Here is a 72,089-nt window from a genome sequence, read left to right as displayed (position 1 = left end):
TGCATTTTTGTCATGAACCAAGTATAATTTATTGCAGAGAAAAAGTCATATTTCCTTTTGGAAAGCACAGTTGTACATACAGTAAGTATGAGGCACTGGCTGTGTCTGGAGTTATCTTTCTGAGATGAGACCATTTTAAAATTAAGTCTTGTCCTTTACATTTAGGTACAGTAGAACCTGTAATTATTTAGCAGCTTTATTACATGTACTGTAAGAAGCTCTGTAATAAAACACAGAAGCTTCTGAGTCTAAGAGTGGGAGGTAAATAGCAGAGGCAAAGGTGTTACTGTGAATGAGAGAGTAGGTGTCTGGCAAGAGAGCAAAAAACTGAAGCAGTCCAGCAAGTGGCCACGACAGCATTAACAGACTAAGTGGAGCCTTACACTGACTGCAAGATGAGGCCCCGCCAGACCTTAGAGAAGAGCACTGCTTTAGCCTGAGCCAAATAAACAGACATTAATACCTGCGTATTTAAGGGCTTACGCAGCGACACAAGCCTGGATTGTTTTTTCCAAGCACCAGAGTGCCCCAGCACTACAAGTAGAGCAAAGGAAAAGGTCAGGAAAACAAGTGCTTTTGGTGCTTACCAAGATCATATTCTGAGCCAAACTCATTTGGCTCATTTGGTAAAGGTCATCTCCCAGAGGGCAGCATGAGAGTTACATCCTTGAGACAAAAAGTTCGGACTCAAACTGTGCAGTTCACTAACAGTGGCCGAAAGCTGCCCTTTGACCTGGAGCCACCAGGATGGCTCAGATTAGAGTCATCAAGGGAAAGATTAATGTGCTGTGGGACTGGATGCGACCAGTGGCAGATCTGTCTGTCTGCCAGTTCTGCCTCAGGCCTTGCTCTTCCTGCTCTGGATCTGCTGAGCGAAAATAAGCATTAAGCCAGACAGGAGCCTCTCAGAGGATGTGTCTTTAACTGGTTTTGCTATGACCTAGTTGTTGATTCCTAATTGAAGAACAACAGTGAAACATGATTTAGAAGTCTGTACTCACAGTATATTTAATTAAACAAAGGATTTAAAGAAGTATTATTCTTCAATGTTGTATACTTTATGGTATTTTTTCATGGTTTTGAAAATGCAAGTAGATCCTTCCCTATAATACTGATTTTGTTTGTGAAAATATGCAAAACTAAAATAAGGAAAAATGGGTTTGGCTCCCAGTTTAAGGAAAAAAACGTGTTCTAATACTTCTGATGGATTTTTGATATAATAAACAAAATAAAAAGTTGGGTATATTATTGTTGTATATGTTGAAGACATAGGTGTTTGTGTTAAAATATTTTTAAAAATTAGAAAGCCAAATTCCTTACGCTCAAGCAACGGACCACTCTGTACATGAAACAGTTTTTAAGCCAGTTCATGAATATTATGCTGTGACACAAAACTTTAATTAACTATTTTTTAGCAGACATGCATTTTTTTTAACTTTCAGATTATGTGGTCTCAAGGTTTGGTGGTTCGACATAGGTTTGGCCAAACCGTCTTCTGTGGCATTTGACCAAAGCACTAGCGGCAATCTTTTGTTACGCGCGGTAAACTCTGTTGCTGCTTTTTTCTGCACTTGCTAATGAGTCTGGTTGCAGTTAAAACACCGGGTCTGGCACCCTTCTCTTCTATGACTTCTGTCTGAAAGCAGCTTCGTGGTAGGCTAATGTGGTTCATTTTTACATTATGGGGATAAAGTGCCTGGTAAAAATCGTCGAGGCAGGCTAGTGTGCTAAAAAAATCGTTTCTCTGCAAAACCCGGTAGACATACCTGTAGCATAGCAACCCGCGAGGTGCTGAGGTGGCTAAACAACTCTAGAATACTCTAAACAACACCCAGCGACTGGTAAACCTCGGGTCTCAAAAGATTGCACCTAGTACAAAAGCCATGTGTAGAATTACTTTTTCTAACAGGATTTTAAACATTTTAAACCGATGATCTATCCTTGGTTGCTAATGCACGAATATCGACCATATTTCAATCAAGATTTCCAAAATAGCACTGCTTATGATGTTTGTTGATTCCGGACTGATGCTATTAGTACAGGATATCAGTGGCACTGCTGCAATGTTTAAAAGAAAAAAAGCACACGTAAAGGAAAAGTTTCCTCTTGAAAAAGAAATGAGTCATCCGGGTGATTAGATATAAGTAAACCTTAATTGACAGCACAGAGTGTTTTGCACGTTACAGCCAATGACTGATTCATAGGAAACCTCCACCGAAAGAACGTCTTGAAAACTCAAATGGCATTTTAGGCCATTGTAGTCTTCAGTTACCTCAGGTGTTTTAAGTTTGCTTTTTAAAATCAGAAAAAAAAGACTTTGAACATCTGTGAGTCTTGAAACTAAGGTCTTTGGATTTGTGCACCTAAAGGCAGAGTGCTTCACAGGTAAAACATCAAAGTGTGCTCATTCTTTACCAAATATTTTTGCATTTCAGTGACATCTTTTACAGTTGTACCATCAGCAATGAATCTGAAAAGAAAATTGCCCACACAGTCTGTTTCTGCTAAATCTTCCAGAGCTTTCAAGGTCACAAGAGACACTATAACTATTTACTTACCCTGACTTGCTGTTAATGCATTTCATTTATAATACCTAACTAAAATATAGTACAGCACTTAAATCCAATAAACAGTTGATTATACAGTATATCAGCTATTTATATAAAAAGGTTATATATAAGGAATAGGATCAGTAGTTCTGATTCACATATGACATCAATAAAAACAAAGTGGACAAATTTTGGTAGCTACAAAGTATGTGTACAGTATATTACATCTTTGACATACACTGCATAATGCATTTGATGCCAGACATAATAAAACACGGAACTATGGATACTGCCTTGTGTCTTAAACAATTACCAAATTGTCTTTTTCTGTGGCACTTACATTAAAGTAGTGCATTGCACCTTTAACATGGAGAGAGCAAGTGTGTGTGTATGAGAGAGAGAAACCTCCTTAATTCTGAAATTAAGCAGATTCACATTTAGGTAATTAGTATGAAGAAGCCACTCTGTAGTAGGCTTAATTGCCACATCTGCATCTAAGCAACCACATGATTTTTGTAGCCATAATAAAAACAACCCTTCAGGTGATTTTGCTGACCTAACAGGTAATTTATTTTTAGCTTTGTACAGGAAGCCATGTCAGTTTATTCAATGCTGAAAGGCTTGTATATACAGGCAAATTGAGTAATATCCTCATTTATTTCTGAATTAAAACTACACAAATTGCTCACTGTCAGTGTTTTCAGACTATAGGTTGAGGTTCTAGTAATTGGGTTCATTGCATACAAAGAATAGTGTTTTTAATTCACTATTCAAAAACAGCAAGATTTCAATTTTTAATCTCCTGTTGTACAATGCCTTGTTTGTAGCTTTTTGTTTGATTTATTTTCCTTTTAAAATGATAGATAATGCCTTACAGTTGTTTATGAGCTTTGATGACATTTTCAGCTAGGGGCAAAAACAGATCTATTATCTTAATAGCTGGTATGAAAAACTCTTATTGTGACTTCAAAGAATTTGTAATTGCAAATATAGCTCTACAACAAAAGCACACAGAGCAGTATATGAATGTCATTTTCATAATTCCAGGCTGATATTGAAAACTTTTTTTTTACTTCTGGTTGCAGATTCTATTATTAACTGGTGGCCAGAAGGCTTTTTAGACTTATGTCTAGGTTGGAAAAATCAAAGAGGCAATTATTCTAAATGGCAGCTAAAATTATACCTGAGAAAAAAAAACAATGACATTCTTCTGCATTTTACCACTTCATACTATACAACATACAGTACTGTACTCCTCCATATTCCTGTTCTGTGATGTTTGAAACAATGCTGTAGTGAAAACGTTTATATTTTTCTGTGGCTTGTTCAAATCTTAGTTTAAAACTACAATGATAAATAAACATTTTATGGTTCTGTCTATGCTATCTGGTGTTTGGTGATGTTTCCCAGGTGGGGAATTAAATACCTCTATTCATTTGAAAGAAACGCTGTACGTGGTTTTTAGTATCCTTAGATTTGTTTTGTAAGCTGTGTCTGAGAATTAACACTGGATTGAGAGAATTCAGTAACCCAACACAGAAGCAGCATACATTTTACTCTGCTGGATCAGAGGTGATTACAATGACACAAATATGGAGGGTGCCCATGTTGTCATAAATGGAAAGCATTAATTCAGGACGATGTTCTATGTCCTTAACTAATTGTGACGAGTAATGTATGTCTCAAAAGGGGATGCAGTAGGGTGTGGTATGGTAGTAGTCAGAAATCTTGCTGTGCACACTTCAGCTCTGTATTTTGCTGTGTGAAGGTGGGATTTGTATTTAGGGAGGTGGGTAATATTTTCGTGGAGAGTATTAGTCTTCTTCAGATAATGCCACCATAAAGTCCACACCTCCTTGCACTAGTGTGAAGATGGTAGTGTTGAACCTACCTCATTAGTAAGTACTGACTCCAAAATCGCAATCAGTATAATACTCGTAGATAACCTGTTAATTCAAAATAAAAGAGAAACATAAGAGCAAAAGACACTTGCATAGGCAAAAGAAACCTACAGTACTCATATTTCTGGTATATAAACTGTGGCAGTATGAAATCTCAAAGCATTTCACAGCAGCAGCCACAGCTGAACTGACAATACACTTGCCCATTCAGGCAGATTACTGAAACAGCTTGAATTCAGAAGAGCTCATCTGAGATCTACTGAGTGTGGGAGAATAAGTAGGGTAAACTTGCACTAGTATAAAGTAGTACAAACCCCTGTACAAAATGCACTCCAACATCGTTTTGGAGTTCTTACCTGTGTTCTTACAAAATGTACCATGTGAGCTACAGTGTCTGAGGGTACAGTACGTGACACTTGATTTCACAATCTGAACTGAAATGAATATCCCTACAAACGCAAGGGTTGGATTACATTTGGCAGTCTTCATGGAAGAGTGCCTCATCTAGCTTCCATTCAATACTATTCTGACTGGATGATTATTAAAAGCTTTTTGCTCCAGAGCAGACTTTTCTGTGCATTTTCTGAAAGTAATTGCAAAGGTAGGAAATTCTACAAGAGAAAATGAAATTTTGGAAATAGATAAATTAAATGAATCATTTTTTCTTAGACATATTGTAGTTGGTGGCACAGTGGTTACTTTTTCAGCCTTGCAGGGCTGGGAGCCCTGTGTTCAATTTCGGGGGAATTATCTGTGTATCTGAGTTTGCATGTTCTCCCTGTGTTTTTGTGGGTTTGCTGTGGGTGCTATGGTTTTTCTACCACAGTTCAAAGACATGCTACTTGGTTAATTGGCTTCTGGGAAAAATTGATCCTGGTGTGAGTATGTGTGTTTGTGTTTGTGCATGTGTGTGCCCTGAAATTGACTGGTGTCATGTCTAGGGTGTATCCTGCCTTGTTTTCGTTGCTTGCCGAGATAGGCTCTGGGCTGCCGTGACCCTGAATTGGATAAGCACTGGTTGAAAGTGATGGTGAAGCCGCAGTTCTGGACAAAAAAAAAATGAGCAGGGGTTTATCTGGAGTTAGGAAAATTTTGCATTGGAACAAATGCATTGAAAGCCCCATCAATGGGCAGACACATGGAAAATATAACTCTTTTTAGAGTCTCTGAAATGTACTTCATTTTGTTACTAAAAAGGAGATGGTCTTATCTCGTCCAAGTCATGCTTCAGGAGTGGAAATCATCAGATTAAATGTCACATTTCCAAGGTTCCAGATGATTACAAATGGTATTTCTGTAAGAAAAGTCTCAGTGATCCCCTCTGTTTAGAAAGTTTGGGAGGCAAAGAATGACAGCAAAGAATGATTTTTAAAATCTACTGACTCATTCTGTGAATCATCAAAGCAAATAAAAAGAAACGTAGCTACATGAGCCAAATGGCCTCATCGGGTTTGTAAACTTTATGTTTTTAAAGAAAAAAATGTTTTTAAAAAAATAATTAAGGACGTTATAATGAGAAAGACTTGCATTGGCCAGTTGCTTGTAACATGAAGATCTGCCAAAACACATCCTTTCTCTCTTCAATATCAATGAGTTATTTCACTTTGTATGTACTATACCTAGGTGCTTTGAAAGACACTGTCCTAGAGATACTGTAGGTGCATAAGGCAATGCATTACAAAAGAAATATTGTCCTGCTCCATCTGGTGAGGATTATTATTATTTAGGATAAAAGAGATAGCAATAGATAAACAGAATTTAGTTTTTCTGAGATCAGCTATCAGAGGGCAAGGAATTTTTATTTGGCAGCATTTGTGGTACAGCATTCATTAACAGATACCAGTGCTCGAATATAAGGAAATATAAGGAAAAAACCAGCAATGCAAAAATACACATTTTCAAGCACTCACTAGATAATAAAAAGAGCTCTCCTTTATTTACATGAGTTGCAATAGCATTCTCAGTCTTTCCACAGCATACAGTATCTGCTTTGATACATTCAAAAAAGATAGCCTCAAGCTATGTTTAACTTTGACCTCTGTTCTTTTTTATCATTTTTAATTAATTCTAACGGAGTAAAGCACCACAATATGAGTACCTATGAAGAAAAAAACATAGCTGCCACTAACATTTCATTTTAGATGAAAAAGAACATCACAATCTTGGTCTGTCCTGGTTTTTCCTGTGTACTTTTCAAATAGTGTTATGAAAACATACAATTTAGTTACTTTATTTATAGAGAAATGTTTGAAGTATTTTGATTTACTCCACTTTTAAGTGTGGATGTCGAAAGCACAACATTTTAGTATGTGAAGACAATGTGTTTTAAATGCTTTTGATTTAAAGACAGACCTGAATAAACAGTATATTTACCAATTTTCTGGATGAGTCTGTTACTGTATAAACACCAGCTATTGCATCAATGGCTTCATACCTACAATAGAGTAGTCCTCAGATAAAACATATTTCCTGATTTCTTGAACACAACATTTGTCTGCTGCATCCTCTATTTTATTTTTGATGCATTTTGTCTTAAATTCTAAATGGGCTTCATGTTTATAATGTCAATTGTTCAACAGATTAAAGCTAATTGATATTAAAATAAACTCTTTGTACAAGAACAGCTTAACTTTTGTAACTACGTCAGGACTGGGTTCAACATTCATTAGCAGCTACCCAGCGTTATCATCTAAGCACACACAAACTGGAAAAGCTGGGTTTAGGGTCTATCAGTAGGTGGCAGTGTAGCTCTTCAATTAAAAAAAACAGCAATCCAATTGGTTTTCTGCAGATATAAAGGTTACAATCATAAAGCCAAGTTCTAAATTAATTTTCTCTTTAAAGAAATGAAGTATCATTTTCATTAAGAATAAACTGCAACGATGAAGAATCAAGTTAGAAAAATATTCTGGCCGTCCAGAGTAGCAGTTTTACGGTTAATTTACAAGAGTTGAGCTAATAGGATTGTTCAGAAATTGAATTCATGTTAGGTAGGGTTCCAAAGCAAATAGCAGCACCACATTATGCATGCGAGTTCTATCAAAGTATGCGTGACAAAGATACGAGGATTTACACCCAGAACTAATCCCGGGCTGGCAGCAGGGAAACTGAACCACTCTGTATGTTCTATTATCATCATTAAGGGGAATGTTTACTTTTCACATGGCATTTCACTTTTGATTGAGAATCTTATCCATTAGCTGATCACCATAAGAAATTAAAGCTGCACTTCAAAAATGTGTATCAAATAATCTGTAAGGGATAATAATAATACAGTACAGGGAACAAAAAGTTATATATATAGAGATTTATAGTAGCATTCAGGAGTTTGGAAACATAATTTACAGACAAGTTAGGGGCGAGAGCAATAATATCTTAATATCTTTTCAGTCCTGAATACATAGCTATTTTGTGCACACAGCAGCATACTATATAGTATGTTATATCTTCTAGACAATTCTATTAGAAAGGTTACTATTATGAGAATGTAAGGATGGGTACTCCATCATTTAAGCACCTCCTTGATACTGTACTGATACTCAAAATACTTCTTTGTTACATGCATATTGCTCCTGGCCTGAAAACCACTGTTTTACAGGACCTGTCTATTACAGTCATAAAGAAACTGTTGATAGACGACCTTAGGTGTCCTGAGTGAAGATAAAGTGCCCTGGACTCTCATCTACCATTATTCAGGACTGCTTTAGGCATGGAGTGGATGACTGACTTGATTTTGGCTCAGCTGAGAGGGCTGTGCCTTTGGTTTGCTCATACTAGCTGGATGGGGACATGCTGATCGCATTTGCCTATCTTGTTTGCAGACAGGTTGTATGAAGCTATTGGAAGGGCTCTGCTGTGCCCAGCAAAGAAACAGAAACCCCCCTTCCTTTCTTCTGCTGCTCTTGTTTTTGCTGTCTGACAGGTAGCAACATGTTCCATTAAAATGTGTCCTGAACTGAGTGGCACCCTGCCAAATAGAAGGTAGGGGGTTACTTGCAAGCAAATCAATGTCGTCCTCATCGTTGAAGCTTCCTTACAATACACTCCAGATCTGTTCTGTGAAACAGAAAAACAAACAACCATCTGAAATGTGTCAAGAGGGCCCGTTTCTTCCCTGAAGACTGTATATCTGAGCTCTGACACGAGTCAGGAATCACCTCATCCAATAGCTACAGTAATGTCCACTCATGTAACTGTGAACAAACTAATTAGTCTACAAAATGGTAATATATTTATAGATATATATCTCTTGATGTTTATGGATTATGCTTATGGATTTATTTAATTTTAAAAATACTTTTCAGCGTTCAAGTATCTTTGTAATTTTTGCAATTTATTGTGTTTAGTTTCTTTCATTATTAGTATTTTGAAAACAAAACTGACATTTTGCTTAATGGAATTACACTGGCCATATAACATTGTCCAGCACCGCCAGACAATATCTGGGCTAACTCAGGACACTGATCTGACAGTTGCTTAATCAGTGCCAAGTAATAACAGGCAAGATTCTTTGTTACCTTTATAAACATGCCAAGTGTGGTTGTCAGCTGTGAACAAACGTTTACTCTGCGCTGGGACCACAGATTGGAACCATCATTACAGCTTTTCTGTGAAACAGGGTCATTGCCACAGAGCTCTTCCATATTACAAGAAGCACACCCAAACAAAGTGGAGTTCTTTGGGTTTTTTCACAAAACATTTCACAACACACCATCACTTCTATGATATAAATACTAGATATCTACATTAGTGTCTGCTTCAAGCTTTGATGTACAAGACCAGGGTACCAGATACCAGGTTTGTGATGTTAGGATACAGAAGAAGTGATCTTGAAGTTAAGGCAACACATTTAATTATTTTAGGCTTAAGAGACCTCTCAGTAAAATCAGGACCATCACATTTTTTGTTTACAGCTCAGGTTAGACAACAAATGCTATGAAAACAGATTATTCAACCTGAAGACTCAGATCCTGTTGATATATATTCTATAGTGTATACCTGTATAGACTCTGTATTTCACATGGGCATGACACACAGATGCAACAGAGCAGGCCTGTATGCAGTATTTAATTTGTATGAATATACATTCCTACTTCACTCTCAATATAACTCACAGAGAAAACCATGTCCATCAAAGGTTATCACAATTCTGGTGGAAATAATAAGTTAACTGTTCTAAGAGAAGAATAACTTTGTAAGGTACATTTCAACAGAAGAAATGTTTTGCAAAGCCCATAAAAGTAAGCATTTCTTGATGAAGGCTTCTTTCATGGATAAAACTGGGGTACAGTATGTAGCTTTGATTTGAATCATGTTTTGTGGCAATTGTCTGGCCTGTCTTAAAATTTAAAAGGTACAGTTAAGCATCTGGAGATTACATTGCACTTTCAATTAATTTGATAAGAATAATCATTATAGCTAGTTTGCAAGATGTTATGAATTGTGGATATTTTTAGAATTATGAACATTTTTGGTATGTTAGAGAATTATCTTGAAGCTGGCTATTTGCATATTTTCAGTAAAGCATTTTTTCCCCAAAATAATGTTGGAAAAACTGATGAGTGTTTATTTTTTAGCACGGTTTTAAAAGTTGCTTAAGGTGCAAGTCTCTTTGGCCTTGTAACCTCAAAATGGGCTTAATTGGTACTTACAGTTAAACTGCCAAAGCTCGTGGGGATAGTAAACAACAGGGAGAAATAAACAGAGTCTTTATTGAATGTATAAGAGCTGTGTGAAATCGTTTACACTATAAACACCTCCTGCAAATTGAAATTTTATTATGTCGTTACATATAATACTTTTTTATTCATCCTCAGACAACTTTAAAGTACAACAAGAGATTCATTTCTTCTCCTAGCTTTTAGATCCATAAAATGTTTTTAAGCTCTAATATCTCTGCTTTTCTAAGGCTTTTTTTTGCATAGAATCAAGCAGTAGATGAGGAAATTCTTGTAATTTACTTCCCCTCCACACATACAGAAAACAATATAGGCAATTTAAAGGCATTCTGAGCCTCACATAAGTTTCTTGATTTGCTGCAAATGGTCCCTTACAAACATTAATCCTGGTGCTAATTAGCAAAAGTGGTGTAAAATGCAATAAATCACAATGAAATCTTGGTAAAGTAGACATCTATGGTAATTGTGAGACTAGTGTAAAAAAAATGTAAGATGTACAGCAAAAATACCTTGATACGGACCATGATCAGCTTTCTTACTTAACAACAAACCAGTGAAGTTACATTAATGCAGTGAAAACCTATACTAATATTTGCAGTAGTTTAAACAGAATTCTATATAAGCAGACCCAAGCTTTGATGTTTGTATGTGACAGAAGAGTTTCAGACACACTATCTGTAACAAAAGAGAAAATTGCTGCAAAACAGCTCAATGGATTTCTTACAATGCCTGCAAGAAAAAGAATGGTCAGAATGCTGCAATTTCACTCAGGGGGAAAGAAGTTGTTACAATCCCTGAAAAGTTTAGCTGTGTGGTTTGCTATGTCCTGTACACTGCTATGTGTGAAATCACTATTGTCTGACATCAATTTTATGTATCAACTGAGAGATCAATAGCTGTTATTGGAAGATTATTAAAGTGAATGACGCATTATAATTTTAAGGCAGAACTCATGAAAAAAGAAAAAAAAAACTGCTTCTGCTTTCATGAAGAATATCTCAAAGAAACCAACAATCTATGACCAGGACTGGCATTCACATGCATTTCCACACCCTTGGGACCCAATTACTTACCCATATGAACAGAAGGGAACTTTATTATAATATTAACATCAGATCAATTTTTAATATGTCAGAATATTTCATACTACATATAGCTACTTAAAATATAAAAAAAAAAATGTCATATTACTCTCCAGGCTTAGCGCATACTGCCCTTTATAGAGTATATATACCTCTTTTTTCTCTACAAAATAACAAGATATATGTCTGCTTTGCCGAATGAAATGAATGCCTTAGGATGTGTCTGGAAAAAAAAAGCCGTAATATAAGATGAATGAATAATTGTCCCTTTATTTAAATAAAAAAGAAGTATAAAGAAAAGTAGTACAGTAGCTCTATTAGTTTCTTGCAGTTTATTTCTTTATAATGGAGGTGATAAGTAGATTCCTTCATTATTTTAAAACTGAAATCTTCATTTTCTTGTCTTCTGACCGTCAATATTTTGCCCAATTTTACTTATCCTAGGTAAAGGTTACTTAACTGTTTGCATGACTTTGTGCATTAGAAATGCAATTCTGCTTTGGGCAAAATGACCAGGTAGTCCCAGCTGTGGAAAAAAATGTACAACTTTGTACTATTGTCTATGTTTCAGAAGTTCAGGTATTAACCAAAGACTTAAAGAAATGTTTTCCTGTTTATAAGGCATTCATGTGGGTAGAGAATTCCACTAACTAGCCGGTGAATAAAACAAACTGTTTTTCTGTTTTAATATATTTTTAATGCCTCTTTGATCCATTGGTGTGGGGTTGTTCGGTTTTCAGTTTGATTATATGTGGAGTTTTCATATGCTAATAGTGGTTGTGCGGGTTTTCTCTGAGTGCACTGGTTTCCATCAACCTTCTTAATACGTGCAACTAGTGTGTGATTGATTGTTCCAAATTGTACCCATCTCTGTAGCCCTGACATTACCCCAGCTGTGTGCTCTCAGTCCAGACCTCTATTTCCCAGATACAGCTTGCTACAACAGTAACCAGGAAGAGTGGCTTTATGATAACGGATAGATGGACGGTGTGAGTTGTCAATGTTTACTTAGTACAGTATATACTTACTCTAAAATAAATCTTTCTAGTGTTTTAAAATGGTTCAGCGATGGAAACATGGTTTCTTCCAAAGATAGAGTAGACTGTCATGAAAGTCACAAAAAGGAATGATGTTTCAATACGAGTTTATATCCAGACAGATTCTTCTCAATGTATCTGTTTGAACACTATTGTTGTTATGTTCTATATACTGTATGGTTAAACTCCAGATTCCAAATTCCTTCTCAGGCACACCTCCAAATATCTTAGCTGATCAGCCCACGTGAGCATCAAACCCACTACCCTGAAAGACCACACACGGGTGTTTGGACGTCTAGGATAGCTATATCAAAGCAGCACACTCTTACACAAAGTGGCCTGTTGAAGTCCCTCCTTAATTCAAGTGGTGAAGCCATTTCTCACTTTTCTAACCTGATCTACTCTGTAGTGGGGCTGCTGATGCATAGTGGCTGCCATATACTGTATGACCAGGGCTGACTCTGCACATCATAGGTGGATGAACAAGGTCCCCTCCAATATGTAAAGCACTGTGTAGATCCATTATATTACATACAATAAAAAATAAACAAGAAATAAACTAGAATTAAAGGCAGGAAAGCTTATAAATGGGTTGTAGCCATTTGGCCCATACGAGGATCTCATCCAACCTGTTCTTGAAGGACTCTGCTGCAATAAAAAGCCTTATATTGTTAGAATGTAGAATTTCTTGTTATGAGAAGGCACAGTGTTCTGAGAGTTCATTCATTCCTTAGGCTGTTCTACTTTGAGAGGTGCATTTGTCCACACAAATTATAATCATTGACAGCTGAACAAAAAGCTTCTTTTTTCTTTTTTAACCTCTCTTTCACCCTTTCAAAGACGCAACAAACAAGGTATGGACGTTTCCACAATTGTGTCACCGGATCTTAACCGTGCTATGTTTTTTTTCCAGAACACTTATCAAGTTGAACCCAATTTATAGGTCAACATCAGTAGAAAAAGAAGTTAATAGTCTTCTAGCATAAGATTGTTCTTTTCAAAGGTTTTCAAACCTGCATGACCTAGATGTAACTATATAGTGTATCTGGAAATACCAGATGCAGAATTATTTCATGTGGAAACTGTGGGATTAAGAGTCTCTGCTCATTTGGTTTTTTACTTTGTTCCATGAAATACACGTACAAAAAATACTTTCTGCAGAGTCTGTGACTGTTTTAAACAGCTTTTCAATTTCAGTTTAATTTTTGATAAAATGTAAGGTGAATATTAATTCCTTCTGTGAATTACCAGGATGACACTGGTCTTAATTGTGCAATTGCTTTTTTGTGAATGCCAGTACTTTACATAAATGACATTTGCAAATTATCATGGGTGTTACATCAGTTGAGAAGCTTTTTTTGTTCATGAGTTCACAGTTTTTGAAAGGAAAAAATGACTTCAGAGTGCAGGCACTCTTGAGTGTCATAGAGTCTCAAGCTATAAAATTAGAAAATGTGAAGAAGGAAATATTTGATATTGAATACCAGTAATGAAACATTATTTATTTTCTGAAAAGTATATAATTAAGTGAGATGGTATGAGAAAGGAATTCAAATTGATAAGATCAGACTTGATGTCATTTGTATCTATGTGAATCTAATTTTCAATCTAAGTTTTAAATCTTAAAGTTCAGCTATAACACCAGGAGGGTTTAGACACATTTCCATTTAGTGAAATGATAAGAATCAGACTGGCTGAAGTGTTCTGATGCAGTAAGTATTGTAAAATGATGCCTTCTGTGACAGCTGCCCAGGCTGAATAAATGACTTGGCTATTTCATGTTTCCTCAGTCATCATGTACTACAAAATGGAGACAACAAAGAAATACTGTCCTGTGAGTTCATGACAGAACTTTAATGTAGATATTCTTTATTTTTTTTAATGGTTATAAGATAAAAGCTTAATGTCATGTTTTTTTAAACAAATCGTTGCTCAATGATTTCTAAGTTGCTACCTTATGCAACATACTGTAATGTACAACTGTTTCTTTCTCACTGCAAATTTTCTTCCTTGAGGGAGTTGCTTCTTTGAAGAAAGTGTGGTTCTGTGATCGTTATCACAGCAGGGATCTGTCCTAATCTGATTTTAATATCAAATGTGTTACTACAGGAATGAAATGATTAAATCTTTCACCATTAAAAGAGTTGCTTAACAAGAACATGCTTGTACAAGAACATGCTTGTATTCTAACATCACTACAGGGTTCTTGTTGTTTCATGAATGGCTTCCATTTTCAGCACCTATGGCCAACATGTTGTAGTACTTCCTTGATTTTTTATTTCCTCAAACCATTAAAAACAATTAGCCAAACAAAGTAAACCTATATTAGTTCACTAAAGTTAGTTAAGCGCTAAACTTATCTTTGGTTCTGAGGGAAAAGTGACGTCAGTTTCTGGGGGAAGACCTCGGGCAAGTCATGAAAAAGATTGAAATGGGCAGCTGTCAGCAGTGTGTGAGATATCATTGACATTTAAGTTGATAAATTTAACTTCACCACTGATGCATAAAAATCCCACAGATTTTGTTTTCTGAACCACGTTCGTCTGCTGAAGTTTTCAGAATGTTTCCCTTGAAATCGGCTTCACTTAGAAATACGTACTGGGCAACTCTGGTGTGTGCTTGAGACTGTTAGATAATAGCACTGCCCACATCCCCACCTGAGGAACTGAGTACGCACTGGACAGGCTTCCAGATATTCTTATAATAGCTTTTACTCTCAAACTGTAGCAAAAACTTTTTTTAAAAAAGATTTTTTTTCCTTTATTGATCATGTTGCACGTTTTTTTTTCAGTTCAACTTTTATGTATTTTGCATGTCTACAAGAAACTCCACAGAAAATACAAGAAACGCCTTTGAGTTAAAATGGGTACTGTATGCTAGAATACACATTTACATGCAGGTTATTGTTCAGTGTTTAATAATTCATTTATTTTTTACATCATCTTCATTGTGATGTGCAATATGGTGCCATATGTTGAACTGCAAGCTATTTTGAGGTAGTTTCATGTACGTTTTGGTCTGGTTTCTAATGATGTGCTCAATGAATAGTATTGTATTGCAAAGTTTTTCGAGGGTCTGCCACTGCTGTCAAAGTTGGGCCAGGCTTTCACTGATGAAAGCCTGTAGAAACAATTTAAATGAAATTTGCATAGTTCTACCTGATGTACAACTCTTTTCTTAAGCGTCTTGGTTTGTACACTCTTAATGCTTGATTATTTTCTGTCTTTTTTTCAAGCTACTGTATGTGTACAGAGTCATCTTTAATATACTGGGTCACACTCAATTATAAATACCATCAATATATGTCAAGATCGCGCAAATTCATTTCGTGACTTGTAGTCTAATTATGCGTTCCTTTGTTATCGCAGCTGGGTTTTTTAAATTACTCCAAAGCTGGCTAACCTTGGCCCTGTCGCAGAGTAAATAAAATCCCCCAGTAAGTGTTATTTCTTCAATTGATGCACAAATAAGCTCTCAAGCACCTCATATTTGGGATTAATATGATCTCACATAATCTTATTGACTCAGTGTCTGGCAGAACATAATTCCGTGTTCCTCGGGAGGCTTTGTCCACCTGACAAATGATTAGAAATTCGTCTGTTTGCAGCTGATGTCCCCCCTCCCTCTCCTGCGGTCTCTTTTTAACTAGTCATGTTATGTCAGATACCTACAGTAAAGGGCATCAGGCCCATGCTTTTGAACCAACTCTCATGGGAAAAATTAGAATTCTATGTGCAATTCTTTGTCTTTAGGTAACTTTTTTTCTTACCTCTTTTATCCTTGGAAAGGCCAATGCTTAGTTTGCTATTGGATTTTTTCATATGGGATTTGATAGCTCGTATGCTAATTATGGATCTGCTTTGAATTAAGAATGCTGCTTCCCTTATCTCGTTAAGCATCTCCTGTTAGGTCTTGGGTTTTAAAACTGTGGTAATTTATTTTCAATATGTCTCCGTTGCTGCTGTTCTGGAGGTATAAACGGACACCATATGCAAATGCAAGGGAACAGCATGCTGTGACTTTGCAAACTAGAGAGCTCAATTAAACTGAAGTGGAAAATGAAAGAAAGCAGGATTAAATTGAATGTATATATGTATGAAAAAGACAGACTCTTACTTGCAAAAACTTCTGACCATTTCATCCACAGAAGTAGTTTTGGAATATATGGTAATACGTACTGTGAGTCTATTGTCCTTCCATTTTATGAGGAAATAAAACACCTTTTCTAGAAATAGAAAGGAGACACAAGCCTTTTCATCCCAAGAGACTATTACAAAAGCTGGCAAAAAAGTGAGAGGGTTTACTCAAAATCAATGTACTTAATATTTCCTTGTTCATGTGTGGTGTGTGTGTAGGAGGGGGGAAGGGAAATGTTCACATTGGCTACTGTACCCAAGGGCATTTCCATAACTCAACAGTTGTACCTTAGGCTATTAAATATTGGAAATGTGTGGGTTGAGAGCTTATTTCAGTTAACATTATCTTGTATGTTGAAGATATTAATGAATGTAAGATTGAATGATTGAATAGCAATTTATTCATTGGCCTTCATCACAAATAAGGATCCCAAGGCCTGTTACAACAGTTCTGCAATGGAAGAAAACAACAACTGTTGCCTGCCGAAGCCCAGCGGTCCTCACGGGGGGTCATGGAAAACCTTTGCTGCAGACCAGTAACTGAGATCTTGATTCTTCTTAATTTAATGCACAAACTAAACTCTGCCAGGCATCAGAGCTTTGACCCTTGACAGGTTCAGAAACATAGCAGTGAAAGCTTAGTAGCTTTTAGAAGCATACTTCAATTATGTATCAGTGAAGAGCATCACAGTATATACAGTATATGGACATACTCATTATGTACAATTGAATGCATTTCCTTAGTGCTGCTTTAGCTCTTTCAGTATTTTTTATTGATTCTTCTGTACATCTGTATTATGGATGTTACTTTGACTTGGACCTGACTGGAAACTGTCCTTCCAGTATGGAAGCTTTCTTTAAAGAAGGCAAAACATTTTTACTTTCATCACCTTTAAAAGGAGCTAGCAAAACAGCTTGTTGTGAAAAAATACGAAAATACAAATGGCCTGTAGGGGTAGGTCCACCCGGCGTGTTTTACAGGCCAATGTGTTTGCAGTGTTCATAAGATAAGAAGCACAGGTTCTGGGTTTCCTGCTGAGACTATGATTAATCTGTCTGCCTTTATTTTGTGTCTACTCTACATAAAGTTTCTGAGACATAAGGAAATGAAAGAGGAAGACAAGTTAAAGCTGAACATCTGGTCCTGAAGTCAGCCCAGAGCACCTTCACAAAGACGATCATTAAGAAATGCATAAACCTCAATGCTGCAGCTCTCAGAATAATTAAGACCGATGGTGTAAATGATCAGAAGGAAGCTCTTTAATCCGCGCCAACAACAGCTGAGAAAGAGAGAGTAATACTGCAGTCCACAGGCTGGATTACACCTGTCAGCTGCTCTGTCAAAAAATAGGGTTCGATATTAAAATTAAGTTGCACTTTAAAAGAAACTTCATAAGCTGCCAAGCTTTACTTTCTCTTTGCTATTAAATTCTGTTCTGAGCTATAGTAAATAATGCTGTAAATGACACTCTTATAATGTTAGATTTTCAAAATCAAAACGGAACAGTAAAGTACTTTGCAAATGGCTGACAATCATTCTCAGATCATATCATTTCATAAAAATAAAGAAACTCAGCAGGTACCAGGCACAATAACCAAATATACAGCAGCAATGTCAGCATTATTGGTTAGAATTTGCAAGTTGCACCAGACATTATTTTTAGAGATGTATACCAAAAGTGACTCAAATTGCTCTTATCATGCAGTTCGACTTGATTAATGTGTCTTGAATGACATTAATAAGTGACTTGCACAGTTCTTTGTCAGTTTATTATATATTGTTAAATTCAGCAATGAGATTACTGCCTTATTTTCTACAGCTGGGAGTGTTTTGTTCCTCATATGTTGTGATATTGAGTGCCAAACCTTTAAGGTCCTTAAAATAAATTATAATAAACTGAATTATTCTCGTAGTGAACCCGGCATTTTTCCTAAGTGACAACAAGGAAGGTTTTCTCAGTTGTGCCTTTTATACTTTTTTTTGAGAAAAATAGCAAATGCCTCTATTGATAACAATCATTTCCACAGGAACAATAAATGGGGACACTTAGTATTCTCTGCTAGTTCTGAAAAGAGCAGCCCATTATTCACATCAATAAAAATACAAACCAGCAGATGGAAAGCCCTTAAATGGATCCTGCTTCTGAAATGTAACCTTGCAAGCAACAACAGAATATATGGAAAGAAACACTAAACTGTCTTCACTAAATATTTACTTCTCTTTAGAAACTATTTTCTAATGGTGAATCAATCAACCAACAAACCCAACCATTCATTTTATTACCAGACCATCCAAGAGCTCTCATGTGTTTGTGTCTCAGTGTCTCATCTTTTTCAGCAATTCAAAGCTTGCTTTTAAATCGTCCAAAAAATTGTGGAGATTGTTTAAAGAAAACAGAAACATTAACTTTGGGAGTTCTGTCTCCAGTCTGCTGATATTCACAGATTTCAAAATTAAATCGTTGTTCACCCTTGCACAATAAAAAATAGGCTGTTCCTGTAGCAGTTGATAGGAGGATAAATATTACAATCAACGGTTTTAGTAGTGTTTGTGAATGTTGCATCTCTCATGTGATTCTTACACTTAAAGGTGCTGTATTAAGCTGTGCTTATGGACCCAATATTTTCTGATACACAGTCCCTGAACTATGTGAGGCTTAAACTAAGAATTTATCTATTACATGTATGTCCTTCTTAAAGCTAGGGATTTGAATTTTTTTTATCCAGCACTGGAGCACTGAACACCATTTCAACAAGAATGTCCCTATCCCTAGATTTTCACACATGATTTACATTTCAGTAATGCCTGGCACCTAGGAAATAATGAAGTAAAGCATTCGTGTTTCCTGCCGACACAAAATATATTCTTGTAATGACTGCTTTAGCTTCTCCATCTTTTCTGTAGCATATTACCTCTGGAAATATATTTCCAGTCCTTATATCTGATTGCGCCCTTGTTCTGTATTCACTTGGCTTGCTTCTAGAAAGCACTCAGTGTTAAACATGGCATTTTAACTTCAACTATGAGACTACTAAATCCTGTATTAGGAGCTCTTTAAATGCTGTAGACTTTCTGTTATTAATTTCCATGACACCTATTTCACTTCTACCACAAAACCTAGAACAAATTAACGATTAAGACTAGTTTCATTTGGAAGGTTACAGTGTAAGTGGCCAAGAGTTTGGGTCACAACTGAAACTTGAGTGCAACACCATAACTGTAGTTCCAGATGACAATTGCTCCCCTGAACTTCTCTGTCCCAAATGCAGTCAGGCAGGTGTTCATAACACTTTGGGTGTATGATACTGGCGTGCTTTGGGACGCAACAGATGTGACTGTGCAGCTAAGCTCTCAACTGCTCCTGCTCCCATTCCTACTCAGTGATGCTTCCCAAGTTGATTTTAATCTTTGGGCATAGATTGTTCTATTCCCAGGTCTAACTTGCCTAGAAATGTATTGTATGATGTAGGGTGGAGACTGGCATACTTTTATAACGGAGTACTGTAGTTGGATCTGGGAATGGCAATACTGGTTTAGACCACTAGAGGGCGACTTAGGGACACTCCAGAGAGAAAGAATGGAGTGCACATTATCAGGTGGTAGGCTGAGGAATCAAATCCAGCTAATGGTCACCAGAATCCTTCATAAAATAAGGTTATCCTCTCTTGGAATAGGGAACACACTTGTAAAATCTCAGAGCGAGATATGCTTGTGAAATGACGAATTGTGGCGAGACGGATTCTGTGTCGTTAAAGGGTTTTAGTCCCAGGAAGGTTGTTGTTGACACAATAGTGGGTGACTGATACTACTATTACTACTGATACTACAAGAGCTAAGATTACAACTAAAGGGGATACAGAAAGGCCATTAGATCATGGACTGTACTAGGGCTGGGCAGGTTTATTCCACAGGGGTTGGTTTGTTCTCAGCTCCAGTTCTACATTTTCCCATAGTAAAAGGGGATTCATGGACATACTGTAGGTCCTCCAATGCCACACTGTTAAAGCACCCTTGGTTGCAAATTATTTATCTGAAAGTACAGTATGTACAGCTAGCCTACATTTTGTAGGTGCAAAGGCTGACACATGATCAGATGCTTTATCTTATCTTCAGTTGAATTAGCCTCCTTGCTCACTCTTTCTCTTTCTTCTCTGTTCCAATTTTTACTTTTGTACTGAATTCTGTTTTTTTTGTATTATTTGGTTCTATAAATAAAAAATGTTCAAAGATAAACCACAGTTTAGGACAGGCTGTGCATTGAGGTAGTAGTACGTTGAGTAGTGAGACAGTAAACTGGAAGTAGGGGGGTGGAGATTCTTGATTTGGCAGTGCTGGAACAAGATATGTGCTCCTGCTGCTCCAGTACAATACCCTGCTGAATAAATGGGCACTTCCTGGGCTGTCATTGTAAATGATAATGTGTTCTCAGTTGGCTTGTCTGGTTAATAAAGGATCATTACTGTATATTGCTTGGATTTTGCTTCATTCTGGATTTATTGTTTAATTGTAAGAGAGAGGGCACAACCTGCACAATGTCAGCAGGGACAACTCCATGTATCACTAATAAAATACATGCACAAAATCACAAGGGTTGTAGCACTCAGGATAAAAAGGGACAATTTTTTACAAGAAAAAAACTGACATCACTTTCAATGACAAAGCCAGCAGAATCTAGGAAAACTGCAAATGCACACATCCAGTGAGCAGCAGAGATAAGACGGGGGCCAATTAAAGAAGAAACTATGTTATAGGTATTAAACACAGTCTTTAATCACAATTTACAGATATTCCTAACATAATTAAAAAGCATCAAAATCTGAAGTAATGTTTATGGGGGCCAAGTAACTCACTTAAGCATAGAATGGTATCCTGTTAATTATACAATTTAAAATGCAAGCCCTTTGATCATTTTAAGTGATGATGGCTAGCACTGATAGTTTCAGCTAGATTTAAGAAAATCTACCTTGAATTTATAAAAGAAAAAAAACTGAGTTTTTACTCACTTCTCCATCTGTCCTCATATCAAAAGTAGCAGCTTCTCTGGCAAAGATAATATTATCCATCCCTTCAAACAGTCAATCATAAAATCTGTAGACCACTAAAAGAAACTAGGCTTATCATTACACTGAATAACAATGACATGACTAAAGTGATTAGTACCTTACAGAAGCTTTGATTTTTAATCACTCACCTACAGAATTTCATCTTTGTTTCAGGATTCTGATTTCATACTTTACCTAGATATAAATCAGGAGATTTATATAGTCTGCGGTCTCAGGCTGTGTTTGCCATAATATTTAATGTATCTATGCTGTCAGAGGTCTGACAATAGCAGAAGTAAAACATAAAGCATGTGTCTTTACTTCATTTCTATCATTACTAATCATCTTCTTACTTAATCATTTTATTTTTTACAGTCTGTTCGCAGCATGGAGATCTGCTTTACATGATGTATAGAAGATCAGAGCAGCAACTATGTACTTTTCTGATTAAAATCCTGTCTTAAACCATGATGATTATATCTCTAACCAACAAGAAAAAAAATCCAAGCTTTAAAATGGTGTAGTCTGCATGGAAATTGCAGCATTAGCATAGCAATAGTATGATCTCAGGTCAGTGGAAAGAAAAAACTCATATGTGGACTTTGTATTACAGTAGCTTTTTTTGTTTACAACTCCAGGAAATCAGTTTGGTATTTTGCTCTCAAAAAGCATGCTGAATATCCATAAGCTCTTCAAACATTCTCACAAATAGACAATGAGCACTTTTAGAATAAGAGGCAAAATATTTCTCCAGTTAAAGGTGGACCAGCCACATTTCTGCTCAATGTTTGCAATATACATTTTTAAAAGACTGCATACTGTATTGCAGCTCAAAAAGCATTCCAGTTTTAATTAAAAATGGCAATACATGAAAGAGTATTTTTTTCCTTGAAGTTGAATCTGATTATTTTATCTTGATTTCATATTACATACAGTATTAAATATTACATATTCCACATTAAAATCCAAGAAAAACATGTTTAAACAGTAGTATACATGAATAAAAAGCACCTACCGTATAGTAATACATTTAATGTTTTCACATGTTTCAAATATTTTGTAGTGTTTTCACACTATATTCAAACAGATATGTTCGGTAGAGAAATGCATTTTTGTATTTGGTTTGTGTTGAAATATTCAATAATTTTAAAATTTATCCCATAAAATAATTTGAAATCCATAGAAATTTGAAACCAATGATTTTGCATGGTATGCATATTACCAATGCAAGATCACATCCTGAATGGCATAAAGTCTAAATGCTAAATGCTGCAGGTAGTTTGTAGTTCAATTTATTTTTGATTGGCAAAGTAATAACATAGCTAGTGGCTTCTGATATAAGGATTTCTGGTGGCAACCAGTTATTGTGTGATGCAACCTTAAAAAATCACCAGACACCCAAAAGGCAATTAAACAAAATTTATTTAAAAAATGACCCTCGGTCTAAATCATAATCTATTATAGGGAAACCCTGCTAACCTGCTTACTAAGGTAATGGTTCATAACTTGGTCAGTGCTTTAAAAAAAAAATCTATAAGAGGAGATTGCACCGGGGCTAGAGATGCTAGTTGTTGGAAGTGGTTTCTGAAAAAATGTCTTGAGGCTCAGTGCATTTTTACTCCCAAAAAAGTATTGTAAATTTGAAAAGCTTTTTCATACATACTTCTCAACATTTGCTAGCCATACTGAAGTAATTACTACATTAAGGAAAATATATTGCATAGATGAATATCTTTTTGGGGCATTAATGTAGTAGATCCAGCTTATACATGCAATTGATCACTTTTAGGAAAGGTAGGAAAGGGCCATGATGTGATAGATGACTGTACAGTCTTGGCCATTGTCTGCAAAATGCAAGGCAGGTGCCAGAAACAGTTGAAATTAAATATCCCGTGTGGTGACCTTTAGCATCATTGGCATTCCAGCATTGTCAACCTGCTGATCAAATGTCAGAGTTTTTGCTGAGGAATATGTCTCCTCGTCTAGAACAATCTAGATTCTGCATCTGTGCAATATGAACATGATTTCGGTTCAAGTTCAATGTTTTAGTGCCATAACAACCAGTTGCATGGAATCCGGTTTGTTGATCTCATACAATTAAAGACATGCAATAAAAACATAAAGCGTATAATAGACAGCATGCACCCAACATGTTCACAAACCATTATAAACACAGACTGGCAATAAAATGGATAACAGTGGGGCCTGATAGACTAACAAGGAGCCGTGAAAAAATGTCAAAATGAAAGGGCAGAATTTCTGCACTCCACAGCCTCCTGGTAGGTGCTTTTACAAAACCTAGAAGTCCTTGTCTTGACAGACCTAAGCCGCTTACCAGAGGGGAGGGAAGTAAACAGAGGTTGGGAGGGTGGGAAGGGTTGGGGAAGATCTGTCAGTATCTCTGGAGACAGTTCATTCTGTATACAGTCAGCTTTTCCAGGCACTGGTTAAGAACTGCTGCATGATGGAGATTTTCACATTTCAAAATGAAGTTGAGACCTATGACATTCCTTAAAAGTTCTCACAAGGTAAAAGATTTCAGTTTTGTAACTCCACACCTGTCAATGTGTCATTACAGCAAAAATACAGGTCTATTTTACCTTCCATATAAATCTCATATACAGGTATATGGTATAATGAAATGCTATTTAGCTAGCTCTTGGACAATAAGTAGTACAAAGAAAAAAAAAACTACAACAATACAATTGTATAACAAAAGAAAGACAGAGACAACAGGCAGTGTGCAAAAAACAACAACAGACGATGTGCAAAAACAACAACAGGCAATGTGCAAAACAACAAAAAGTTAACAGGTTATGTGCAAAAACAATGAAATAAAGGGATAGAAATTATGGGGAGTGAGCTTTTGACATGTATGGTAGAGGTAGATTTTCAATGTGTGTTTGAGTTTTTGGTAAGAAAGAAGGCACTGTGAGGTTCAGATCATAGGTGAGAGGTGAGTTGAGAGTGAGAGAGGCTGGGAGTTTAATAATTTGATAGTGCGGGGGTAAAAACTGTCTCTGAGTCTGGTGGTCTGGGCCCGAATGCTCCGGTACCGTTTTCCAGATGGTAGCAGATCGTACAGTCTGTAGCTGGGGTGTGTGGGGTCTTTGATGATGCTTAGAGCTTTCCTCAAGCACCGTCTGTCATAAATGTCCTGTATAGATGGGAGGGCAACCCCAGTGATGGACTGGGCAGTTTTCACCACCCGCTGTAGGGCTTTGCGGTCAGCAGTACTGCAGTTGCCATACCACACTGTGATGCAGCCTGTCAGTGTGCTTTCTGCAGTGCATCTGTAAAAGTTAGTGAGGATCTGGGGACATATCTTAGCCTTCTTCAACCGTCTTAGGAAGTACAGGCGCTGTTGCGCTTTCTTGATCAGACAGGTGGCGTTGAGAGACCATGTGAGGTCCTCGGTGATATGGACGCCAAGGAATTTAAAGTTACTGACCCTTTCCACTTCAGTCCCGTTGATGTGGACAGGGGCATGTCCGGTTTGCTGTTTCCTGAAATCAATGATCAGCTCCTTGGTTTTGCTGACGTTGAGGGTGAGGTTGTTGTCATCACACCACGTTGTAAGGAGATTGACCTCCTCCCTGTAGGCCCTTTCATCATTGTCTGTGATCAGACCTACAACTGTGGTGTCATCGGCAAACTTGAAGATGGAGTTGGTGTTGTGTTTGGCCTTACAGTCGTGGGTATAGAGGGAGTAGAGCAATGGACTAAGCACACACCCCTGGGGGACCCCAGTGTTCAGAGTTAGTGTGCCGTAGGTGTGGTTTCCAAGCCTGACAGCCTGAGGTCTGCCTGTCAGAAAGTCCCGAATCCAGTTGCAGAGGGTGGTGTTGAAACCCAGTGCACTGAGTTTCTTGACTAGTTTCTCTGGGATGATAGTGTTAAAAGCTGAGCTGAAGTCGATGAATAGTAGTCTTGCGTATGTGTTCTTTTTGTCCAGATGGGATAGGGCAGTGTGTATGGCAATGGAGATTGTGTCATCTGTGGATCTGTTGGACCGGTAGGCAAACTGGTACAGGTCCACTGTGTTTGGAATGGTGTCCTTAATGTGCTTCATGACCAGCCTCTCGAAGCACTTCATGATGACAGGTGTTAGTGCCACTGGTCGGTAGTCATTAAGACATGTCACTGTGGTTTTCTTTGGTATTGGGATGATGGTGGTTGTCTTGAAGCAGGTGGGGACTACGGCTTGGGCTAGAGACATGTTGAAAATGTCTGTGAATACACCCGCCAGTTGATTGGCGCAGGCTCTGAGGACGTGACTGGGTATGCCGTTGGGTCCTGCAGCCTTGTGTGTGTTCACTTTTAGCAGAGATCTCCTCACTTCATCTGCAGACAGTGAGAGCAGCTGGTCAGCTGCGAAGGGTGCAGAGGGTGCAGAGGGTGAAATCTCAACCCCATCTGGAAATTCACTCCCCCTCATATATGTCATGCTTTGCAACACATTGGACAGAAGTCTCTCTCTGATACTTCTCTCTCCATATTGTCTATATTGAAATAGGAATTATCTGTTAATCTTTTGTGGTCCATCTGACATGTCCATCTGTTGTACAGTTCATTACCTAAATAAACAGCCTGCTTGGTATCATTTCTCCTTCATGAGGATGTCTCTATACTGTCTGTATTGAAACATGGACACCTGTAGCATTTTGGAGTTGGGTTTCACGACCTTAATCACGATATGCTCTGATTGACCTTATATTTCTTCCACTAGGCCTGTCGACGTTTCAAGTGGTTTGGCATCATTACTTCATCCAGAAAGTCTGGGATACATTTTGAGATACATTCTGGGTGGTGGCAACATGGAGCTGCACACTGCTGCTTCTGTTAATCATTTTATTGCTAATAGGTCACTAAATTGGTTGTCTCTGCATGCTTTGTTGTTTTCAAGTGACAAGGACATTTGTCTGATGATTTGCTGTGGATATAGTGATGAAATTATACAGTGGAGAGGGATGGGAAGCAGGCATAAATTGTACATACTCATCATGCTCTCAGTCATTTCTCTGGTTAAACATATAGGAAACCTGCTGTGTAATGCAAAATAGCAATAACTATGTTAGTTTATATTATCTTGGAGTATTTGACATAGAATATCCCTAACAAATGCTGATTAATATAGAATATGAACCACACTTTCAGGTGTTCTTAAATGTGACTGGTATATGCATAGGCAATTAAATCAGTCTTTCCTGAGCTCCAGAACAAAAGCTTATCAGTCCTTTGATTGTGTCCCCAAAGAACTCAATTCTCTTAATGTTTAGGATGAGAAGGAACTCTTCATCGTTGTGCAGTTGTACTGTTTGCTTCCTAAGACAACAAACTGATCTATTAATTGGATTAGAGACTTTACTATGAACCTGTTTTATGAAGTAACAACTTTTTCTTCAAAGTTTTTCTTTTTCATCTAAAATCACAGATTGTGCATTATGAATTTTTCAAAATATTAGGACTGAAAAGGCATCACGTCTCTACAATTGAAGACTGACCAAATGCAAGGCTGGTCTTTTTCATCTGAAAGATTAAATAAAAAGGATTTGAGAACCCAAAGGATCTTATTGCTTATTATATTTTAATTCCGAGGCTTATCAGAGCTTTGCTTATATTCTCAGCTGAAACGCTTATAGGCATTAAAATGTAAAGCTTTCTCAGCATTCACACTTCTTATGCAGGTGAAGTTCAGTGCTATTTCTAACCCATCCAATTCCACATCATCTATGCCTAAAATTAAATTTTATCATTAATGTGTTGTTTCTGTTTTACCATTTTTGGAGAATCCAATTTGATTAAGCTATTCATTAATAAAGATAATCCTTCTCTAATGAGTGCAGGAAAATGGGCTAATTGGCTGCAGCGTGTCTCAGCGTCTGATTAAACATGGTGTTTAGGTATTTAGTTAAAGAAGAATAAAATCTTTCAGGTCTGTACAGTAGTGGCACTGCTTAGATGACTGAATGAAGCAGAGTCTTTATTACTGCAAAGTTAAGAACAACGCCAACACCAGAGGACAGATGATCAAACTCCAAGGCAAGGCAATTTCAGCCAACAGTACTTGCAGTACAAAACAAATTATTTGTCATATGCCAAATACAAATATAACCAAAACTATTTAAAAGAAACAAATGACGCAAAAAATGGTAACAAAAAGCTAAAGTACTCTTACCCTTTTACAAAAGGTGTCATAATTGTCTCTCGTTAGAACACAATGACCCCTACCTGCCGTCAAGGTATACTTTCACTTAATAAAACAGCAAAATGCTGACCAGACTACAGGTGTGCCCCCCAAAACGTCATTTGGAACCTGTCCCTGGATGAGAACCTGCTGGGTGAAAACTGAGACTAAAATAGATGTAGAACTCTTGCTAACTAAGACAGAAATTGAACTGGCAGTGCAATTGCATTTTTACATATTACAGTATCAAAAGGAATGGGGTTTAGTAACCAGACCATTTATTTTCATTTGAAAGAGTTTTTATGACCTTTTTTACAGTCACAAACGATAATGACTTGGTTGCCACAAGGGAAGCAGGGACAGCAACAACACTAGATCCTGTGTCATGTAAAGGCCAACTGTTACAGTCGGATCCACCAGGGAATCCCCTGTTCTGCTCTTCCGGCTTCTTGGGCAGGAGGAACAGGGGAAAGTCCAAGGATTCTTCCTCTCTGACCTCCCCCATGGGAGAGGTGACTGTAATAATGTACTCACACTGCATATTTAGTCTGCGTGCTGTTCCTTGCAGCATTGTTTTATAAGCACCGGATAACAAAATCCACAACTCATTAATACTGCTTAAACATGAATTAATTACCTTAAAGGTTCGGACTGAACTGAAACTTTGAATGTAATTTTGTTTGTTGCCTTTTCCTTTTTCTCCTCTAAAGGTAATTCATCACAGTTACCCACTGGGGGACTGCAGGGGAGCCCCGCTTGAGATAAATGTAAAGGTAGTATTGGGTTTATTATGTTCATGCATCTCCACAGCTCTGATGAAGATGAAAATGGGTACTGTCTTTTACAGTCCATTTTAGTTTTGTACAACATGTCACCCTTTTACACGTGACTCAGCACATCTGGTTGGTTATTTATGAAACAGGGCTAGTGGCTCTGAACCAATCCTTCGGATGGGAGGTAAAACTGAGTTTTGACTCTCTGTGGTCATTAAAAATCCCAAGGTATTTCTTGAAAAGTGTTACACGGGTGTCCTTGCTCAATTAACAACAACGACAACAATTACATCATCAATATTACTACTATACTACTACTACTAATAACTGGATGACTTTGCTGCCTCATCCCTAAAACTGTTTACTTCCCAATTCTTTGCTTGACCTACTGTATCTACTTTTGCCTTTAGAGTAATAATTATTTTATATTTTAGTCAGCTGAATAAGAAATCTGCTGGCAAATACTATTTCAGCATAAGATATCCATGTATGCTGTCTATGCATCACATTTTCAGTGTTGAATTTTTAGGAATTTACAAAATGTATGCAGGTAGCATTGAATATATTTCTCTTAATCAGGAAGCAGAAATCCCTTAAGAAGGCAGTAATTCCAGATTTAAAAAAGAGGTATGCAGTCAGAAAATAGATTTTGAAAATGAAAAGGCCTTTCCACGAGTTACAATGGTCATCCTTTACCAACTGCTGCCAAATTCACTCTAGTTCATTCTAAAACCATAAGTTAAATACAGTAGATCCTCAGTTTAATGAATTAATAAGGGGAAGTGGTGTTATTGCCAAATGTCCATTAACTGAAGGAATTATTCACACCACTCTATTATATGAGAACAAACTATATACTATACACTTGCTTTGTAGTCTGACTAAAAAGTCTGACTTTTTAAACAATTGCAATCAACACAATCCATGAAAATTGTTGTTGTGCCTTTCTAAACCTAAATATACAAGTTCTTTATTTCACGTAAATGTAGTAAATATAATGTATAATTCATTAATTCATTAAAGATGGGAAGGATACGCCCACTGCATGCAATTTGTTTACCCCTATAAGGTTGCCCTATACTTTGGCTATTGCAGGCAAAGTCTGGTATTTCTGATCTTACAGCCAAATTTCCCTTTTAGCACATTTTGTCCTGTTAAAGTCAGTTAAACTGAAATCTGTGAAACCAAGGGTTTACTGTAAAGAATAAGAGCAAAATATGGAAACAGGTCTAACTGTAAAGGTTGCTAATGTAATGTATAATACTTCTGTAAAATTGGACAACATGGCGGCACAGTAGTTAGCATTGCTGCCTTGCAGTACTTTTATCCTGTTTTCAGTTCCTGGGGTGCTATCTGTGTGAAGTTTGCATGTTCTCCTTGTGTTAACGTGGGCTTTCTCCAGGTGCTCAGGTGTCCTCCCAGAGACACACTGGTAAGTTATTTGACTTCAGTAAAATTGGCCCTGCCTTGAGTGTGTGTGTTTGTGTCTCTGTGTGCCCAGAGATGGACTGGCGTCCCATCCAGAGTGTATCCCGCCGTGTCTGTACTCCAAGAGGGCGCTCTACTTCTGTCCTGTTCCTAGTTCCCTGTGATTATTCATGTCCTTCCAGTGTGTAGCCTATTTACTTCCTGTGTCTGCTCTGCTCCCGGCTCCGCATTGAGGGTTCGGATGTCTTGAGACCCGCCTAGCACCAGGTCATCTTCTCTGCGGCCTGAGGGCATAGGTTTCTACCCGACATCGTCTGACCCCCTGAGTCTGGGCTAACCCACACTTTATTGCTCTCCTGGCCATTCCACGGCTTGCCCTTCCGACATCCGTAACAGTGTCCAATGCCTCCTGGTATAAGCTCTGGGCCACTGTGACCCTGAATTGGATAAGTGGTTATTGAAAATGTTGTGATTTCTGTATAATTATACAGAACAGATACAAGCACTTTCAAGGACAGTCACAACTTCAGTCAACCTCATGTGTTGATGTGTGTTTTCACGAATGGACTCACATACTGCAGCACAGAATACAAAAGGACATGATATAAGAATATATTTGAAGTAAGAGACAAGATGTAAAAAGGGTTAACTTAAGTCAGTTCTGCCTGAAAATTAGACTTCTAAGCAACAGGGGTTTATGGCAGGAAAGGGGGTTTACTGATAAGGATTCCAGATGCGAGCTAGGAACCCCCTGGGGGCGTAATCTTAAACTGACCATTTGGCCAGGGTCTTTTAACTGGCCAAATACCATGACCCCCTCCCCTTACCATAACACTGAAGCAGCAAGCAAGGACTATATAACCTAAAAGTTTGTACCGGCACATCGAACAATACTTCGGTTTTGTTGTTTCTTGCGGGAAACAAGACTTCGGCTTTATTGTTCCTTGCATGCAATAAACTCATCTGTTTTACTTCATCTCGGGATCAAGAACCTTATTCTTTCTGTTACAACATATTGAAAGACAAACACAGTATCACAGTGAGAAAAGGAGTGTGGGGCCACAGGTGTCAAAGACTATTTTGACTTTAAGTTTCAATCAAATGTCCAGTCTCTTCGTAAGAGTGGTGCATTTGTCTTTCCTTCTTCTTGAGCTTCCCGTTGATCAAAGGTCCTCCTTGTGCAGACATTCTTTAATAACCACAAAAATCAGAGATGACTGTGGCATTGAGAAACACATCTAACCGGGCCTCAGATAGAGAGGTGGGGGGCTCTAGAAAAGGGTATGAATATGCAGTGTATTGTTACACCTGGCCATCTGCATAGAACTAGTTCCTTAACGATCTCCAAGGATTTAGCTTTGCTCACACCCAGGACCTCAAAGGGACACTTCCACCCCTGACAAAGAGTCCCGAGCTCTGGTTAGGTGGCCTTCAAAAATCAAAAAAGAAAGACAGAAGAAACTGGATTTCACCACAACACCTACTGTAGGAGAGGACTCACATACAAAGGACTCTACAGAGAATGGTAGAGGAAGGCTCCGGTATTGTCTCTGTCAACCCTACACGAAATGTGACTCAGAGAAGAATAGGGAGGGGGGGGACATAAGGGACCATATTGTTTAGGACATCTGGGAATGAGGAGGATGCCTGAAACTAAATTGAAATAGTTAAGAAGAGTAGAAGAGGATAGCCAACACATGTTATTGACAGGCCATCATCTAAGCCAAAAATACCCCTTGGATCATCTACCCAAATAGGAACTACCGGACTGACAACTACATTCCATAGTGCTTCCCTACCACCCCAACACCTTTTCTATTCCCAGGATGATCAATGACAACTTCCCCATCTAACAAGATGACCCTTCCACTAGAACCCTCTTTCCTGACTGCCTCATCTCATATTGCTGACCACCTAATCTGTGCAAACTTTTGTTCGGAGCTCTCTTAACTGCCTACAGATGACTGCCATCCACATCAGGCACTTTCCCCTCCAACAGAATCCTCTGCTTCATCTGCAAATATATATCCAATACAATGTATATTCAAAGCCTCCCTGGACAATTCAGTGTCACCCAGAGGACATCATTTATTTTCAGCAACCTTGTTCACTGGCTGATCTCTGGCAGAAAATGCCCAGCTATTTACATCGGTGAGACAGCAAGAAGACTGGCAGACCTTTTAGTGAACATTTCAGAGCTGTGAGAATCAAAGATTGCTCCAAACCCATAGTTTCCCATTTCACCTTCAATGGGAAACCTCTCTCCATCTGCGTCCTCACAGGGGGGTTTCGGAACTCCTATAGCAGAAAGGCATCCAAAACCAAAATTATCTTGAATCTAGGATCACCTTCTAAAGCCTCTCTATTCATTTGTAGATTTTGGCTTTGCCAAAATTTGTGTGTTTTGGAAAGAACTCACATAGTGTAGCACAGAATATAAAAAAAATAGTTAAGAGAAACCCAGTGTATTGTGGATGGCTGCTTCTAGATTTGTAATATTAATAAGGAGGAATGAAAACTTTTTTCAGCCATTAGAAAAGTCCTATAGTGAGGGGATGACTTAGCTTATGGAGTGCTCACAAGTATACGCACAGGTTATAAGCACAGCAGAGTCAGAGAAAGTCTGCTGATCAGGAAAAAGACAAGGAGGAACCATCAAGCTCAATAAATTAGAGAGGTATCCATGACCAGTATTATGGTGGCTTAGTAAGTTAGAAAATAAAGAAGCAGGGGTTAACTCCATGCTTAAAAGTAGAAATAAATAAATAAAACAGTTTCAGATGTATCCACATCTGAGCCATCTGAAGAAGCCTTCCTTGACTGAAATGCTGTATTTTTCATTCTACTTTCAGTGTGAATTAACCTCTACTTGTTCCTTTGGATCTCGCACGCCGACGCAATTCCCCATTTGAACCTTCAGGCTTGAAAATGTGTTCAGTGTGAGCAAACACAGCTTACTTTAGACGTGATGCTTTTTTCTCACAACTATAAACAGGAAATGTAAACAAATTAAAAGTCAACCGAGGATTTTCAAAACTTTTCTGAGAAACATAACATTTATCTCTGAAAACACCTGTTATTTTGTTGTCAAATATAGCCTAATCATTTTTTTCAAAACCATTTCATTTATTTTCTCAGATTTATGTGGATAAATTGTCTTTAAATTGACTTTAACTTGTTTTGAGAAACAGTGAAACACTCTCCCTTTTTGCCAAAAGAAGCTAGTCAACTTTTAATGGCTTTGCTAATTTTGTTGGACATCAGCTGAAACAGTTTAAAAATGTTAGTATACCAATTAACATAACTAATCTCACAACTGTTCAAATTTATATAATACGCTTGGGGTAATTTTAAGTTATTTGTGTTAAGTGTTTAATTCTTTTCTGAGCGTTGGAATGCTTCTTGCTTCATGCACAGAGACATGGTTTAATTGATTCCCTCTGGGCAAAGGAAATGTATTCAAATTATGAAGCTGGAAATTTCACAGACTTCATGCTTCAAGAAAAACTCGAATGTAGTTACTCAACTTACATGTCAAGCCATGTGATGCCTTAGCTACTTATATTCCCGACAAAGCATTAAATCTTAAGATCTTTTGTAAAGAAGGAATCATTCTAGCATTAACTTGCAAGAAAAACTTTATCCAAAACTTTTCCTACTTACTGCTTTACTATCCTCACATGTTAAAGTGATTCCTGTTTTTTTTTGGAGCACATTTTTCTACATAAGCAAGGTGTTTTATTTCAGGTTTACAATACATATTCTGCAGCCAGTATTTGAAACATCATTTTCAATTTCCTTCTGTGCTATTTTTCTGGTTTCTATGGGAACTGCTCTGGGAAAAGGGGTCAAGCATATACAGTACATGGTCATCATATGCACCAGGAAACCCGAACTTGCTTTTTGGCTGCAGAAATGTTACCTTTTTTCATTTTTCTGGATTAGCATTATTCAGAATGGGGAATCTGGTTTCTTGCATACAGCTGCCTCACCCAGTTTTCAAAAACTAATGAAAAGTTTCACGAGCTTAAAAATACCCTTCTCATGTAGGCTGATATATTATTGCAATTTGTTTTCATGCCCTAAGGACAGCTATTAAATCTGTCAAGTGAAACAAATCACGCTGGACAACAATGCAGTAGGAGAATACACTATTTTTGACAACTCATTTACTAAATGATGCAGATAGTTTAAATATAAGCACACTTCTTGGCTGCACTTCCCAGCTAACAGTTATCTGACACGGCGAAAGCAGGATGTGATTTAGAATACCACGTTAATTTGGGATTAGTGCTCAATATGGCGTGTATGTTCATGAATATGTATGCGGAATTATGACATTTTCCTCAGACAATTAGATCTGAATTGGAAGCACAATGCTTCTGTTAATTTGCACATTATACAATAGGATCAGCCTTTGCAAGGAAAGCTATTTTGCAGTGACGTCCACAGATATTGTGCAGAATGACCTTGTAAATTGGGTATAAAGCAGAAGTAAAACAAAAACAGATTTGAAGCTAGATATTTATAAAAAAAGCTTTCTAGTTAATGATTAAAAAACAAAGTGTGCTGTTCTCTTATGGAGATGGTCTCTCAGCAGCAAAATAAACACAAACATGTTTCATCGGGGAGTCCTGCCACTGGAGGTAGGAGCACAGTGGTCAGGGCTCAATCTCTTGACAGAGCAGGCACTTGGAACGGGAACATAATGACTGTCCTGCTGAAGTAAATGTTCCTGGCTAGCTAGTTTTAAAGCTCTGGCACCCTTCTGTGAATCAGAATCAGTGTTTTGGATACAAGCCAGTGCAGCAATAATAAACAAGAGGCCAACTGCTTGTTGCTGTCTGTTGGCGTCATTTTTCTCATGGACATGTTTACTAATTGAGTGCTGTAGGGCAATAATAAGCCACATCTGAAAACATGGACCACAGTATGAGCTCTTTAAAAATTCGCCCCCTGAAAAATCAGTGTTTCACCACACAGAAAACATACAGTACCGTGAAAAGGAAATTAAAAGTGACATGATCAGGTGTGTTGAGAAAAAGTAAACAACCTTAATTTTAATACTTTCATAAATGCAATACCTAAGATTAAGTGCTTACATTTCTAGTGGTTTATTTTAAAGCATTTTAAATTTTAAAGTAGGAAAAAGTTCAACCTCATTTCATGTACAGTATATACTAATAAAGGAAAGTACTTCTGATTTATTCATGATTTGCTCTTGAGTGTTGAAACAAAATGGATGTTGCAAAATAGTTTTGGACCTTAGTGCAATTAAAACTAGAAAACTGGATGTTTTGTTTTCTAAGTCTTCACCTTAGGTTCATGCCTTGTTCAGAGAAAGGTGAAAACAAAATTGTACAACTTTACCACTTCATAAGTATTTTGTCAATTTGTTGCCCTTTAGAACTTAAAATCATTTGAGCTCTGTAAACAGTGTTTTAATGTGGAGAAAAATGTTCTGCATTGTGTTGACAATTTATGGCACATAGTGTGATAATTTTAAGAAATGAGCATGAGATTACAATGTGTTTCTTCCACCATCCAGCCTTGATAGCTTTTGATGCGACAGAACGGTGAATACACAAGTGGTCTTAGTAATAATCACACTATCAAGATTGAGAGATTACTAATGCAGCTAATTATGCATTCTCATTCCTCTCTGTTATTTATAACACCTCTCTCTCTTTGCATTTCTCTGCCTCTTTTCAACTGCAGTGACTATACTTTTGTTATCCTCTGAGGGTTTTTCAGGATCCACTCCCCAAGCTTTGAACATAAAAGGAGAGAAAAAAAAAATCTGTGGCTTTTCTTTTGCGTCCATAACTGTGACTGTATCTTTCTTGGGTGTGTGTATATTTGTGCTAGGGGTTGTTATCAAGTATCTTTTCATCTTTGCAGTCTTGAGCAGATGGGTTTAGTTTTTTTTGCCTTTTCAATAAAATGGCACTGATATTCTCTCCCCTTATGCATTCAAACCTTTCAGCTCATCTCACTACCCCCACTCCAGCAGCCTCCTCATGTTCCTGTAAGGTCTTGAAAAAACTGCATATGTAGGTGTCTCTGGTGACTAACACTAGTATTTGGGCAGTGACACAGATGTTGTGTATAAAATGGAAATCAAAGTCATGTCGGGCTAGCTGTTTTCAAGCTGCTGATTAAGGAGCCTCCAAGTCTTTCATTTGTTTTTATTGTGCATTTTACGGTCATGCAAGTGGTATAAATACAGCACTTGTAATGTATTAGTGTAATTATGCTATTAATGGCTAAGACACAAAAAACGCACACTACAAAATACAGTACTTTGTTCAAATTGTTGCCCAAATTATTCTAGTACACACAATAAAAAAGGACAGAATTATGTGTATTTCAAGACCACAACGTTTTCAAGTTCCAGTAACCTGCACTGCTCTAAAAAAGGGTTTACAACTGTCTTTCTCTTATGCTTTCAGGGATACCTGTTGTACTTCAATGTACACTATGTATTTATCAGATCAAGTAATTATCTGGTCATTTCATTTAGACAAGCATACAGTAGATGAGGACAGTTACATTACACAGATAGATCCCAAATCCAAATAAATCAATCCATGCATCAAAAACAAAGTGTAAAGAGCCACACTGACCCGCACAAAACTTTACTCTTTATTTTCCTGTTGCTTTGATGATAAATAAGCTATTTTCTACTAGATGATTAAACTAATGATCTTATACAGTATGTAATTTGGTTAAGTTTAAAAATCCACTTTGTTTTTATAATTTAGGTGAATCCAGTCCCTATAAAATGAGGTTGCAGATTTTTCATTTATATATATATTTTTTTTGCCCAAGTCTGAGGAGGTCTGGACTTTAAAGCCTTCTTGATTTGTGTTCCACTTAACATCTAGATCACGTCATGTAACTTATGAATTTCCTAAGTACATCAATCTAACTTTATTCCAGGAATTTATTTTTGAAAAGAACCTATAAAATTTAGAATACTTTGACAGAAGGGAAATTGATTTTCCGATCCTGGCTTTCCACCTGTGAATGACAAGCTCTGTTTTCAGAGTTGCAATAATAAAAGTAAATTAAATACTCATTCTCTGTTTTTATGTGTTCAATTGCAATTTATATGAAAAGCAGTAAGGTGGCATTCCTTGAAATATGTTAGCAGAAAATCAAAGAGATAAAGCTTTTATCCCAGGAGAGAAAAAAAAAATCCCTTGGTTTTAGAATTAACATACCATAGCTGTTACAAATTTGTGCATATGTTCTTCAGTGGGTGGACTAACATAACTGAAGTTGAGTTAAATGAATATTTATAAGTGATTAAGCATTTAAAAAGTTCTAAAAGCTTTTAGTGATGATAAATCTTTAAATACTCAGCCTACAAAATGAAGTAGTGTTAACAATATGGTCTCAATAAAATAAATGTTTGTTAATAACTGCTGATTTGTGACTGTATCATATACAGTACACCTAATATGTACCATTCAATAGGATGATCTACTTTCAATTGCACATACTGTAAATACTATGGCAAAAAATGATGGATAAACTAGTTTCAGAGACTTTTTTCTTTTACTCTGGTCAGAGTTTTAAAGAAGGAGCAGCTTTGAGATGTTTTAGAACAAAGCCACAAAAACTGTCAATCTTGTTTCATTTGTACTAGTGCTTGAATCTTCTTATAGAGCATACCTTATGCCTTAACCCTCTAAAGCTCTTTGCACTAAAATCATTTTTGCTTAAAAAAATGACTTCAGGTAAAAAACAAATCTCACAAAATATGAATTACCTCAACATTCTGCTAGGCTCTAAAAAGTCAACTTCATGCTCTACCGGGCTAGTTATACACCTGGAATCAACACGTTTCTAAAGCTTCAAATGTATTATTACATGTTGGCTTGTTGCTACAGTATGTTATTTTATAATTTGACCTTATATTTTTATGTAAAATTAGATTGTAAATTATTAGTAAATAGGGTCATTGTTAAGGCAGTGATGGAGTGAATAGAGCCTGCAGATATTACTGATTAGCTGCAAGCTAAAAGCAATAAAATCAATAAATATGGACATTTTCATTATGTTTAATTTGCAGTAGGAATGATAAAAAATAAAGATTTGTGCAAGAAACCATGCTTCTTTCACAGTTCTTCTTTTGTGTTTCATCGAACTGTGACCTGGTATTTAGAAAAATCTTTAAATGCCCAAAACTTCAAGAGCAGGATTTAATCAAGAGAATTTTATGTATTGAATCATTGAATATTAATACAGTCCTTTGCCAGAGCCAGGTCTTCTCTGTTTGGCAAACTGGGATACCAGCAGCTCTGAGAACAAGTGCTTGGGTGCTTCTCAGCTCTAGATGTCTGAGCCTAATCACAGCTTCAGAGGGATCCTTCTTATTCAGAATTTCCTAGTGACAGACCTCTCTTTTTTCCACAAGCACCTGGTGATTTGCCTGACTGGAGGAATATCTCTCTTGCTTATATCCTTGTAATTACCTTGACAAAGCAATCCAGTCAATTCATTGGACAGCCTTAGAACGAAGTCTTCTTTTTTTTTTCCGAAGGCAATAAAATAAGAAATACTTTCCTTTTTGCTACATGGATGTTATGCCAAGCCCCCGGAGGACTTGTCATTCCACCTCGCATAACAGCATGGTTCCCAATTAGCCCACTTACACCAGCCTATTTAATGCTGCTTCACACTCTCCCCTGTGCTCAGTATTAGGTTGTCCTGGTTAGAGCTACCTCGACTTCTCGCAATTTATGACTTCTTGGTTTTTGGCTACCTGACCCTGGTTTGTTCTCCGTCTATGTCTCCTGGTTTTGTTTTGGTACTTAGATTATCGTTCTGGCTTTGACTCTCGGCTTCCGGCCCCACTTCTGATATTGTACTTTTGCACCGGTTTGTTTACCTTTGGCTTTTGGACCTTGGACTGTATATCGACTACACCTCTGGAGATCGTCCTGGTTTTTCTGCATAACATCCTCATTAATATTCCCTGACAATGGGGCCTTTGCCTCCATCCAATAAATTATAATACTAGACTAGAATATAATTTGCACTGCCAACATCTTTATTAGAAACTGGCCACCATTTTTGCTATGTATGTGTCACAGAGATACAAAAGTGGATGTGGGGCAGTGGCTTGGAGACTATATTTTAAGTATGCATACAGTGGCCATTGTTTTTTTGTCAGGGTTTGGTGTGTTGTTTGTCTCTGCTTATCTTTAACTAATGCCTCCAAGTCTTCCCTGCATAAACTGTGTGGCAGGTAACAATCAACAAAGATTGAACAACGCACTGTCTGCCTAGACATCCATCAACTACCACGCTGTCAGTGGTGACAAATTCGATTGTGTGGGGGTGTTGAACCAGGTGAACTGGGGGACAGGAAGCATAAGGAATAAAGAAGGAAGGGAGGGACATTGAACCATGATGTCTGGTCAACTGCATACAGTCAGTTCCTTAATTAGACCCCACTTGTTAGGTCTGCCTTAACCCCTCTCCATCACTTTTCCTTAACCGATGGAAAGGAAAATGTCACGGATGTCTGAAAGGACGAACCGTGGAATGGCAGGAGACCGATAAAGACCCTATGCGTAGCGGCGAGATGGGGGTTAGCCCGGGCTCAGCTGTTCAGGAAATGCCGTATAGAAACCTATGCCCTCAGGCCACGGACAGGAGCGACCTGGTGCTAGGCGGGTCTCAGGACATCTGAACGTCAATGCTGAGCGAGGAGCAGAGCAGAAGCAGGAAGTAAATAGGCAACACAACAAGACACACCAGAAAGACATGAATAATCACAGGGAACTAGGAACAGGACAGAAGTAGAGCACCCTCTAGGTGTACTGGGCATGACAGAAAAGGATGCTATTATGCAACTGAAGAACTAAGCAGAGTTTTGTCTCATTCATCAGTGCAGTGGATAGAGGTACGTCAGGACAGCAGAGCATTAGCTGATTCAGGAGAATGTGGTGCTACTGTTTTTTTCTGGACTACTAGTTTGGTTTCTAGTGACTATGAAGCTCATACATCTGTGGGTGTGTCTCTTGCAGAGAGTATTTTTCTCCTGTTTGTTTTAGTTGAGAAGACAGTCATCTTTTATTGTAAAGGAACAAGTAATAGGTGTATTCAATGCTGAAAAGAGAAGAAAGAAAACACAACATTTCAGCCGTAGAGCCTTCTTCAGGAGCCTTCTTCACACCTGAAGAAGGCTCCACGGCCGAAATGTTGTGTTTTACTTTCTTCTCTTTTCAGCTTGGAATAAACCTATTACTTGTTCCTTTGCAACCTACGCATACTGACGTAGCTACCCACCTGAACTATCTTTTATTGTAGTTATTAGAGGAATAAAAACTGCAATTATGTAGTATAACTATGTTGTGGTGGTCTGTGGGTGCACTGGTGGTTCTGGGGGTTACGACCTGTTGCAGGAAGAAGGGTCTTAGCACCTTAAAGTTGCAAAGTGGTTTAGCTGGCTACAGTTCCTGCATAATGGGGTCAGTATACTGTATATCTGTCACAGTATACTACTCTGAGAGTGGGTACTTTAACCTAATATGCAACAATTTGTTTTTAATTTAAACAAATTTAATAGTGGCAAATCAGTAGTTGGAAAGCAATTTATAATTCATCTGTAGATTTAATAGTTGATTGAATTACGTTTATTTGAACAACTGTTAATTACAAACTACCAATGAAAACAAACACAATATTTATATAGTCTTCAATAAAATAGTGATGCTGAATAAACAGTAGTCACTGGCCCCCATTAGATCACATGCTGCTCTTTATTGGTAAATGTTGTCAGTTTCATTAATACAAAACCAGGTATCTTTTTGCCTGTTAAGGCATACTCTTTCACTCACTTGTATCATCTCTATCAGCTACAGTATATTGTGAGTAGGTGACTTTTTCCCATGACTTTTTGACCATCCCATGACTTTTCACTGTGACCTTTCCCTTCCCAACAAAAGCAAATTGCACATTACTGTGGAACAGGATATACTGTTATTGAACTGCTTGATGCTTTTATATTGAAATGAAAAATGCAATTATTAACAAGTGAAGTCAAATGTGGATGAAGGCCATTTAAAAAAAAAAACGTCCACAATTTTCTATTCTTTTAAGTCCGTTGTCTGTCAGAATGATAGTGGTGTCAGTTATTTCTGACTTTTTCAAGCCTGTGTGGAAGTTTTATCTCAGGTGTAACATTGGACATTGTGACGCCTATTAGACTGTATGGTGGAAGCCAAATCCGTCTTTCGTCACCAGTTCAATGTACCCCAGATCTCCAACAGCAGCTAAAATGGATCTGGTTGGCTGGCTCGGCTGTAGATAAAAACATGCTGGGAGCCTGTACATTCCCTCGCTTGATATAATTGTATTCTGGACTTGGTCTTGGTATCATTTATATGGAGCTCTCCACTGCTCCATTGTTTGGTGCTGGAGGGGGGGCAGTGGAGGTTTGGAGTGTCGCTGCTGATGCAGTCAAAGCCTTATTGCCTGGGGTTTCCACTATCGCCGTCTGGCTATTTTAGTAGTCCTGTGGTAGAAACTTGTTGGGGTGTACCAATGCGGCTGACTCAAGATGGGAGAGGGACATTTTTGGGTTGGGGGTGTGGTGTTTATTTTGGAAATCTAAACTACTTTTTAGACCTGAAAAAAGTTTTAAAAAGCTATATATATAATTAGTCATTCTTTTTGTCACTGTACAGTGTATTGGTAGTATCACCTTTGAAGTTCTGATTCCCCTTTGTAAAACCAGAACATTTTATTTTTCCTTTTTCATTTTTTACAATTTCAAATAAGGTTCGACACTGCTTAAAAATCACACTGAAGCTCATTCATTATTCCCTTCCAATGTTTTTTTCTTAAGCATTTAAGAAGCTAAAATATGCAAATGTTGGCATATTGTCATCCCTGCATTTTAAAATAATTACACTTAAACTTTGCAGCCTGTCAGTTTTAAATGTAAGCCTATTTGAAGTATTCTGCATGAATAGCAATTAATAAAATTATCTGATCTCATGCATGAAATTGTTGATAGTAAAAGGCACATATCAGCAGGAGAGGGGAAACTGATTAATCAGGAATCAGTGAAGTTCCAAATCTTACAGAAGAACAAAGAGATGATGTCTGAACAGTATGGGCAATGCCTGATATAAAAGGACAGTGCCACATGCAAGGATATATATATATATTTAATAGACGGTACATACACATTAATATTGTGAGGCATTAAAAATGCAACAAATAAGTTTTGGAACCAACAACATTTGCTAGGCTTTTGCTTTGCATGTGTGTGATTCTGAACTATATCTTTACAGTGTAAATTTATTTTTGCAGAGAATTCAAAAATGTTCAAATGTCTTTTCCCTCAGACATTTCAGCAATCTATTTCCATAAGTCAAATTTTCCTTATTAGGTATACTTTTCAGCACTAGTTGAAGTAAGTTGAAATAAGCTGTGTCCTCATTTAAATGCATTCTGCTATTCTTCCACTTCTGATTTAATTCTTGGCTCCCAGATGCATTGAATCCAATTAACATTACTTTCATTATGTGGTTCATGTTAGGCACAAAAAAAGCTTCATCATTAAGGGTTGCTTTATAGTGGAGGTGGAGTTCATGTTTTCAAACTTCTGGCTTCCTTTGAAATTTGGAGGGAAGGTTTCTGACTTCCAGATTTAATTTATATACATTCTTCCCAAGCAACAAGCTCACATTATAAACTTGAGACCTAGAGTTATATAAAATATGACCCTGATTTCAATGTCAGGATGGGGCAATTGCTGTGATCTTCAAAATACATTGTTTTACCTCAGGCCCAAGCACCTCAGGGCTGAGATACCTCTGTAATCTGATTCAAACCCCATGTTGATACAGGTAGCCCTATAGGCTACAGCTTTTAATGTAAATCAGAAGATAATATGACGTTGAGTGAAGACAGCCTACACAGACTCACTGTCTTCAAAGACCACAAAGGTCCTGCTTTGAATGTATTACAAGTGGGGAAGTTGTGAAAGTTAGTATTTAATTGGAAGCACTGAGCTGCACTCCAACTTCTTCTTCTCTTGTGTGTTCCTAACTGAGTTTAATGAACTGACGTTTTTAGTTGATAAATAATGTTTTTTTCCCCTTTTATTTGAACACATTCTGTGTGTGAAGTTACTTGTAAAGGACGCTAGGCTATTCAACTTCAAAACCAGGTTGCCAGGTAAGCGTATTAATTAGTATGGCATGGCACATCAGTGCAGAAAAGGATTGTGTTAACATGCCTTCTGTGTTGCACCTGCCACTCTCTGCAGTCATCAGGTTTTTATACTGTACAAGAAAAACGACAGCACTCAATGGAGTAGGCACAAAAATCCCTCTAGGACAGCTAAATACTAACAGTACTGAATTTCTAAAACTCTTTATTGCTATCATGCTTATTTTTATTGATGTGCATATATGTTATTGAAGTAGAAATACTGAAGATTAAAAAATTACAGATTGCCAAGGGAATATCAGAAGAGTGTCTTGACACTTTAATAATAATCTGCATAGAACTGCACGATGGGAAAGTGTATTTAACTGAGACCAGGAGGCAGTTCTTTACCCAGTAAGTTGTGAGAGTATGGCACAGGCTACCCAGCAACGCTGTTGAGGCTGATACCCCGGGTTCTTTTAATAAACTGCTGGATGAGATCCTTGGATCAATTACCTACTAATTACCAAATGGGCCAGATGGACTGAATAGACACCTCTCAGTTGTAAACTTTCTTATAATCTTATGTTATTATTTTACAGTCCCTGGATTGACCCTTTCAAAAAACAGACTGGAAAATATCTCCAAAGGCTGTACAACTTGCTAATTTCCTAACAACACCCACAAGCACAAATTAGTTTTATCAAATAAGCTACAATATCTGGGATATTCACATTGTACATTGATATAGAAGTAAATATAATCCCACATGCCCTTTGTTCTTTAATGCTGCATAAAGACAAACCTTCATTATTTTCTGCTAGCAGGTAATTATTTTTGGCTGCCAACTGTCTCTTGGTGGATTATTCAATAATTTCACACAAACCTAAGGTACATTGCTGGAAGTTTATTGACATAGCCTACAGTTGTATTAATAAAACCTAATATTAAAAAGATTTACCAGCATAATTTTGCATACTTAAACATAGTCTTCTATCTGGGATTTCAGCAATATTCAAACAATTCACTTCAAAGTTACTAATCTTTCAAAACCACGACAGCCCACTTCAATTTTTTCATTCTTCAAACCTATCTTAGTACTGCATATGTAATTAGTACTACTCCTGTTTATGTACACTTTATTATAAAAATGATAAAAATGAACACAAAACAGAAATTTCCTATTAAGAAGTTTTACCAACAGTAGTTGTACAAGCAGTCGTTTACAGCTACTGTATCTCCTCTTTTGGGGAAAATCAGAAAGTGACTGACCGCACTCACACCTGCATTATATTCAACCAAAACAAAAAATACACAAAGCTTTGCAAAACGGCGGATACACAGCAGATTTTTAATATGTTTTGTGAGAGCAGTTATGTGAGGGTCCTTCATAGGAATCTAGGTTGTGCTACTGTACTTGTTCCCCGTTTCCATCGTCATACTTGACCTGTTCCTGGCCATGTGATAATCATGCCGGCTCTTTGCCACGGGGTGATTTGTCAAGCTGAACCAGTGCATGAGCTTACGCCCCAGCGAGACACCTGAGTCTGTCCTGGGTCACAGCAGGGTGTGGGCAGAACCAGACAAGAGTGGGTAACATGACAGAAGGCAGTAAGCAGTCAGCTGGAAGAAGGAAATCAGCAAAAAACAAAACCACAGGGTGGTCGTCTCTAATGTAAGATCTTAGCAAAAAGAAAAAGAAACTGCTTTAATATGAAATCTAGAGAGCCAGAGAGACACACTATTCGATACATCCTCGTAACTAACATTCATAGCAAGTTCCCTGGAATCTTTTTTTCCCTACTATATTTCATTACAATGACGTTGACAATGACAATAACTAGAACTACTGCTTGTAGTTCTACTTATTACTAAAATATAAAAAAACAGCAACATAAATGACAAATGGGCTGATGTAGTGGTCAGCACTGCTGTCTCACCATTTTTGAGTCCTGGCTTGAAATCTGGTATGGGACACTGTGTGGAGTCTGTATATTGTTTTACACATTCAGAAGAATAATGGAATAATATAGAGGAATAACAATAAAGAAACTTTATATTATATAGAGTCCTTGACAGTAGCTTCTTAAAGAATTTTACAGCAAAAAAACAATGATAAGAGATAAAAGAATACAATACATTTTTTTGCGTTTGGAGTGTTGTAGAAAATGCAAAGACACAGACATCAATTAAGTAAAAGCCCTTCTGATTAAGTTTTTGAGTCTAGATTTGAAAGTGCTCAGGGAAGGTGACTCTCTGATATCCCAGGGGCTAGAATTGCAGAGCTTTGGGGTATAGCAAGAGAAGGCTGTGACACACATATTATGACAAAGAGGAACCCAGGATCAGACAAAAGCAATTATTATTTTTTCTTCTGCCTTCAATATTCATTCCTCTCCCAGGTGAGCCAGCAAACCTGTGGAGCCCATAGACATCTGGCTACCTCAGTATAAGAGCCAGGTGCAGCCTCTACAATCAGAATCCTTACAAATCGTCAACACGTTGGGGTCAGTTGTCTGCACAACGGATCATGTTGGCATGTGGACATGTGAAATGTTCTTGTACCCACAGAAGTGCAATATGAGGGGAGTACACCTTCTTTACTTGCCTCAAAGTTCCCTACTATGGTGGAAAACTACAACTATTCACTGATCTCACAGAGCTAAACAGCCACCCACATGGATAAAGAATTATGTGACAGACTAGGAGCTCTAAAGGATTTGTGTGAGGGAGAGAATTTTAGACTTTCACATATTCATTGGATACTGTTCTTTTCAAATGTTATTGGGGATGGTTGTGAGGTTCAGGAACTGCTGTAGAAAGGGTCAGTTGGTGTTCTGCCTTTAAAGCTGGCTTCACACTACATGACTCGACACGACTTCTAGTCGGAGAGCATGTCAAATTTAATGACAAATCAGTTTGATTTTCTCGTAGCGAGTTGCAGAGAGTCATAGTGGCTGTTAAGAGCGCTATGACTGAATCGCTGGGGGAGTCACACTACACAACTGACGGTAATGGGTGCACGCTGTGGCTCTCTACAGCTCTCTGTGATTTTCTTGCGATTATGTAAATGACGATGTGTGACACCAGCATAAGGGAAGTTTGGAGAAAGGGAGAGTTAAAAATCTACAAAAATAACCTGAGCTGTGTGAACAATAGCCATGCAAAAAACTGTCACGAAGCGTTCTTTCAGGACCCTATGCAGACAACACAATCCGGTGGGGAGTGAAGAGAACACGGGAAAAAAAGGCATGCAGGAGTCGGGAATGAAAACAGGGGGCGTGTCCATGGTGCCCTGGTGTTCGGGGGAGGTGTGGCCGAGGCAAACAGTCCAAGGGAGTCCGAGGCAAGTCCATGAATGAAGCAAATGTCCAAGACCGGGTAATCCATCCTGATAGACAAACAGAGTTAAAAGCCTGAGCGGGATCCGGCGGAGGGTCGGGGGAATAAAAGGGGGTAACGGGACCAGACGCTCCCTAATCCTGGACTCAGTAGGTCAGGACGCCGCGATGAAGCCTATGCCGTCGAGTTGCTCCTGGACTCACGGGTAGGTGGGCTTCCAGGCATCCATCTTCCAAAGCTGAGCCCCGATAGGTAGGAACGTCTGGCTTATATAGCAAGGGGGGGCTGAAACTGGAGGCAGGTGTGGGAGATGAGTACTGAACAAGGAAGGGCTGGGGCGTCCTTAAGAGGAGGGGTTTACGATCGTGACAAAAACAAAATTTTAGCTTCTAAAATTACAAGCAATCATTGTGCTCCAATTCTATGTAGCATATTTCTTCAATGTTTACCCATCTAAGAGCTGAAGTGTATTATGATGAGTATTATCTTACTATTCTAAATAGAGATATTCACACAAGCTTACAATTCTGAAAGATTAGTTCTTTTCCAGAGTTAAAACTAACTTTTCTTTGTTTTTTTTCACAGGTGTTCAAAGTGCTTTCACAGACAATCAAAAGAGACCGGGAATGAGACATCATGGAAGCAGAACAATCTTTGTATATCGCTTTGTGTTCTGTGACTTTATCTTTTTTTAGTATGAGAAACTAAGTAGTTCATGCTGGTTAGATAAGACATTACAGCTTTTGTGCCTGTTTTCTGAATCTGAACTGACAGCCTGGCATACACTGAATATTGCAAAGAAAGGAGTTTGGAAAAATTATATACAGTACAGGATTGTGCGATACTATAGGTTCTTAATGACATCAATCATTTTTACAAAAAGAAGTCTTACTTCTCTTTATCAGTTAAACTGATTATTTCACAGCACAATGAGCTAAATAAAAGATAAAAAACATATATACCATGAATGGCCTCCAGATAACATGGGCGCAGTAAGATGTCAGTTCCTGTGTAGAATTATTATGAGGATTCAAAATCTAAACCATAGAAAGTGAAATCCTTCTCGCTACTTTTATAGTTAGGGATTTTTTTATCTCTTCATCTCCCCACCCCATCACATGCTCTGAGGTTTTTGTGCATGTCAGTTAACACAACCACTGCAAACGACAAGAAAGTGTCAGTTGCAAAAGTGGGGCAGAAAAAAAAGCTTTTGAAAAGGTAGATGCTCCCTGCAGGTTTCTGTGGGCTTAGCTGTAAGGCACGGTAACAGGCATCAGGATCTGCAAGGTAGAGGGCCAATGAGAAAGATTGAAATGAAGAGTTTTGCTATTATTTGGAAGGCTGTGCACTGAGCCATTTTTCTTTACTGAACTTTACTTCAACTGTTCACGTAAATGCACAGTACTTTCAAAAACCGCTACAGAACAGAAATGCTAAAAAGAAGTTTCACCTGACAATGTATTCTAAAAGAACTGTGTAGCTAAATAAAACAAATGACAATTTTATGAAAATTGTTCACACCAGTCCATATTTATATAATAGTATGCTGTTTACTACATATAAATCTGAAAATGTTGAGTGTAACCGTAACCCTTTACCAGACTACAGGGAGAAATTCAAGATTTTAACCTACATGCATGAAAGTTCCAAATGTATACTGTACCACCATATTCATACAGGCTTGCAGCATTATTCTCCATACGTTTACATCAATTAACAAATCATCATCAGCTTAGTGATGATGAAATTCAGAAAAATAAATCTCAATAGTAAGCTTTATAGCTGCATTATTTTAGCCACTGATGCCTCTTTGCAATTACTACATCACTGTTTGCATCATATATACAGTACAAAGAGCAGAAAACTTGCTTCGGAATCTCTCATAGCATGTTTACTTACAGTACATATGCAACAAAACCTGACACAGGTAATCCCTAAAACCTTTAAAAAACTAATAAAATTTCAAATGTACAAAATAAGCGTATCTTTGTATTTGCAAAGTCTGAATGCTACAGTAGAACACAAATGGTAATGTATGATAAAATCACTAGATCCTGTTTCCAGGAGCCCTGTCGTGATATACAGTACAGGGTAAAGTGAGTGCAAAAAGTCTTTAAACCTAAAGTTGGTACTTTTTGTAAATAAAAGACAGCTAGACACCGGCATCATACTGTAAGCCTTCTTTGTATCAATCTGCCTGTAAACAAAAGATATTTATGGAATCTACCACATCTGTATTTCTCCCTACTCATTTATCCATGATCCATCCATCCATGTACAGACCTTATTCCTTTATTACTGCAATGAATCAGTGCTACTTCATTTTCAAAAAACAGCTTGATGTCATTACAGAGGAGTAAACAGACCGCAGTGCGTCTGGACTAAGGCTATCATGGAGAAACTGACAAGGCACAAATGAACATGACACTATTCGTTTTATTAACCACCAACAGAAACATGATCATGTGTGATAGACAGCCATTTTGTTTTGTTTTCTTTATCAAAATTCATGAAGTCTGAACTCACAACCAAGAAACAATCTTTAAAGACTATCTAGGGAAATCATTATTTACTGAACTGCTGTGCATATTGTCTGGCTTAATAAATTGTACTTCATACCTCAGTATTTTATTTTTTACAACAGAAAAAGACAGAGAAGATGATGAACAGGTAAAGGCAGAGATAATGCCCATTACTTATCCACTAATACAGGTCGATCTAGTCGATCGCGATCTACCAGTTGATCTCTCGCAAGAGATAAATAAAAAATAAATGGGCTTTTTGACTATTTATTTTTTCGATAGCCTAAAAATTTATTCAGATCTGTGCATGTAATGTCATACATTTTACTGCCCTTGTGTGTGTTGAACCCTTGTCGAATGGGTTGTAGAAGTCTCTTCCCTGAGTGCTGGCTGACGCTGGGGAAAAAAAGGCTACAGGAGCTCCGAAAATGATGAAGCAAGGAGACGAAAACTTATTGTTACCACAAGGAATAGGAGCGTGGTGGGGGGCCGACCTGAGGCAGCAGAGGCGAGGGCGCATACCCACGTGAACCCCGGAGCGTTACATTGGTGTCAGCAGCGGGATGGGATAGCCCTTCCCTGAGGATGGCAAATTAAGCGGGGGAGAGTGTAACGCATACGGCCACCATTGGTTGTGAGAGCCGGCTTACCAGCGCAGTGATGTCACCGCCCTTCCCTGTGAATAGCAGGGACCACAGCCGCTGGGCTGATGGGAGATTTTCCTTAAGCTCAAGTGGCTGGGTCTCTGTTGAGTGAAACTGGAGGCCCGGGTTCGAGTCCTCGATGGTGAGCGGCTGACCTGATGCAGCAGAGGGTCGAGGGCTCATACCCACGTGAACCCCGGAGCGTTACATTATTATTTTTTGTACTATTGCATTTAAATCTGCAATGCTAGCATCTACGCAAAAAAGGGAAATGTACAACAGTTCAAAACTGCACACAAAACGTATGATGTGGACTTTCCCGCTAAAAGTAGGTTAGGGAAAATAAAAGTGGAAAAATTTAAATCTCAATTAGCAGCAGTCGGTTTTCATGAGGCCTAATAGTATTCGTAATTAGTATTAGTAGTAGTAATACAAGAAGGAAAGCGGCAATCATTGCATCGTTCTGTGTGAGTCACGTCCTGGCTAAACACAAAAAGTGATTCATGGATCGAGAAGTAATAAAAAAAGCATTTGCTGAGGCTGCTGACTTGTTGTTTGGAGATTTCAAAAACAAACATTTTTGACAGCTGTTACCTGAAATCAAGGAGTTTCTCAAGTCATCTAAACATGGTGAATATGCCCAATTAGAGGATGACCAGTGGCTTCTGGATTTAGCATTCCTCACAAACTTGACTGAACTGCTGAATGAACTGAATGTCAAGCTGCAGGGACACAATAAAAATGTAATCGACATGATCAGCAGTGTGAGCAGTGTCAATACGTTAAAAACAATTACAAGTGTTTTCAAGTAAGCTTCTCAATGCCAATGCTCACATTAAGGTAGGATATTCTTTCTTCTAAAATGAGGAACAATACTTGTTCACTGTAGTATGAGTCACTTTCTTTTATTTGCTGTCATTTTAGTGATGGGTATCGTTATTGTACTGATGTGTCCACAGTCTGTTTTTCCTATATCAGAGCTTCAAATTCACACTGGTAGATTGCGCTGGACTGGCAAATGAAAAAGTAGATCTTACATTAAAATGGTTGGGCACCCCTATACTAATACAATCAAAGTTAAGTTCTTAAGGAAGACAACCTACAGATGCACACAAGTGGCTACAAAATTGTAGGTTAAGTCTGGACTAAAATGGGAGTTTGAAAAGGGTTAGAAATTGGTATGATCTTTGTTTTTTTTACCATTTTACACATATACTGTATATGCCTTAAATAGTATGCCTTAAAAGCTTAGAGGATAACCTTCATAACCTCTAGAATTAAAGGCATTCTTGTACCATAAATATTGAAAAAGGTTTCTTATGTACAATAAATTTGCACTTTTCAGAAAGGACCTAGGCCAAAAATATATTTTAAAATTGTTTCCTTCCAAAGCAATTATTCACGTTTACAATAAGCTTCACCAAAAAAAGTCAAAATTATTTAAAGGGCTGAAAAACAGTTAGATTATTAAAGTTTCCTAAGGTAAAAGAAGAAACCTTCGTTAGAGGGTATTCTAGTTATACCAACAGGGATTATGACTCATGACATACAGCATAGGAACCATTTAACATTCTCCCCTTTTAGCCAAGATGGGCCAGTATCCAGGGTTAAACACAGATGGCTTGCGCAGTTACATGCCGAGTGTCTCCACGACACTCAAGTTCACGTCTACTGTAGTTATGCTGGTTGGAGATCCCCGGGTCAGGTCACGGATAAAGTTGTTTAGTGTTCACAGCATCTACCCACTTATAAGGTGTCTGTCACTACGACAGAACTGAAACGTGAGAGAAACTATCCTAAAACATCAGAAATAAGCCCTGTGCATTTTAATTACCCTGAACAGGCAAGTAAATTTAAAAAGCAAACAACCAGGCCTGGCAATGGCTGTGGTCCTCAAGGGATCTTTCAGACAACCGAAGAAGATACAGAAACAGCAGATCATGAGAAAGGATGTAGAAAATGAGCCCTTGGGGCACAAAAGGAATGGAAGAGATACATACAGGAGCAGAACAAATTCAAGATTGAGTGCAATGAAGAGGAGATGGTGTTTTGAAACCTCCAATATTTTCAAATGTATGGAAGAAAATCAAAATAGGATACAAGTTTGACCTACAGCACTAATGAAATATTAAAAAAAACATTAATGCAAAATTTAGAATAAAAAAAAGGTTTAAAGAGCCAGGCAGGAGATCAGGAAACACATATGCTCATCTTGGAACTGCAGGAACTACATTCCCTTTTTATGCTTTATCCCTTCACTTTGACATAGTGATATTAAACCCTTTTAGCTCCACCAAAGGCCGCTGGTAAAGGACACTTGCTCTTTTGTGTTTGGCCAGGTGACTGCAGTGAAGCATGTGGCTGTCTTTTGAGTGAATACCATGTGAGGCGTTCATGTATTTGAGTGAATAGCTCAATTTGAGTGAATAGTATTGGAATAGCTTGTTGAATCACATTAAGTGAGCATTGAAGTCTGTTGCGTGGGCTTTGCTTGTGCAGTATTTCGTTTTGATGACCTTCATCTTAGGTTATATACTGGACACAGCCTGCTTAAATTCTGTTTTGTTCTGTTTTAAACTTCATACCTTTTGATTCTGTAGTATGGTTGACCTACAGTATATGTAATCTATCAGAAGGTCATTTAAGCAGGCTTCATCAAAAACAGTCAATCATCTTCCAAATTTTTATTTCCCACATTTTAAATAAAGCTTCCATGTAAATCCTTAATAAGGAATATGGTCTAGTCCAAAATAATTTACTACTATAGCATATCACTAAAGGCTGCCACTAGTGAATGCATGGTTGACACTCTTGGGAAGGCCAAGTTACGTCAGAGCTCTGGCCCAGGGATTTTAAAGTATTAATGATGTACTGGAGAATAAATGCCTGCTATAGACCAGTGAAGCTGCAAAATTTAATTTCCCTGCCAAATGCTGCAGTTGGGGCTTTGACTTGCATTTCTTAGAGGAGAATTTATTTAAAACCATTTTAATCTCTGCCAGTTAATCTTCCAGTGGTGACAAACCAATGCAAGGTAAACTGAATGCCTCAAAACAAGAGGATGCTGTTTTTGTTAGTAGCCTTACTTCATGTACCAACAAACCTGGCAGAACACTTCTCCTGAAAGCATATTAGACGTATACTCGTCACCCATTCAAAAATAACATCATTTTGTTTTGTAACATAAAATCTTCAATTAAATCAAATAACACTTCACTTTCTGATGTGTAGCGGCGAGGCTTAATAATAAGGCAGAATTAAGTGTTTCTGAGCTTCCCAAATGAGGCCCCATTTCTCTGTTCATCTCTGTGGTGCAGCCACAGAGAAACTATTCATGCAAGATGATTTAAGGTTTCCTAGGACAGCTCCCAAAGGGGGATGCACTTAGCTAAGTCTGGCTATCATGATCAATGGTCATCCACTGGCGCCTATCAGTCTAGGGAGTGCCGGATGGACATCTGGACTGCATTACTAAGTGTCAGGACTAAGTGACTCATATCTCACCTTGATCAACCAATCAGGGACTGGTAGGGCTGAGTAACCCACGTGGGACTCTGATGCCCATGGAACTTTCAGCCAATCAACGAGCTGAAGTTCCTCCAGGTAAAAACAGGCAACACAGAGAGCCTGAAAGATTCAACAAGATTCAGATTCGGGAGATTCAGTAAGATTCTGGAGAGGATTCTGTGGACTGTTCTAAAGGGAATTCAAAGGAGAATTCCAGGGCAGGACGGCCCAGGAGCAGAAGGCTCCCAAGGGCAGGACATTCTCGCAGCGCGCCTCCTGACCATCCCGAGACTCAGCCCGGACAACCACGGAACGGCCAGTGTGTCCGAGTGCCAGAACTTTCCTTTGTTCTAAGAGTCTAGAGTGGAGGTTGCCAGAGAGTAACCAGCAGCAGGCCTCGTGAACAGATCGGAACTGTGGACAGCTGAATCACTATTCAGAACTAGTCTTCATCAGGAACGAACCGGTCCTCTTCCTGACTTGCTGGGACCCACAGTCATCTTTTCTCCTGTGCACAAACTTTGCTAGTTAAAGCCAACACTAACTAGCCGGTCAGTGAGCATCAGCAGCGCACCGTCGCAAGCCGCACAGCACAGCCTGGCACGGAGCCAGAGAGCGCGGATTGGACAGCAACAGCCTGCAACTGTTTCTTTGTGCCCGCAGGAGATCTGAATCCCCAGAAATTGGATGAGTATTCAACTTCAATGCATTACAGCTCGAGAATTCAATTGCTATCCCAACCAGTTGATATCAATTTAATTCCTAAGAGTTATGTACTTGTTTTGAGTATCTAATGTAGAAGTTGTAACCAAGTTCACTTTACGAAACGGTCTTAATGAATGATATACTGAACGTATGTCCTCTTGATGTGTAACACTTCGTAACTGATTGAATATATATCTTTTGTATTCTGATAACCCTCTCGATAAGATCTGTTAGGTTTAAGGCATATTCTATGTATTAATAAATTTATCCTCGTGTATTAGTACCTGTGTGTGCGCGTTGTTTGAGTTATGTCGCGTGGTTGGATTCTAAAGCCATCAAAAGAATCAACTTTGTGATTTACTGCTACAATTGAAAATTGTCTCAGTAAATGCCCAAACCCTACAGAACTGGTGCCTTCAGAGAGCCACTATGATTACATATTTGGCGTCCCTGAACGGCTATGAAACACTACATTTATTTGGCGTCCCTGGGTGGGCGTGGCAAGACTGAAATGAATCAACCAAGCGGAATAATTCATATAAAACGCCACGGGTTTCATACACGACAATACAGTGTGCTGAAAGCCGAAAGGAAAAAAGTTCCCCTTGCTCTTTAAGCAGTGCTTGATTGTTTTGTGATCTTTTGCAATCTACCGGGTTGATTGCATACTTGATCTTGTGGTTTTCTATGGTAAAACTGTGATTTCGTACTTAAAAGTAATACTCTTTAAGTTTAACGATGGTTGCTAAAAGGTCTGAATTCGAGTCGCTATTAAGCACTCTCTCTAGCAGCGACAAGTCTGACCACGATCTCTTCCATATCTCCGTCAGCGGAGAAGCTAGAAGAATAAATCTCCATTCATTGAGAGAGCTAGCGAAGGACATAGAGAGATTTGACCCCGCAGTGTCAGAGAATAATATCGAGAGTTATATTCAAGACCTCAGGTATAACCTGCAGTTCCTGCCAAACGCCACAGAACAGGAGAAAGTGTTTCTGGTCAGGAAAACTACCAGCAGAGCTGTACATGAGTGGATGGCTAGGCAGATGAAAGAAGTCTGTAATGACTTTGAGCAGCTATGTCAAGCACTTATCGAAGAATACAGTGCGTTTATTGACCCGACTGCCGCGATAGCCGCCGCCCTTAACATTAAGCACGAGAGAGCAGAGTCCCCTCGCGAATATTACGAGAGACTTAGACGAACTTATTTTGCAGGGCGAAATGATGAGGGTTGCGAAGAGAACATACATTTCAAGGGTTTATTCATTGCGAATCTCCACCCATCAGTCAGAAAGATGATCTTAATGCATACAGATGCACAGACCATGAAAGTGACTGATATTAAGAGATTCGTGCAGAAAGCCTGGGAGTATGATGTCCAAAGTCGCTCTGAGCAAAAAGCTGCTAAAGCGACTGTGTTCGCCGTCAGAGCCAGCAGGGTTAATTCCCCCCTGCTCGAAGGAGCACAGGCTCCTGAGCTGGCTAAGCCCCGTTCCAAAGCAGGCACACAGGACCGCACCCAGCGTCCTAAGTGCCATGAGAACACCGGGGGAGGGAAAGGGCTAGAAAAAGCTGAACAAAAGGATTCAGTAGCCACCCGCCTGGCCAGGCTTGAACAAGCTTTATTAGGACAGGGACAACCGCTCCCCAAGGCTGCCGGAAGCGTGAATGAGCTGATACTCTCCACTGGAGGAGGCGGAGACCCGCCCCCTCCCACTCCCTCAGTCTATCTGATTGAGCGGAAGGGTTCCTGCCTGGATGAGGTCGGCCACTCCCAAGCGAGTGCTGACTCCACCCCTGAAGTCACAGAGCAGGCAGTAAAACAGAGAGGAAAAGCAGGAAGCTTTTACCTCAAGGCTGCCATGGGAGATGTCTTACCCAGTGAGACACTGATTGACACTGAGGTTGAAAGGTGTTTGATGTCACACGGCAAGCTCAAACGGGTTGAAAAAGAAAAGGGCATGCGACTCAGAGAGGAACCTTTGGTGGATCACCAGAAAGGCAAAGTGTGGAAACAGGTCAAGGCTCCTAAGCCTTCTGTACAGAAGGAAAGGGGGGCCAAGAGGCAGACTGTGCTCACACAGTGCCCACCGAACACAGAGGCCTATGTGAAGATTCCTTCTGTTCCCTCTGGACAAGAAATAAAAATATTTTCTTGTTCCCCGGATATACAGGGAAGTCGTGTCCCGGCTGAGGTCACAACAGCCTCCCTGCCACAGGAGCGGTGCTCCAAGCAGCCGCCTGATCCACCAGGTAAAGCACACACCTTTTACATCCCTAAAGAGGAGCAGATCTCCCCACCTGGCGATGAAAAGGAGCTTTCCCTGTGCACCCTGGCACCCAAGAGGGGTCAGGACCACCACCCTGCAGTGGTGGAAGGGATCCAGATGGCAGGAGAGCAGGTTGGTGATGTAGCCCTCGCCCTTAGCCCTGAGAGGTCCTCTATTAGTGAGGATCTGCTTGAGCAGCTGTCACAGGGCCACCGCCAGGTGCCCCTGGTGCAACATTCACAGGTTAGACAGGAGGTCCAGCTGGACGCTGAGACTACTGCGCTGTGGACACACCTGATCCCAGATGCCGATTCCCTCTGCTGTGACCCAGGGAACCTGCAGTCAGGTAACATTATTTCTCACAACTACCAGGTAGTGAGTGAGACTGACCTGATTGTTCCTGCCTCGACAGCAGGGTTGCCAACACACCCAGTCCCCCAGAAGGGACAGGGAATGAAAGCCGAGCCGGTTTTCTTACAGCCACCAGCTCAGTCTGTCAGTCTGAGTCTGACCAACAGTGGTTCACCCAGACTGGAGCTGGATGGTCAAGCCACCCGCCTGCCAGTGCAGGACATCGCAAAGAGGGGTGTCAGAATCCCCGCCTGTACTGACATGGGCCTGGTGGGTGATAGCAAGTTCGAAGACAGTGAACTAGCTATCCCAGTGCTGGGGCAGCTCCCTGAACCCCTAGCGAGGGAAGGGGGGAGCGAGCAGGTGTCCTACACCCACGCCCAGCGAACGATTGTGAACATGCCGATAGAGGGATTCCTCAATCAGGAAGTGTGCAGGGTGGACCGGAACAGTGAGAATGGGGTAACAATCTCAGATCACTCAGGTGCTCCAGATGACCACTCAGCCGAGGGTCAGGCATGCTCCACCGCTGCACCGCCCCCTGCAGGGTTCCTAGAGCACAGGCATGAACAAATCGAAAAAGCAGATGCCCTGGAAATGGAGGAGCAGCATCAGCAGCTGTGTCAGATCTCCCCAGATTTCCAGGATGTTGGTGCCCAAGATGCCACATGGCATACTGAGAAAGACACCATGTACACGCTGCGCCAGCTTAGAAAGGCAACAGTCACTCAGAAGGAGATGACTGGGATCAGCCACCCGAAAAGACTTTTGGGAGGACTGATTGCTGCCGCCGCTGTTGCACGTTTGCTTTTTCTGGTAGGTTTGTGTGCTACTGGCACTCTCACCCTGACTGCCCCAAGAAGGCAGGTGTCAGAGAGGCCAGAGGGTAGTGACAGACTGTATCGACAGCAGCAAAAGTTGGAAAGCTTAGGGAAAATCCTACAGGCAACTTCCTATGCAACAGGGTTAAACCTTATTCCCCAAACAGTGGACATGATTGTTGGTGTTATACAGTGGGTTTATGCTTGTGTGCAACAGGCCAGAATGTTGACACAAGACCTGTTAAGGGAGTTTAGTGCCACTGTAGCCAGTCTAGCCACGGCACAATTCCCAACCCACTTGATTCCACTCTTCTCAGTAGAGGAGTATGTGACATTAACCCCATTGCTCATAGCTCACCCAGAAGGCAATCCAAGATTGAATTCGTTTCCAAATCTTGAGATGGGTATGGCTACCAAAGCTATCCATTGGCTGTGTCTAAACGATTCACCAATGAAGGGTGTAAAGCTACTAATGGGCAGAGGGAGGTTAATGAACCCCATGAAGAGCAGGTGGGACGTAAATGGCTGGTCAGCACACCACGTTTAACTGACACTGTGACTTGTGACAGGCATGATGCAGCTACCTAATAAAACAGTTCCTTTAAGTTCCTGAGGAGGCCATAGTACAGCATGGTAACTTAACACTGTACGGTCTAGAACCAGACAACATAAGACCAAACTTGAGGTCATGGATGCCTTCAGGTGCCACACTAAGGAATTGGATAGAAATCCAAGAAACAGTAAGCCCTGAAGAGGTACAGGTAGTTAGTTTGCTTTAATGGAACAAACCTCCAAACCACCCTAGCAGATACCCAACACAGGTGTTCTGGTTTATCGGGGGGCTGGGAACAGGAACTGGTGTTATTGTAACACTGCTGCCGGGTAGCTGGATCATGACTGACAGTGTACTCTGAATGATGTACTCTTACATCAAGATGTACTCCGGGTAGCATGAATGAGTCAAAGGTAGCATGCCAAAAGAAAGGAAGTGACTTCTCCCCAAATATCTACCACAGAGGTATCAGATATTGACAGTGAACTTCCTGATGTGTAATTCCTAGACTTAGATAATGTCTCCTACCGTGTTTATACATACTCCAGATGTTATTCATCCTGTTTGTATCCAATGCTGGTTCCGGTATGAATTCTCGAGGAGTAATGTAGACATTTAAGATTAATGTTCTAATGGCAAGGGACATCACTTAACTCTGTTTTGTTTTGAAGGCAACAACGCCTCAGGACCTCGTGACCTTCAAAAAGGGGGGATATGTAGCGGCGAGGCTTAATAATAAGGCAGAATTAAGTGTTTCTGAGCTTCCCAAATGAGGCCCCATTTCTCTGTTCATCTCTGTGGTGCAGCCACAGAGAAACTATTCATGCAAGATGATTTAAGGTTTCCTAGGACAGCTCCCAAAGGGGGATGCACTTAGCTAAGTCTGGCTATCATGATCAATGGTCATCCACTGGCGCCTATCAGTCTAGGGAGTGCCGGATGGACATCTGGACTGCATTACTAAGTGTCAGGACTAAGTGACTCATATCTCACCTTGATCAACCAATCAGGGACTGGTAGGGCTGAGTAACCCACGTGGGACTCTGATGCCCATGGAACTTTCAGCCAATCAACGAGCTGAAGTTCCTCCAGGTAAAAACAGGCAACACAGAGAGCCTGAAAGATTCAACAAGATTCAGATTCGGGAGATTCAGTAAGATTCTGGAGAGGATTCTGTGGACTGTTCTAAAGGGAATTCAAAGGAGAATTCCAGGGCAGGACGGCCCAGGAGCAGAAGGCTCCCAAGGGCAGGACATTCTCGCAGCGCGCCTCCTGACCATCCCGAGACTCAGCCCGGACAACCACGGAACGGCCAGTGTGTCCGAGTGCCAGAACTTTCCTTTGTTCTAAGAGTCTAGAGTGGAGGTTGCCAGAGAGTAACCAGCAGCAGGCCTCGTGAACAGATCGGAACTGTGGACAGCTGAATCACTATTCAGAACTAGTCTTCATCAGGAACGAACCGGTCCTCTTCCTGACTTGCTGGGACCCACAGTCATCTTTTCTCCTGTGCACAAACTTTGCTAGTTAAAGCCAACACTAACTAGCCGGTCAGTGAGCATCAGCAGCGCACCGTCGCAAGCCGCACAGCACAGCCTGGCACGGAGCCAGAGAGCGCGGATTGGACAGCAACAGCCTGCAACTGTTTCTTTGTGCCCGCAGGAGATCTGAATCCCCAGAAATTGGATGAGTATTCAACTTCAATGCATTACAGCTCGAGAATTCAATTGCTATCCCAACCAGTTGATATCAATTTAATTCCTAAGAGTTATGTACTTGTTTTGAGTATCTAATGTAGAAGTTGTAACCAAGTTCACTTTACGAAACGGTCTTAATGAATGATATACTGAACGTATGTCCTCTTGATGTGTAACACTTCGTAACTGATTGAATATATATCTTTTGTATTCTGATAACCCTCTCGATAAGATCTGTTAGGTTTAAGGCATATTCTATGTATTAATAAATTTATCCTCGTGTATTAGTACCTGTGTGTGCGCGTTGTTTGAGTTATGTCGCGTGGTTGGATTCTAAAGCCATCAAAAGAATCAACTTTGTGATTTACTGCTACAATTGAAAATTGTCTCAGTAAATGCCCAAACCCTACAGAACTGGTGCCTTCAGAGAGCCACTATGATTACATATTTGGCGTCCCTGAACGGCTATGAAACACTACAGATGATTCCTAGTTAAAGTATTTTATTAAATTTGTTCTCCTTCATGCAACTATCGAGACAAATGTTCCAATTAGATTTAGGCGAGGTTCAGGAAACAGCTAAAACATCAAACTTGGACCTGATTTTAGTTACGATTGAATAAAAATTGAATATGTAAAGAATTGAAAATATACTTGTGTATTTATTAAGTAATTACTACATAGAATCCTGCAGGCCACTGACTGATGACTGAGTATAGCCAAAGCCAATTAAAGTAGAAATTCACTGCAACTATAATAGGATAAAAAAACTATTTGGATAGGACAGGAACTGTACCAACCCATCTAAAATGCAACTTCTAAGCACTGATGATTATAGTATTCTACACTTTATTACACATTGAAACATACATATCTCCTTGAATCATATAATTATTTAGTATATCAAAAGTGCTGGTTAAACAAAATAGAGTAGGAATTTAAGGAAGGAGGAAAATTAAGTTTTCCACCTCATGCGTATCTTGACTAAAGAGGCTGATTAGATATACAGTATATGATATATTCACTTTGAATATGGTGGGACCTAATGAGATCAATGAGGTGTTAGAAATGGTACAGTACATTTTCCTGACCACAATAAGTCAGTATATCTATTAATTTGTTGTTTTTAAATGTTTATATGATAATATAAAGCTTTATCTCTTTTTGCCAAGTGCTACTGTAAATTGACTGTTCAGTTAATTGTCACGGCACAAAGTTTTATGGTTTTAAACAATACATATAAAGCAATTCAATTAAATATAATATTCTACTAACTAAAAGCATATATCTGTAGATGTCCAGGAACAGAAATGAATATAATTAATTAGAATTTATTTTTCGTTCATTGACAAACTATCTGTATATTGTACTAAGGATGCTTAGTTTTTGTAAAATTTATAGGAGGAAACTAACTTCATCTACCATAAAATAAAGGTAAGTTGGCAATATGGCTATCACATTACTAAACCTTTTTAAACGGACACTTCACTTTTAAAGATGAGTGATTAAGACATTACAGTAAGTTAATTACTTTAAAATGGAATAATATTGTACTTGTCAAAATTGTGTGCCTGTATATTTTACCTGAAGTTGAAACATTTTCCTTTTTTCTTTTTTTAAACTCTGATTTTTTTACATTGAGTTGTGAACTTTTGAATCTGTATACTGTTTACATTGATCCAAAATGCAGTTTACACACCTATGTTTTGGATTTCAACTGGATGGCTTTAAAGGAAGTGCAATGATCAGTTACAGTATATTGAACTCCTAAGAGTTAGTGTAGTAATATCTTTCTTCTGGGGGTATTGTGTGCTCCCAGTCCTCTCTTGTACCCTATGCTTCAAGGATCAGATCCGATTTATCAAAACCCTCACCAGAATAAGAGGCTTGCAGGTAACAGATTTGTAAGATTTATCTTTACGTCATGCCAGTGTCCAACCATTTTCTAACCACTTCTTCCAATACAAGGCTGTGGGAGAGTCAGAGTCTATCCCAGCAAGCAACAGGCACAAGACGGAATACTCCCTGGACAGGACGCCAGTTCATCACAGGGCACACACGCAGACAGAAACACACATACACCCACATCAGAGCCAATTTTCCCAGAAGCCAAATAACTTCCTTGTGTGTCTTTGGACTGTGGGAGCACCTGGTAAAAACCCACACAAACATGGGGTGAACATACGAACTCCACACAGATGGCACCCCAAGAAGTGGACCCAGGGCCCCAATGAAGCAAAACAGCACTGCTAACCACTGGGCCACCTTACCATCTAGCTCAGTGTACCATTTTTAATAAATGTGGGCAGGTAAACCATGAACAAATGTTACTGCAATGAGCTACATATTTATCTCTCACAGACTTACAGGTGAGGTCTGTCTGAGTGAAAGGAATAATTAGACAACATTAAGAACCAGACTAGCATGTCCATGGTAGGGTGCTTCTCTACATGTAGTTCTTGAGATCTGTATAGTACATATACAAATTTATCACTACAAATTGTACTCTGCAATAAATATATTTGGTGTGGTAATGTTTAATATTTTACTGTTTAGCCATAAGTATTTAATTTTAAATTATTTTGGTAAGGCTTGCTTAGGCTTGTACCTTTGAACACATCTCAAGTGGAATACAAATAAAAAAGGAAGCACCTTTCTATAGATATTTGTAGCATTCTGTTAGTTTTAAGAGATGATGCATAATTTTTGTTCCATATTTTGTCTGCTACAAGAAAAAAATAATGTCCATTCTTCTGGTTCTGGAATGTGTACGGCCAGATGCTTCAAGTACCATGTTCATAACTTGGAATTCCCCATCAGGAGCAATTGAAAAAGTGAAAAACACTCATGGCCACTCTAATTGGAATAATTGGTATGTAAATTAATCATTCAGGATGCTTGTTCTCCAGGAGGAATTTCAATCAGAGAGCAAATAATTTGTATTGGACTGGTCTTGTATACCCTTACCCTCCTTTCCGAGAATTGTGAGTAGTTTAATGATCTTTATTTCTTTAAAAAGCAGACATTTTGCTTTTTTAAATATTTGAAAATAACATCCATGGAACAAAAGCTTCTTACAAATTTTGTGCTCAGACACTGTAGTGAAAAGGGATACACTGTAGCTCATTACTAAGCCGATCAAGTCAAGAGCATAGTAAAGTTCTATCAGAGAAGACAGTTGCAAAACATGATAACATTATGTTATCATTAAACACATGTATTAAACACAGCATTTGCCCTATGCATTAAAAACAAAGCATAACAAATTGGACTGGGGCATCAAAAATTAGTTGCATTTCAAAACCATACTTTTGGTAGTTTGGTAGAAAATTCCTCAAAGGTTTTGTTTCATTACAGTCCTTAGATTATTCATTTTTGTTCACCAAATTAGTTACCAATCCTTCTAATTAGCTAATATTACCGTGCAAATCAGGACCTGCAGTGCAAATCAGACCCTCTATTGTTTCCTAAAGTGTCATCAACAGTTCTAAGTGTTGTAAAATATTTGGAACAAATAATGAGTTACAGTACTTTTATATGAAGGGATTGAATAGATTTTTAGGCTGTAAAGGAACTAATTTATTCCTTTCACTAATTTAATTTCCACAGCCTTTGGGTAAATCCTTTTCAGTTCTGTATTTACAAAATTGTTTTAACAGGGCCTGACGGTTTAGGGATGAATAAATTACACACTATTGTCATGCTCTGACCTTCAGATTAAGAAGGACAGAGAGGGATATCTTTAAAAGCCCACCACCGTCCTGCATTTTCATTTTGTTAAAAAAAAACATCAGTAAAAAAAACATTTTTAGTGCAGGCCTCAAGATCTTTGTCAGACAGCTGGGATTAGATTGGGGTAAAAAAAAATTGAAAGAAATTTGACATTAATATGACAAAAAATACAACAAACTGTTTTGTTTCTGTTCATCTGTATCTCTGCTGTAAATTGCCTTCATTTGGTGACAACCTTATCTATAATTAGAATAAATTGATATTATACAATCATTTAGGGATTTACATAATTGTTTATTACTTGTTTTTCAAACAACAGTACTGCCCTTTTGAAAGACTGAAAATTTATACATACTCAATATAAACATAAGGAATAATGACTGTAAATCAATTAATAAATTTATTTCATTGATTGCAAACTGTGTTGTTAACCTACATCACTAAGGCTGTCAAGAGGAGCCATTTACCCCTTTACCCAATGTGCAAGAAAAGGCAAATCAAGAAAAGAAGAAGCAGAAAGTAAATATGTCCTATTTAAGAATAATTTCTACAAACATGAAAGCTGATGGCAATGCGAATGCGGTGATCAAGTTCAGATTGAGTCCCGGTGCCATTTAGTGCTATCCTAATGAGCACTCGACAAAAAGGCATCTGAAGCCACGTCATAATCTCCAGTGCTATGATTAAGTCTTTTCCTGGAGTGTGTTGCATTTCATTTGGCAGGTAGTCCAATAACTTCAAAAGCTCCTTATTTTAACCAACAGCAGCAAACAAAGATAAACACAAGATATTTGTGAAGAAGAGCACATGTTAAAAGAAAAAGGTTGAATGGAAATGCTCATTAGGCTTTTCATTCTGAAATTTAAATACCAGCTTTAAATTTTACTGTGCTTGGAGATAAAGAAACTCAAGTCACACAGGGTTAGGAATTAGACTTTGAAATGTTAAGATCTAGATGAAGCCCCATTTGCAGCTTTGCTTCTGGCTACTCTTTTAATATTAATTGTGTGTAACATATGCCTCGGGGACTTTTGATTGTATGGTCGGCAAGGAGGTGCCAGTGAGATTATGATTTGTGCGTATCAGCAAATCAAAAGAAATGAATGTGAACCCTGGGCACAGCAGTGGATTACTGTACCTCTGGTGGTATATTGACAAGCTTTAGTTTTGTAAATATGCCCAAGTTTAAAATCGTCTCTAATATACATGCCTTCAAAAACTCACTTTTAAATGCTTGGAAAATTGCACAGAAAGAAAAGTGAAAAAGAAAAGACTAGTGAAAGAATGAGACAGGGGTTTAATTAAGTGTTAATTCTCCTCCAAAGCCACTTCTACAGCTCTGCACAGACTATCAAAGCCAGAAGCCCTTCAAGCTCTGAAATTTGGAAGTGCCAACCAGATTCACAGACCCAGTAAATTAATTGGCCTGCAGTTGAAATACTGCAGATATTACCAACACAAAGGCTAAAACAATAATTGTGAAGGGCACTGTGGCTGTAATTTCAGAGATGGGTGCATTTCTACAGTAGGCTGCTCGGAGCACCTTGCAATAATGTCTCTGTTTTCATAAATGGGAAAATTCTATGCTTCCTCCCTTTTCCTTTTTTTCTCCAAACCATTATCAATTATAGTTTAAATGTTTAAGCACAGACTTATTTAATATTTCACACCAATGTATAGTTTGTAATGTTTTGGCTAAATGTTAAATTGACATTTTACAATATTTTCTAAAATATATTTAGTTTACTGTTGAGTAACTTCATTTTTTAAAATTAGTGAATAATTTAGAAACTGTCTTGAGGAACTATTTTGTCATACCCTTTTTCTTTAAATCTGGAACAAATTGTACTTTGGTGTGAAGTCATTAATTAATGTGTCAAATCATTACTGACTTACAAGCTACTCTACTAATCTTGTAACTATATACTGGCTACGCCATAGTGAACATCAAGCCATTTGAAAGGGATCTTAAGAAAGAAATAATGCTCTGTACTTTATCTCACCTTTAAAATCCAAATCTGTGACAGATGTATATTTACCCAACCATCTCACAAACTACATTTCAGTTCTCAAAAGATCTTCATTTTTATTATTCAACATTGAATAATACAATGTATTTGCTTGATACATTTACAATGTATCATCTGATATATCATTTAATATGTATGGTGAACTTAAAGGACAATGTTCCCTCAAAGCCTCAGCAATTACAAGGATGTCTAGCCAATTTGTAATGCTATAGGGGCACAAGGAAACTCAAACTCACTGTGAAATCAAATCATATCTAAAGCATGTTTTTTTTAATTCTACATACCAAAAAGCTATTTGCCTTTTAAAATGTTTAACATTTTTAGATGGAAAGTAGGACAGCCCAGGTCAAGTACTGCTATTATTGTGTTGGGAGCTTATTGATAGCAAACATCACTGTGAAGTGCTTTTCATAAAGCTCTGAGAGGCAAAGGGAGAAAATTTTGAGCACACAATTCATGGAAAACATACGATGCAGCCTGAATTCATTTTTGAAAAATAGAAACTTTACTTGAGAAATGCGTAATGCCCCCTTTATCATTTGAAAATGAACTAGTTCTTGTGTTCAATACGTATGTCATGTTCAATTACTGTTTCTTCAAACATTTCTCTCCCCTTCACGACAGACATTTTCTACCACCTCATCCTATTACAGCTACTACAGGTACTGCTGATAATACATTGCTTTTGTTCTACCTCAAGCAGCATTTCCTACAGTTTTTGCATATCAAATTCTTTCTCTTTGTTCCAATGCCTTCCTTGTGGGTCTTGATTGAGTAACAGACTAACATTAAGTAAAAAAAATATGCATTTAAAATAACATGCTGAACTGCTGCCTGTCTTGTCGAAGTGTTCTATAGATGAGGGAAGCAACCCTGGGAGAATGGGAAAGATGTTATTTTCAGTATAGCACTTAGCACAATGTAGATGTATCTCTGTCCTAATGTTTCCCAACAGCAGGCAGTAGCTGCTAGTATATGTTGCCTGCCTGGTCACATGGGCACAAACCAAAGAGAGCTGGGTACAGGAATTGGCTAGTATAGTTTAGAGGCGCTGCATTAGCTATAGGAAATATACTTCCAATAAACCCACTGAAGCACATCCAGGTCGTGAGTTCCCAAGCTGCCTGTCAATCATGACGTCCTGAAGATCCTGCCCAGTGCTGGTGGCTTCACTGAGGGTGGTCTGTTGTGACAGGCATGAGCTGAGAATGGAGTCACACAGGAGCCCTGTTTTCTAAAAAGCGAGAAGACATCATGGGCGATGCCATCATGAAGACACTACTCCTGACTCCTGTGCCACCACCCTGTCACCTGGTTATACATGTAACTCATCTGTAACATTGTAAACTGACACTTTGTTTTGGCTTTGCAGGTCACATGACTACAATTGTGGGGAGCATTTGTCACCTTCTGGGGGTCAACTGTCAGCCTCAGACTTTAATATTACTCTTTGCAGACTCTGTTAGAGATAGGAACACAATGATGCTGTATACTGTATTTGAGAAGGTTTATGATATTTTGGAATTTTTTATTATGATGCAGTATTAACACATTTGTCTCACAGAGTTCTTGTTAGAGTCCTGAAACAGATTTAGCAATGTAGCTCAAGATAAATTGTTTTATATTTACTATTTAAACTCCGATCTGAGCAAATCATCTTTGAAAAAAAAAGATCTGAATTACCTTGATAATTAGCAGAAGGAAAAAGGAGATCTTTTCTGAAATACAAAAAATTATTTAGCAAGTATTTCCAAATTAATTTCTAACTGTATTAATTTATGCCTCTTTTCTCCCACTACATTAAAATAAAAATAAAAACCTGTCTGAAAAAAACGTAATTATTATTATAATAATATATTTTTGGATTACATTCATAAAAGTATTTTTTCTCTGCTTTGTGTCTTTTTCTACTAGGTAAAACATCATTTAACTCCAGATGCTGCAGATGTTTGAAGCCAATTCTTTGCATAATTTAAGTCTAGCTTTTTTCTGTATCCCTTGCTGTGAGACTTTGAAGCCTCTGCTAAAAGGTGGTAAAATCCTTGATTTGAGTGACTGAGGGAGTGATTAACACAATGTGACAGCAGAAACATAAGACAGGATACATAGGCTTCTCAGTAGGGAAATGGTCTGATCCACAATGCTCTTATGTGATTTACATAGTAATAATTTCACTTTCAATGTCTATGAGCTACAAGATAGTGCGCAGTATGAACCTGTACAAGTGGACTTTAATTTGGCAACCTTTATCTTACTGGGATAAATCAAGCCACCTACATGAGTCAAAATGTCTAAGTGGAAAGGAAGATGTTTTTTGAGTTTGCAATATTTATGTACAAAAATGAAAACCAAAGGGAAAAAAGCTTGTATTCTTTTCTCAAGCAATTAGAATTAATGAATAGCACAAGAATCATACTGTAGGATTTCTAGTATTCATCCCTTTTCTATTGCTTTGAGGTACCTATTGAGTTGACTTATTATTTAATCATATGTATTTTTTTCTTAATTTGGACTGGTTCATTTGTAAAAAACATTCATTTTCATGATATGAGCTCTCCAATATACAAAGGATATTGCTTCAGTTGGGAGAGAAAATAATACACTTTTGATATTGCAAGCTGCACTTATTCACCTTTTATATTCTGGTTTTGATTTAAATCTAGGCACTGAGCACTGCCTCTTTAACATGAATGGCTTCCTCAAATCTTCCCCTCTACCAAAACAAGGCACCTTGTAGTGAGAATCAGAGGTTCAGGTTTTAACTTCCTGCTTCCTGCATGAAAATGCTGATTTTCTCTCATGTGCCACCAAAACAGACTAGGATAAGCTGAGCTTTTTTCATGTGTCTGCACAGCAACAGCTCCTGGGGTCTGACCACAAAAAGAACTCTTGAGCATGAGGGTAACACTCATGTCTTTGAGCTAGTTGGAGCTGGACCTCTGGTGTCAGTTGGTGGTAAACACATACTGTAGCTGGCTTGATGACTCAAGTTTCAGAAGGTGGTTTGTGCCTGTAAGGTCATGAGTGTTTTACCTGCAGTGCAGAATAGAATGACATTGGACATACACAGGCTGATGGATTTTGCCTCCATTACTGTCAAGATGAAAATTATAGGACCGTCGTTCCACCCTCAGCATCTGTCATTCTGAAAAGTATAATATGAAATTACACTGTGTTGAAAAAGAAAAAAAAAGCTAACTTCAGCAAAAACAGTTTTTTTTTCCTTATTCCTTGTTCTTTTACTGAACATCCGCTGGGACAAAAACGGGTATTTCAATAACAAAAGATGTAACGGAAACCTACAGATTAGAAATGGATGAGCTAACAGTTATTATTTAATTAGGCTTACTAACATGCCACATGTTTTCTGCTCAAGCGGGTTGGTAAGTGGATGCAGGTAGTGTCTTGAATTAAAGAAATGTCATCAACCCCAGGAGGAACATTAATGATTTCACTTCAAAGTCTTGTCTGCCTGCGCATTGGATATTTCCTACAATCCTACAAACTCTAAAAAGCCACTATAATAGAAATATCAACCTTGAAGGTCAGAGCTCAGTCATGAAGGCTTCTACTTTGCTTCATTAGATGATTCTTCAGGGGGGACTGGAAAGGTGATGCTACAGTACCTTCAGGCTGTCTTGTGAGTCTTTACTAATTTTTCCTTTCCTATCTTTGGAGAACTTTTGTACATCCTGTTTATTCCCCAGACACAGCAGTCAGATTTGACTGGGCCTTCTGGGAAGACAAATATTGATTTGTACGCCAAATGGGTCACTTCATACTACCATGTAACTTGATTCTATAACAGCACCTTGCAGTTTAATTAGGTTTGTCACCAAGGACTCCCCTCGACATTGAGGAGTTCTGAATTTCAAGGCCATCGAGATGGAAAGTAGGAACAGGTATGCTACACTGGCTGAACTTTGTCTAAGAAAAGTACCATAAAGCTTGAGTTGTCTATGCCCAGCTTGTTAAAGAACAATTAAAGAAAATTAAAAGAGAGTGGTCTTTGTAAACAGGGAATATGCCTTTAAGAATCAGGGCGTTGAAATGAACCAGGCAGTTTTGTTCCTGTCCCAGAACTTTGTGCGCAAGAATGAATAGCTTGAGGGGTAACAATTAATTCTTGTGCTGTCTCCTTGCTTTATGTTGCATCTTATTTGCTGCTGGCCTAATCAGCAAGTTGCTGCTGCATGGTTTAACCCTTACAAAATAGAGTTGGGTCTGCCAAAACTATTTGCTATTTATGGTCTATATAATTAACTGTGACAGATGTGAAATTAATTGCAATCAACTTTACATGTTACTCTGCTCATGGTGCGTGCTAATGAACAGGCTTAATCTACAGACTGCTTCTGACAAAGGCCTCAGACTGAGAGTTTTGTTGCCTGATGTATTTTGGCTGGTATTTCAGGCAAATTCCCTTCACATTCTTCTGATTGTCCCCTCTCCCTGTGGGCACCAGAGGGCACATTGTTCTCTACAGGGCTTCCCTTCTGCTGTCTGCCATTTTATTTCCCATTAGGCAAGTCTTTTCAACATAGAAAAGGAATAAGTTGTCTCACTTTAGCACTGGAAAAGACAACAATCATGCCACACAACAAAACAATGGGTATTTTTACATTCCCAAAAATAATTATATTGTGGTTTTATATTTTCAGTGTCTTAAATGATCAACTACTACTTAGAATGAATGTGTGTGATATGTTCATGATATTTAAAAATACTCTTTCATTCTCTATAGATTACTATAAATGTGGACAACATAACTTAATTTAACACAACAGAATTTAATTGGAACTTATAGGTAACATGTAAAGGTAATCTTTAAAATGAATACAGTATATGTAGCTACAATGGAGAGAAAAGGTTTGAGAATCATCAGTTATATTATATGGGAATTATACTTTCTTACCATATGCTTTGATATCCTTGATTAATCAAAACTGGTCTTTTCTTAAAGAACCAAAAGGTTACATATTTACCAATTTAAATGTTTTGAGATGCTATGGGGTAATACAAAAAATCTATAAGAATCAGTGTATGTCTAATAATAAATTAACCTCTCATTTACTTAACACAATTAAGAGGGTAATTAGAATTAAATAATTGGTTAACAGTTAAACAATAACAGAGTTTGGATAGCCCTTGTTGTAATGAACAGTTCTTTCCAGACCCTATGCGGACGACACAATCCGGGATGGAGTGAGGAAACACTAGGAAAAAGTCATGCAGGAATACAGGGATGAAAACTGGGGGGGGTGTCCAAAGTGCGCAGGTGTCCAGGGTGGGTGAGTCCGGGGCAAACAATCCAGTAGAAATCCAAAGGGGGAATCCAAAACAGTGCAAAAGTCCATGGCCAGGTGATCCATCCAAAACAAAGGATTAAAAACTGGAACTGCGTCAGAACCGGCAGAAGGGGAACGGGAACAGAGAATAAAACCTTAACGGGACCCAGCGCTTCCAGGTCCCGGACTCGCACGATATGGAGATCAGGTGCAGAACCGGGATTAATGTCAGCGCCTGGCTTTTAAGGTGGACTGGGAACAGGGGACAGGTGCACAAAATCAAGTCCGAAGTGAAAGGGCCGGAGCACCCTTAAGGGGGAGGGACTATAGTCGTGACATTTGTCTTATGTAGTGGTCAGAAACCATTTTATAATGATCTTCAATTTAGCTGAAACGTCATGATGTGAGCCGAAGAGATCAGAAAGACCTCAGAATAGCTGATACTCATCAGACTAGAGTGGTTTACAAAACCATTTCTAAACATTTAGGACTCCATCTATCCACTGTGAAAATATTCACCATTCTAACTCTACCTACACTAGGACCTGTAATCCTCTCAAGACTTCCCCAAGAGCAACTCAGAAAATCATCCAGGAAGTTGCAAAAAAACAACTTTGAGCTGTCTTCAGAAACAATTACAACCAGCATTGTACTGTATGTACATCCCTTTAAATATCAAACAAAGTCTAACTTCACCCATTTGAGAATATGACATTTGTAACCCTTTACCAATCATCTAATAACTAAGGAACAAGTAAAGGTTTATTCTATGCTGAAAAGAGAAGAAAAGAAGAAACACAACATTTTGGTGGGGAGCCTTAATTGGTGTGCTCCATAGCTGAAACATTGTTTCTTTTCTTCTCTTTTCAACCTACGCGTGATCACGCACCTACTGTACCAACTTGATCTAATAACTATGTCAATCACCCTCTAGTGTGGCTTGTCTCAAGTAATTAAATGTTCTATAGTGGCCTCTACTCCTCAGCTGTAACTGAACTGCAGCTCTTTCTTAAGGTCAAACGTCATCCCAACAGTCAAGCAAGATTGTGGGAGTATCGTGGTTTGGAACATGATTTGACCTGATTTGGTGCATCTGGACCCAGACTGCTGGCCATAATTGGTGGAACCATGAATTCTGCAGTTGTATTGGTGAATTATGGTCATGAATGTTAGGCCATCCATTCTTCAGATGAAGCAGCTCCAAAAGTGGGTCATAAGGCAAGACAGTGATCCGAAACATACAAGCAGGTTTACAACAGAATGGTTGAGGAAGAAATGACTCACTTTGGAATGGACCAGTCAAATTCCAGGTCTATACCCAATTTAAATTTTCTTTCAGAATCTGTTCCCAAACAGATCGAAGAGAGCTGTTTGTTCAAGCAAAGCATCAAATATTTTTGACTTAAAGCAGTTCAATAAGGAAGAATGAGCCAAAATTAATTAAGATCGATGTGAGAGACTGGTAAATAGTTACAGGAAAGCTTAGCTGTCCAAGAAGGTGCCAATAATTTTTTAATCTAAGTGTTCACAGATGTATAAAACTGAGAATTTTTGCTAGTGTACCATTTTGTTAAATAATCCAAATATATTTGATGTCTTTGTGTTATACATTTAATCTGGCTTCATTTTCATCTTTAAGA

The sequence above is a fragment of the Atractosteus spatula genome, chromosome 1 (genome assembly GCF_055471065.1).
Source record: "Atractosteus spatula isolate fAtrSpa1 chromosome 1, fAtrSpa1.hap1, whole genome shotgun sequence".
NCBI classification, from domain to species: domain Eukaryota; kingdom Metazoa; phylum Chordata; class Actinopteri; order Semionotiformes; family Lepisosteidae; genus Atractosteus; species Atractosteus spatula.
This window is presented reverse-complemented; position numbering follows the sequence as displayed.